Source organism: Xenopus laevis, chromosome 8L, assembly GCF_017654675.1.
Source record: "Xenopus laevis strain J_2021 chromosome 8L, Xenopus_laevis_v10.1, whole genome shotgun sequence".
Lineage (NCBI taxonomy): Eukaryota > Metazoa > Chordata > Amphibia > Anura > Pipidae > Xenopus > Xenopus laevis.
Genome location: NC_054385.1, coordinates 8640634 through 8712722, shown reverse-complemented (window position 1 = coordinate 8712722; position 72089 = coordinate 8640634). Strand labels below are relative to the sequence as shown.

The 72089-nt window shown below is 45.0% G+C and overlaps 3 protein-coding genes across 6 annotated transcripts in view; 1 reads left to right on the top strand and 2 right to left on the bottom strand.

Annotated features, from left to right (window-relative positions):
* LOC121396874 (orexigenic neuropeptide QRFP-like) overlaps positions 1 to 8714 on the bottom strand; it is a 14288-nt gene extending 5574 nt beyond the window's left edge. Inside the window, exon 1 of the mRNA XM_041572451.1 lies at positions 8550 to 8714. The gene's annotated coding sequence lies outside the window, so the exon portion shown is untranslated. The remainder of the gene's footprint in view (positions 1 to 8549) is intronic.
* Positions 8715 to 15490: 6776 nt separating this feature from the next.
* On the top strand, positions 15491 to 23368 carry LOC121396873. 2 transcript variants are annotated; one of them, XM_041572450.1, is made up of 3 exons: positions 15491 to 16388; positions 21342 to 21437; positions 22357 to 23368. In XM_041572450.1, the coding sequence occupies exons 1-3, from the start codon at positions 16117 to 16119 to the stop codon at positions 22406 to 22408; spliced, it is 420 nt and encodes a 139-aa protein (XP_041428384.1). In that variant the 5' UTR covers positions 15491 to 16116; the 3' UTR covers positions 22409 to 23368. The 2 variants fall into 2 exon arrangements, with proteins under 2 accessions (XP_041428384.1, XP_041428383.1); XM_041572449.1 differs by lacking the exon at positions 22357 to 23368 and having other exon boundaries at positions 21342 to 22049.
* On the bottom strand, positions 18309 to 66769 carry fibcd1.L (fibrinogen C domain containing 1 L homeolog). 3 transcript variants are annotated; one of them, XM_041572067.1, is made up of 8 exons: positions 66445 to 66769; positions 64661 to 64735; positions 41331 to 41798; positions 39275 to 39434; positions 38045 to 38181; positions 34083 to 34179; positions 20179 to 20358; positions 18309 to 19691 (listed from the first exon to the last, which is right to left on the bottom strand). In XM_041572067.1, exons 2-8 carry the CDS (start codon positions 64730 to 64732, stop codon positions 19432 to 19434), a joined length of 1374 nt encoding a protein of 457 aa, XP_041428001.1. In that variant the 5' UTR covers positions 64733 to 64735; positions 66445 to 66769; the 3' UTR covers positions 18309 to 19431.
* Between the last annotated feature and the right edge of the window lie 5320 nt (positions 66770 to 72089).

Genomic DNA, 72089 nt, shown 5'->3' with positions numbered 1-72089 from the left:
CAAAGTATTTTAACGCACGACAATGTTTATGCGCGCAGCTATTTTGATGAGGGCCAGAATTTTTTATATTTGCATTTTTCGCCGGCATATTTTCGCTGCAGTTTTCGTGAATTTATTCAGTGGTGGCGAAACGCAGAAATTAGCAGTGAATTGGCTCCTGCCGAATTTATTTGCCCATCCCTAGTCCTGGCCTATGTTAGTACTAGGGGTACCTGGTGTTATTGGAGTGTACCACTCTTTAGGGAGGCAGTGGTACCGCGTGGCACCCATTCCCATCTAAAATATCTCAGATCATGAAAGGTTGCAAAATAAAATCAGTTTGTTAAGCTAAATATCCCTACTATGCTTTCCTGTTAATTTCACTGAATTTCCAACTGAGCATTGCCTGTTTTGTGGTTTCTAAGGGCGCTGACCCTAGCAGCTGGCAACGTAACAACATAACAAATCCCATTGGATAAATAAATATCATTTCAACACAGACAATGATCGGGCAGTGAACGTGCTCCAGCTTTGCTTCGCCTCTACCCATTATAAACACAGCCACCACCCTTTTGCAGGACGCAATTCAGGACTGTTGGTTCTTTCCCAGCCCCCAATTTTGATGGGACCCCCCAACTAGTCACCCACTTGCTGGAGTCCCTGTTGAGTCTACTGAGCATCAAGCCCCCCATAACCAAAGGATGACCCTGCGGTGGATCAGAGCCTGAAGCTGCAGTTGTTACAGGGCTCTAGTTGGCAGTTGGATCCCATTGCTTTTCCCTCACACAGGCTGACATTTAGAAGATTGTGGTTTCTGGCATGTATTTAATATAGTGAGCGCTCAGCAATCCCTTCCCAAGGTGCCGGGAGGCTTTTCTAAACCGCTTGAGACTCGTCTACTTCATTTTGTGATGCTGCCGAGGAAGGAGGTTTAACCACTTATGTGCCAGCCTTACTGAGCTTGGGATATAGTTTCCAGAGCTTCAGTGGTTAAGGAAAAAAATCTCACCAATAGTTTCCAGTTAAAGAATGACGTGTGTGTATGTATATATATATATATATATATATATATATATATATATATATATATATATAATGCAGAAACTATTTGTATTCATATATCGATAAGAGCTGTCATGTTGACTGCCCCCCTACTGTCTAAGGCAGGGGTCCCCAACCTTTTTTACCCGTGAGCCATATTCAAATGTAAAAAGAGTTGGGGAGCAACACAAGCATGAAAAAAGTTCCTGGGGTGCTAAATAAGGGCTGTGATTTTGGTAGCCCTTATGTGGACTGGCAGCCTAGAGGAGGCTCTAATTGGCACTATACTTAATTTGTATGCAATTAAAACTTGCTTCCAAGCCTGGAATTCAAAAATAATGACCTGCTTTGAGGCCACTGAGAGCAACATCCAAGGGGTTGGAGAGCAACATGTTACTCACGAGCTACTGGTTGGGGATCACTGGTCTAAGGGAATCAATAAGCTATACCCTCATACTGTACTGTCTAAGGGAATCAATATGGCACCTCCTCCCATATGTATAAATACAAATATACAGAGAAGGAATGTTCTGGGCACACAATAAGCTATACCCTCATACTGTACTGTCTAAGGGAATCAATATGGCACCTCCTCCCATATGTATAAATACAAATATACAGAGAAGGAATGTTCTGGGCACACAATAAGTTATACCCTCATACTGTACTGTCTAAGGGAATCAATATGGCACCTCCTCCCATATGTATAAATACAAATATACAGAGAAGGAATGTTCTGGGCACACAATAAGTTATACCCTCATACTGTACTGTCTAAGGGAATCAATATGGCACCTCCTCCCATATGTATAAATACAAATATACAGAGAAGGAATGTTCTGGGCACACAATAAGCTATACCCTCATACTGTACTGTCTAAGGGAATCAATATGGCACCTCCCTCCTACCATATGTATAAATACAAATATACAGAGAAGGAATGTTCTGGGCACACAATAAGCTATACCCTCATACTGTACTGTCTAAGGGAATCAATATGGCACCTCCTCCCATATGTATAAATATACAGAGAAGGAATGTTCTGGGCACACAATAAGCTATACCCTCATACTGTACTGTCTAAGGGAATCAATATGGCACCTCCTCCCATATGTATAAATACAAATATACAGAGAAGGAATGTTCTGGGCACACAATAAGCTATACCCTCATACTGTACTGTCTAAGGGAATCAATATGGCACCTCCTCCTCCCATATGTATAAATACAAATATACAGAGAAGGAATGTTCTGGGCACACAATAAGCTATACCCAGTATTGGCGGCAGCTCCCACCCATATCTATAAACACAGTTCTTGCTCTGTACAAGCACCAAGCTCTGGCCTCATGTGTTACTGTCTATTTAAGGGAAATGAATTGGCTGATAATGAATTACTTATCAATAGTGTATAATTTCCCTTTAAGTTCCTAATTATCTGTGCCAGTGCTGCTTATGCACAATTCACACGCAGCGGCTGATTGTCGGCTGATAAATTGCCGTCCCCCCATACAAGTGCTGGGGTTTACATAAAGCACCGATAAAGCTCTGATAGATCACCATGCGGCAGTGGTTCATATAATATGTTGCTGTTAACCCTTCGCCTCCCTTTTGGTGCTTTCACTATCGAGAACTGAGCAGCAAAACTGCCTCCTGCTGTGCATGTATTTCTATGAGCGGGGGGTTGTTGGGAGCTGGGAGCTTTCACTTCATTAGAGCATTGATTTTAGATTTAAGGACGGAGAGAGACTCACTGGATTCTTGTTACTGTGCCAAAGCTTTGCATGATCCCTACAATAAGCTCCTTCCCCCATAGATGGAGAATAATGATTTAGGGAGGCTTAGTGTCCCCCAAAAAGAAACCAGTGGCACCCCTTCTTGAAATTTCCAATGTTGCTCAATAACTTTTATCTTTATCTTGCAGGCTTCACCCTACTGCATTGCTGCAAACAAAAACTCACTGCTGCTGGAAGGCTCATGCCTGGATTCAAGAGGCCCTCAGTCAAACCGATGGCTTCTTAGGGGGGGTTTAACCTAATTTACTACATTTATTTGCATATGACGAGCAGCTCTGGCCTGAGCAGATTCTGTAGAACCAGAACCAGCCCTTAAATTATCAGATTTTGTCCCCAAAAAGGGACCAGAGAGGCCATATTCAAGTATGGTGCATGGAGCTATCGCATGGAAAGCCTTCTATTGGTGGCCTCCCCAAACCCGAAGAATTCACCCCCCTCCCCTGGTTTTTAGTTTTTTTTTTTACCAAATAAAAACACAAGCTGGGTAGACTTACTGACGTATTTCGTGCCAAAAGTGGGCACTTTGTCATAGCCTCTAAGTAAGTGCCCATCTTTGGCACAAAACGCGTCAGGCTTGAATATGTCCTAATAAAGTTCTTCTACTTTTTACATCATTCGGGCCCCTTTACTCAGCTTGTGTTTTTGCTTGATCCCACCTAATGACATGGCCCTTGGACTGGGGGTCTATTTGGGATCAGACTACTGGGAATGATTTTGACTTAATGCAATAGGAATTTTTTGGAATCTACATTGACTTTTGGACCATGCTCTATTAGAAGAGGTACACAACATAGCCATATAGTTTACTGGTTTTTACCGAATATACTACAGTTATTGGCCTATGATCAGCAGCTCTGGCCTGGGCAGGTTCTGTAGAACCAGAACCGGCCCTTAAATTATCAGATCTTGCTTTAAGGATGTTTAGCTTTCCCAATAAGGGACCAGAGGGAAGATGGAGCTCTCCCATGGAAAGCCTTCTATTGGTGGCCTCCCCAACCCTGAAGAATTCACCCCCTCCCCTGGCTTTTTAGACTGACGACTGCTCTGCAGGGGGGATAATGCCGCTCTCTTTCCTGAAGTTTCCAACAAACCCGGTAAATCGTCAGAAAGAGAGCGGCACAGATGTTCATTTGCCGGGAAGCGCCCATTAAAGCTCAATATAATGATGTTTTTCCTTCCAGCAGCCATAAAGGTGCAGTAATGCTATTAAGGAGCGAGAGAAAACTAATGATAAGTGAGCTGGAAAAACTTCCCTCGCCGCAACTGAATTCCGTTGCTTAAATTGCATTTTAGGCTGTTGGTTTCAGCTCCTGCTTATAATGTAGGGACCTTGTGGGAGTCATTGGGGAGTCGTACGCAGCAGTGCAGCTGACAGGCCTACTGTACAGCAGAATGGAAACTGGAAGATAAAAGCCATCATCTGTACGGATCATGAAGTAAGAATATGTTCTCACTGCCAGAGTGAGCCAGCTTGACTCCCTCTAATGTTTTGCCCCATTGTTGTTGGGTTCTTCAGACACTTTGCTAAAACCCTAAAATAATCCACAAAACCATATTGCTACTTTAAGCCAACTGCACCTTGGGGCTCTTAGATGAGCTCCTAAGATGATTTACTCCATCTTGGAGATGTGGTTAGAGACATTCAGATGGACCTCTACATTGTTGGGTAGAGAACTGTTGGATAAACCCCTTTGTTTTGGGTCTCTGGGTGGAGACATGTAGATGAAACCAACTTAATATATTCACCACAGACCATGACTGAACTACTCTGCCTTGGGGCTATGGTTGGATACATGAAGGCAAAACTCTTAACCTTGGAGCTTTGGGTGAGAAGACCATGAGTCCTCTCTCTCTGTCTTGGGGCTATGGGCGGAGACCTGCAGATGCATTCCTTCATCTTGGGGCAGTTTGGTTGAGCTATGCTAATGAACTTCTTTCTGAGGAAATTTGGCTAGGGACTTGGTGATCCCTTGCATCTTGGCATCTATGGATAAGACATGCAGATGAACCCTTATATCTTGGGAGCTATGGATGGAGACATGCGGATGCACCCTTGCATCTTGGGAGCTATAGGTGGAGACGTTGATGAACCCTTGCATCTTGGGAGCTATGGATGGAGACATGCAGATGAACCCTTATACCTTGAGAGCTATGGATAGATACATGCAGTTGAACCCTTAAATCTTGGCAGCTATGGATGGAGACATAGAGTTGAACCCTTACATCTTGGGAACTATGGATGGAGACATGCAGAGGAACCCTTGCATCTTGGGAGTTATGGATGGAGACATGTCGATGAACCCTTAAATCTTTGGAGCTATGGGTGGAGACATGTTGATGAGCCCTTACATCTTGGGAGCTATGGATGGAGACATGCAGATGAACCCTTATATCTTGGGAGCTATGAGTGGAGACATGGAAATGAACCCTTACATCTTGGGAGCTATGGATGGAGACATGCAGATGAACCATTATATCTTGGGAGCTATGGGTGGAGACATGGAGATAACCTTTATATCTTGGGAGCTATGGGTGGAGTGATTGAAACGAACCCATATATCTTAGAAGCTATTGGTTGAGACTTGAAAATGAATCCTTACATCTTGGGAGCTATGGATGGAGACATGCAGATGAACCTTTACATCTTGGGATCTATGGGTGGAGACATGCAGATTAACCTTTCTATCTTGGGAGCTATGGATTGAGACATGGAGTTGAAACCTTACATCTTAGGAGCTATGAATGGACACATGCAAATGAACCCTTACATCTTGGGAGCTATGGATGGAGACATGGAGTTAAACCCTTACATCTTGGGAGCTATGGGTGGAGGCAGATTAACCCTTCTATCTTGGGAGCTATGAAAGGAGACATGGAGAAGAACCCTTACTATGGATGGAGACATGGAGATGAACACTTAACTATGGATGGAGAAGAACCCTTACTATGGATGGAGACATGGAGATGAACACTTACTATGGATGGAAATGAACACTTACTATGGTGGAGACATGGTGAAGAACCCTTACTAAGGATGGAGACATGGAGATGAGCCCTTACATATTGGGATTTATGAGTGAAGACATGCTGTCCAGATTTCCATATGATCCTATCCTTCGGCACTGCTGGTGTAAGCAGCTAGTAGGCCACACCCCTATACTGTGCTTCCTAAACCCTTGCCACTACCCGGCTGGTGTCTGACTTCAACTACCTGCCAACGAACATTCTCTCCTGAACTTTAAATCTGTTTATTTCCCCCAACAACAAAGTCTGTTTATTCGAATGCAGACACACAGACTGGCAGAACCCCCTGCTGGGGGAATTAACGAAGTGAGAGGCAACCGCCAGCTCGGGCTTCAGCAGCCAATTAAAACATCACAGGTGTCATAGGAAAGTAACGCCATGTTTTGCTCTCACTTATTCTCATATAAGGTCACTGTCTCCTGCTTGTGCTTTACATTCCCCTTTCCTACTCATTGCTCAGTAACCTTTATCTTTATCTTGCAGGCTGCACCTTACTGCATTGCTGCAAACAGAATCTCGCTGCTGCTGGAAGGCTCAAGCCTGGATTAAAAAGGGCCCTTAAAGGTACAGAACAACAGGATATTAATAGGGGGTTATACATAATGGACTCCATTTATTTGTATATGGCCACTACTCCGTCTCCTAATGAGCATCTCTGGCCTGGGCAGATTCTCTACAACCAGAACCCGACACTTCTGGGAATATGAGATTCCCTTAAATTGTCAACTCTGTGTTACTGTCTATGTGTCTGTTGTGCTTTATGGGCCAATTTCCAGGTAATGAGCATTTGCTTTGTGTTCCTGTAAAACTACAGGCTGAAAGGCCAGCGGCCCAGTTAAATATTAATGTGTGTGTTTCCCTTGCGCCTGTTACTCGCACGTATACATCACGGGATTGGCCGTGCGTCTGTTCTACCCTCATGCTGTTTATTCTGCTGTCTGTAGGCTCTGGGGTGAATCAGTCAAACAGAATGTGAAAGACAATCATTTATAAAGGGCAACAAAACCTAAAATCAAGTTACTTCTATATTAAAGTGAATTGTGTAAAGTTTACAAGCAGCAGTCTCTCCCTACTATACCTGCTATCCCACAGTCACACTCCCTTCCCAGAGACTATTATCCACTGTTACTATAGACACCATCTCTCCCTACTATACCTGCTATCCCACAGTCACACTCCCTTCCCAGAGACTATTATCCACTGTTACTATAGGCACCATCTCTCCCTACTATACCTACTATCCCACAGTCACACTCCCTTCCCAGAGACTATTATCCACTGTTACTATAGACACCATCTCTCCCTACAATACCTGCTATCCCACAGTCACACTCCCTTCCCAGAGACTATTATCCACTGTTACTATAGGCACCATCTCTCCCTACTATACCTGCTATCCCACAGTCACACTCCCTTCCCAGAGACTATTATCCCACTGTTACTATAGACACCATCTATCCCTACTATACCTGCTATCCCACAGTCACACTCCCTTCCCAGAGACTATTATCCACTGTTACTATAGGCACCATCTCTCCCTACTATACCTGCTATCCCACAGTCACACTCCCTTCCCAGAGACTATTATCCCACTGTTACTATAGACACCATCTCTCCTACTATACCTGCTATCCCACAGTCACACTCCCTTCCCAGAGACTATTATCCACTGTTACTATAGGCACAATCTCTCCCTACTATACCTGCTATCCCACAGTCACACTCCCTTCCCAGAGACTATTATCCACTGTTACTATAGGCACCATCTCTCCCTACTATACCTGCTATCCCACAGTCACACTCCCTTCCCAGAGACTATTATCCCACTGTTACTATAGGCACCATCTCTCCCTACTATACCTGCTATCCCACAATCACACTCCCTTCCCAGAGACTATTATCCACAGTTACTATAGACACATCTCTCCCTACTATACCTGCTATCCCACAGTCACACTCCCTTCCCAGAGACTATTATCCACTGTTATTATAGACACATCTCTCCCTACTATACCTGCTATCCCACAGTCACATTCCCTTCCCAGAGACTATTATCCACTGTTACTATAGACACCATCTCTCACTACTATACCTACTATCCCAAAGCTTGTATCACTAACAGAAAGAAGTGCAGATATCTCAGCCTAGCAGTCACACCACTGACACACACAGTTTGTACTATATAATTACAATAGTGTTCCCAGACACTACAAGACTTCTCATGCTTTACATTGGTTCACTCTATCGGGTGCCGTTCTAGCCTGCTTGATGCACAGCTGTATATACATTTATAATTAAACACCTATTTTACCAAACAATGTCTTGAAAATGAGTTTTTCAGTTTCAGGCAATTATCAATGACTCCTGTCACTACATTCAGATATCTCTATATATATCGGCAGTGTGAATTCCAGGGGTGGTGTCTCTTATATGAAGTTTGTGTGAAGAGACCCCTGGGTGCTGCTGTGAAACGCTCTCACTGTGAGACTGACGACAGCCTGGCTGGGAACATTGTGCCGTCACAGCATGTAAGCTCTTGGGGCAGGGACTGGTGGGAATGATGGATAATCCCTTTAGTAGAACCTCTTTAACTTGGGATTGGTCTCGGGAGTTGGAGCAGTTTTCCATCTTTATCTCTATTACCTGTTGTACATAGTTTAATATTCCTCATTCATAAGATAAAGATCAGGGTGTAGAACCTCTACTTACCTTGATCAGCGGAGGGTCGGAAGATTTTGGTTCTTATAAGGATGTGCCCGTTGGGTGATCTTTATGGTTCCTTCCCTTCTGTGTGTGAAGCCTCTTGTGTCCGTGGCTTTAGCTTTTAAACAAGAGCCCTGATTAATTGTAACGTCAGTCCCTGGGGCTGTAATGGCCGGAATTAGTGGCCTGCATTCCACACACTGGGATCCCATTGGCATGGCGGATAGTTACTGTACTCAAGGCTCAAGCCCGGGCTTTGGCTCCTGTGATTGGCTGTAGTATATGAGTCAGGAACCAGTTCAGAAATGGATGGATAACAAGCTCTGTTTATTTGCTCACTTTACACAGTAAACAATAGGAGAATGTAATCAGCAGATACGTCTTCTACCTGGATTTGTATCTTAACCCTTAGAGTAGAGTCCATCGTTTAGTTCATTTTTGGCTTTGCAAATACGGGTCATCTGGGTGAAGGTTCTTCATGTTTGACACCATACCTGCTGTCTCAGAGACTATTATCCACTGTTACTATAGGCACCATCTCTCCCTACTATACCTGCTATCCTACAGTCACACTCCCTTCCCAGAGACTATTATCCACTGTTACTATAGACACCATCTCTCCCTACTATACCTGCTATCCCACAATCACACTCCCTTCCCAGAGACTATTATCCACTGTTACTATAGACACTATCTCTCCCTACTATACCTGCTATGCCACAGGCACACTCCCTATCCACTGTTACTGTAGGCACCATCTCTCCCTACTATACCTGCTATCCCACAGTCACACTCCCTTCCCAGAGACTATTATCCACTGTTACTATGGGCACCATCTCTCCCTACTATACCTGCTATCCCTCAGTCATCACTCTCTTCCCAGAGACTATTATTCCACTGTTACTATAGGCACCATCTCTCCCTACTATACCTGCTACCCCACGTCACACTCCCTTCCCAGAGACTATTATCCCACTGTTACTATAGGCACCATCTCTCCCTACTATACCTGCTATCCCTCAGTCACACTCCCTTCCCAGAGACTATTATCCACTGTTACTATATGCACCATCTCTCCCTACTATACCTGCTACCCCACAGTCACACTCCCTTCCCAGAGACTATTATCCACTGTTATTATAGGCACCATCCCTCCCTACTATACCTGCTATCCCACAGTCACACTCCCTTCCCAGAGACTATTATCCCACTGTTACTATATACACCATCTCTCCCTACTATACCTGCTATCCCACAGTCACACTCCCTTCCCAGAGACTATTATCCACTGTTACTATATACACCATCTCTCCCTACTATACCTGCTATCCCAATCACACTCCCTTCCCAGAGACTATTATCCCACTGTTACTATAGACACTATCTCTCCCTACTATACCTGCTATCCCACAGTCACACTCCCGATCCACTGTTACTATAGGCACCATCTCTCCCTACTATACCTGCTATCCCTCAGTCACACTCCCTTCCCAGAGACTATTATCCACTGTTACTATAGGCACCATCTCTCCCTACTATACCTGCTATCCCACAGTCACACTCCCTTCCCAGAGACTATTATCCACTGTTACTATAGGCACCATCTCTCCCTACTATACCTGCTATCCCACAGTCACACTCCCTTCCCAGAGACTATTATCCACTGTTACTATAGACACCATCTCTCCCTACTATACCTGCTATCCCTCAGTCACACTCCCTTCCCAGAGACTATTATCCACTGTTACTATAGACACTATCTCTCCCTACTATACCTGCTATCCCACAGTCACACTCCCGATCCACTGTTACTATAGGCACCATCTCTCCCTACTATACCTGCTATCCCACAGTCACACTCCCTTCCCAGAGACTATTATCCACTGTTACTATATACACCATCTCTCCCTACTATACCTGCTATCCCACAATCACACTCCCTTCCCAGAGACTATTATCCACTGTTACTATAGACACTATCTCTCCCTACTATACCTGCTATCCCACAGTCACACTCCCGATCCACTGTTACTATAGGCACCATCTCTCCCTACTATACCTGCTATCCCTCAGTCACACTCCCTTCCCAGAGACTATTATCCACTGTTACTATAGGCACCATCTCTCCCTACTATACCTGCTATCCCACAGTCACACTCCCTTCCCAGAGACTATTATCCACTGTTACTATAGGCACCATCTCTCCCTACTATACCTGCTATCCCACAGTCACACTCCCTTCCCAGAGACTATTATCCACTGTTACTATAGACACCATCTCTCCCTACTATACCTGCTATCCCACAGTCACACTCCCTTCCCAGAGACTATTATCCCACTGTTACTATAGACATCATCTCTCCCAACTATACCTGCTATCCCACAGTCACACTCCCTTCCCAGAGACTATTATCCCACTGTTACTATAGGCACCATCTCTCCCTACTATACCTGCTATCCCACAGTCACACTCCCTTCCCAGAGACTATTATCCACTGTTACTATAGACACCATCTCTCCCTACTATACCTGCTATCCCACAGTCACACTCCCTTCCCAGAGACTATTATCCACTGTTACTATAGACACCATCTCTCCCTACTATACCTGCTATCCCACAGTCACACTCCCTTCCCAGAGACTATTATCCCACTGTTACTATAGGCACCATCTCTCCCTACTATACCTGCTATCCCACAGTCACACTCCCTTCCCAGAGACTATTATCCACTGTTACTATAGACACCATCTCTCCCTACTATACCTGCTATCCCACAGTCACACTCCCTTCCCAGAGACTATTATCCCACTGTTACTATAGGCACCATCTCTCCCTACTATACCTGCTATCCCACAGTCACACTCCCTTCCCAGAGACTATTATCCACTGTTACTATAGACACCATCTCTCCCTACTATACCTGCTATCCCACAGTCACACTCCCTTCCCAGAGACTATTATCCACTGTTACTATAGACACCATCTCTCCCTACTATACCTGCTATCCCACAGTCACACTCCCTTCCCAGAGACTACTATCCCATTGCTACTACAGAGACCATTTAATCTTACTTTGGTTGATACTTGGACAATTAGAACAATATTACTCTGACATCAGTAATTAATTGGTAGGAGACTCTGCTGTCCAAGGTGCTGAATTGTCTCTTCTCTCTAGTCACTTTGTCATTGCTGAATTGGGTTGTTACATTTGCTACAAACTGTACCTCGTTACTATATGAAAGTGTAGTACATGAACTATAGGGGAGGGGGGCACTATAATGCAGCCGGGGCAGTTAGCTGTAGTTACACACAGCTGTATATGTGCATGTGGGAGAGATATACAGTAATAACATCAGGCTGATGGGACTGTCAGGACTTCCCAGTTAAACAAGGGTATTATATAGAGATGTGGATCTAGAGATTAAGGCGCCCACTCAAGTATTTGACATTGATGATAGTTTCCCAGATGTCACCGTATTTGGTTAATTTAACACCCCTGACTGATCTCTCAATATTTATTACAGGTCGGCGCCTGAAAAGCAAATCTTGGAGATCCCCAGTATTTAAATCCCTGCCATCCCCAGCCGGAGCAGAGAGGAGCCAATAGGGGGTGTGTGTGTGATGCTCCTGGGGTACATTGTTTGGCTAAGTATAGAGTAGAGAGGGATCACAAAGCAATGCTATTGGTGCTCACAGACACTTGTTCTGCCGTCAGACAGGTAAATCCATATGGAGCTGAGCTACTAATTGTTCTGTCTGTTCCACAGTGTGGGGAGGTGTCACAATGTATCTGATTTGTTGTTTGTTTGTTACAATCGTCTATTTAAACTCACTGTATAAATATATATTATCTCTTCCCAAACGGCTGTGCACCCATGTCACCCAGTGTAATCCTTCATCTGGGAGTCAGGGGGACGTTATAGAAATCATGTGACTGCTTGGGGGGAAGGTGAAGAGGGGGACCCAGTGGAGCACTGACTGAGGTGTCAGATCTGTTATGCAGAAACCTGTTATCCAGAAGGCTGCAAATTTTGGAAAGGTCATCTGCCATAGACTCCATTTTATCCAAATAATCCAAATATTTAAAACTGATTTCCTTTTTCTCTGTAATAATAAAACAGTCGCTTGTACTTGATCCCAACTAAGATATAATTAATCCTTATTGGAAGCAAAACCAGCCTATTGGATTTATTTAATGTTTATATGATTTTCTAGTAGACTTAAGGTATGAAGATCCAAATTACAAAGAGATCCATTATCAGGAAATCCCCAGGTCCTGAGCATTCTGGATAACAGGTCCCTTATCTGTATGTGAGAGTAGAGTGGTGTATGGAGGGGTATAACAGAGGGCAGGAATGGGGCAATTCTGTGCCATAGAGCCAATTACACGACCCTGTGTGTATATTAAAGTATAATTATACAGTTCTAATTAAATTGTAGAATGGGACCAGTCTTTATATAACAGATAAAGTAAATGTGTCCTGCACTGACACATGGGCTCCCCCTGCTCCATGTATTAATGATATTAACCCTCAATGCCCCATATCCCCTTGCACCAGCCCCAGTGCCAATAACTGGACTGAAAAGAGTCTTATGTCTAAGGTCCAGCTCTTCTAGACTACAACTCCCAGCATCCTCAGCTGGCTCGTGAGAAGGAATAAGGAAACCGTGGTCCTTCAGATAAAGCTGTACTGTAACTCTCTGCATTCTACTGGAGCCTGAGAGTTTATTCTTGATTTGGGGGTGACTTTCTACTGTTTATTTTATTTATTTTAAACTACAATTCCCAGAACCCTCTGACAAGCTTTATCAGGGAACACTAAAGGGATTTGCCAGAGCCGGGCCAGTAGTCCTTCCATTCATACTAAAGGTATGCCACACCCTAACTGCTACTGAACTGCAACTCCCAACATCTCGCTGACGCTCCCTCTGTGTGTATTACAGACCAGCCTGGGGTAGTGAGGGCTGAGCAGGACCCTGTTACTTTAGTGGTGGAGGAACAAGAAGTTCTGGCAGCGTCGGTCCCTTCCAGATGGGAACTGGGTGCTGCCCCACCTCATTCAATGTAACGCAATCTTCACCCGCGCCAGATGACGCCCTCAATAAGTGAATATTCACCAGCGGGGGCAGAAGATTCTCTGTCAAATGTTACATTAAAAAGAGAAGAAAAAAATCCCTAAATCACCCAAACAATTCCCACCCACTACTCCTCCTCCTCCTCAGCAACATGTGCTAATAAAGTCAGCCTGGAGCCTATAAATACATCACTATTACATAATGTGCTTTTGTTAGTGCAAAGCCAAAGTTATGGCCAGAAAAACAAGTTCTAAAGAGATTCTGCTCCTGTCTGGGGGGGTTTGGCCTCCATTGATTCGGTTATTCCACGTGACACCCACATATAGAATAAAGGGGAAATAATGTGCCTATAGCAAGTGCCTTTATCTGGGAGCTCCAGTTATACGTGTGACCGAGGTAGAGGATTAGAGGGGGGTCCTGGGCAGAGAAAGGCAAAAAGGGGGGACACAGTAAGTAAAGTTAATGGGCTCTAAACTCTAGAACCTGAATATGTCATACTATTTAGTTGGCAGAGACAATTTCACTCTACTTCATGTTTATATGTTTTTTTTTAAGTGTGATACAGGTTAACCCTTTGAATTAAACAGGGAGAAGGTGTCAGAGGGGTTAAATAGGGTAAAGTTGGCAGAGGGGTTAAATAGGGAGAAGGTGGCAGAGGGGTTTAATATGGAGAAGGTGGCAGAGGGGTTAATAGGAAGAAGGTAGCAGAGGGGTTAAATAGGGATAAGGTGCAGAGGGGTTAAATAGGGAAAAGGTGGCAGAGGGGTTTAATATGGAGAAGGTGGCAGAGGGGTTAAATAGGAAGAAGGTAGCAGAGGGGTTAAATAGGGATAAGGTGGCAGAGGGGTTAACCAGGGAGAAGGTGGCAGAGGGGTTAAATAGGGAGAAGGTGGCAGAGGGGTTAAATAGGGAGAAGGTGGCAGAGGGGTTAAATAGGGAGAAGGTGGCAGAGGGGTTAACCAGGGAGAAGGTGGCAGAGGGGTTAAATAGGGAGAAGGTGGCAGAGGGGTTAAACAGGGAGAAGGTGGCAGAGGGGTTAAACAGGGAGAAGGTGGCAGAGGGGTTAAATAGGAAGAAGGTAGCAGAGGGGTTAAATAGGGAGAAGGTGGCAGAGGGGTTAAATAGGGAGAAGGTGGCAGAGGGGTTAAATAGGGAGAAGGTGGCAGAGGGGTTAAACAGGGAGAAGGTGGCAGAGGGGTTAAACAGGGAGAAGGTGGCAGAGGGGTTAAATAGGGAGAAGTGTGTATATATATATATATATATATATATATATATATATATATATATATATAGATCTTTTATGTGCCCTCTAGGAATTCTTTACACATTTGTCTATAGCTTGAGTAAAGGTGGCCATACACGGGCTGATAAAAGCTGCCGACAGACTGTGTCGGCAGCTTCTTGGCCCGTGTATGGGGGCCCCTGACGGGCTTCCCCGATCGAGATCTGGCCGAAAGTCGGCCAGATCTCGATCGGATGGGTTTAAAAATCCCGTCGGATCGCGGCCGCATCTGTTCGTTGATGCGGTCCTGCGATCCGACCGCCCGTTTGCCGAATGCTAGGATCCGATCGTTGGGCCCTAGGGCCCACGATCGGATCTGCCCGATATTGCCCACCTCAAGGTGACATCGCCAAACGAGCGGATCTATCCATGTATGGCCACCTATAGATATCTATCTATATAGTGTATATCGTGTGTATCGTGTGTATCGTGTGTATCGTGTGTATCGTGTATATCGTGTATATCGTGTGTATCGTGTATATCGTGTATATCGTGTATATCGTGTGTATCGTGTGTATCGTGTATATCGTGTATATCGTGTGTATCGTGTATATCGTGTATATCGTGGTGCTGGGCCGGGGGCAGGATCCGTGGGCCTCATCCTCATTTACTGTTGGGCCCTGGATGTGAGATTCTCTGATGGGCCCTGGGGGGGGGCCACTCCGACGCTTGAGCTCCCCATACATCACTCACATTTACACATTTATGTCCCAGGTATCAGTCCCTCCATTGAGTTATCAAGAGAAACCTGGGGGTGAATCAGTGAAACCTGTGCAATATCCTTATACTATGGGGAGGGGGGTCAGCGCTCGTCCTCTTTAATTCCAGGTTTTTAGAGACCCAGCAACTGTGACTTTATCATTGACTCAAGTGCTCGGTCTCCGTAGCCATTAATCTCTCGTTAACGTCTTCCTTTCCCTTCGTTTCCTCCGCACTCCCCTCCATCTGTCTCCCCTCCCTGCGAAACACTCTGTGCAACTCCAGCAGCCTCTTTGTCACTCACTCTCCATCTGTCTCTTCCCTCCCATCTGTAGTTCATTTATCTCCCACGTTACACTCCATCCTCCGTGTCGTCTTGTTGCCCCCCACTCCCCGAGTCCCCCCGCTTCCGTCTCTCCCCTCCCCCCCATGGAGAATCTCAGGTGCTCATGCTGAGCCGCTTCTCAGTACAGGAGAAATTAGGAGATTTCACGCTCATTTAGCCAAGACATTAAATGCAAATCATTTTACTTGTCAGAAGAATGGGGGGGGGGTCGTTCCAATGGCTGAACAGGAGTTTTAATGAGAAGCCCATTTATTCACTTGTTTGTATTGGATGTTCCTCTCCAAGTGAATCCGACCAAACCATCACGCTCTATTTACTGCGCACGTTCTATAACCTTGGGCCCATTTACAAAACACTTGGTATAGCCCAGGTTGGCTCGGCCCATTCATTTCTAGCAGCCGTGGAAGAGACGTGCTCATTACAGAACGAGGGGGCCAAGAGGTGAGAAGCCCCCCTGTGGGTTTATTTGTGTCTCATAAAAGCCGCCGCTTCCCCACTTGGTTTCCTAAGAGCTGGCGAATGCGTGAGATACAAATCTCCGCCGGCTCAAGGCTGACAATTATTTCTGCTCTTAGCCACGATTTCCCGGCCGATAAAATATCTCGTCCCCACAAACAGGGTCAGGGATAGAGACGAGGAGAACGGAGGGCTGGTGGGATTCTGGGCACATTTGGCTCGGTGGCAAGTGGAATATTTCTGTATTTATTACGTGGGGTTAATTGACTGTTGTAGGCGCAGTGCGTTGGTTTCATGGGGTGAGTGTCAGCGTCATCTGCATCATTGAAATATTTCAGCTGTAGAGCTGACACTTAGCTACAGTGATGTTTATGATGGTAAATAATCACCCCGTTTTCAACCCTAAACTGCCCCTTGTCCTGCCAAGTAGTCATCCCCTATATACGTGCCCATTCTGTCCAACTCTGACCAGGCCAGCATTTGAGGCAAGGCCAAAAGGGCCCAAGTGTAGGGCGGCAAATATTTAGAGACTCAGGACTCTTTTATATCTCCTGTCACCAACGTGGCCTCTATTTTTTTATTTAGGTGGTGCAATGAGCTGGTGGTGGTGGACTAGGTACAATTTGATCTAGAGTCGTAAAACATTGACATCACTGGAGGGGACTGAGGAGAAATTCTAGTGAACAAGCGGAGGAGAAATTCTAGTGAACAGGCGGAGGAGAAATTCTAGTGAACAGGCGGAGGAGAAATTCTAGTGAACAGGCGGAGGAGAAATTCTAGTGAACAGGCAGAGGAGAAATTCTAGTGAACAGGCGGAGGAGAAATTCTAGTGAACAGGCGGAGGAGAAATTCTAGTGAACAGGCGGAGGAGAAATTCTAGTGAACAGGCGGAGGAGAAATTCTAGTGAACAGGCGGAGGAGAAAGTCTCGTGAACAGGCGGAGGAGAAATTCTAGTGAACAGTCGGATGAGAAATTCTAGTGAACAGTCGGAGGAGAAATTCTAGTGAACAGTCGGAAGGAGAAATTCTAGTGAACAGGCGGAGGAGAAATTCTAGTGAACAGGCGGAGGAGAAATTCTCGTGAACAGGCGGAGGAGAAATTCTCGTGAACAGGCGGAGGAGAAATTCTCGTGAACAGGCGGAGGAGAAATTCTCGTGAACAGGCGGAGGAGAAATTCTCGTGAACAGGCGGAGGAGAAATTCTAGTGAACAGGCCTCCATGTTGTCATCGTGGGTGGGGAGCACAGTCAGTCAGGCCCATCACCCTCTAGAAAAGTGTTGTCTTGTTCCAAACTCACCCAACCCATAGGCTTTGGACTGGACTGCACAAAACTATCTGATACATCTGCCAACCCAGTATGGCACCCAACCAATGAGCCAGTTGTCCCAATGGATGAATACCATGGGGGGGGGCATACACTAATTTTTTTTTTGGTTGCTGACCACCCAAACTACGAGCAGGAACTGATAATCTGCTCCACCTGCATCTTTCTAAGGGCTTTTCCTTGAGAACGTTTTCTCCTGCGTCACCATGACCCATGTAAGCGCATGTTGTGTTCCACGCGTGTTCGGTAGTGACATGCGTCATTGTGAGTGTAGCCCATTAATTGGCTGCGACTGTGCTGCCCTGTGGTTGAATGCATTTAACTAGAACACATGGGAAACGTCCATGAGAAAGAAGACTAAATAGCCTTCCAACTTGTGAATGGATCATTGAGGGCTAAGGAGACCTGCTGGGATTTTCAAACCTGCCCAATAGATATCTGAGAGACTTTTGGTTAGACATCAGTCAGTCAGGCCATTGGGTGGGCCCCATAAGCCGCTGACTTGGTCTGGAGGGACTGAATCCGGGAAGCAAAAAGGAACCAAAAAAAAAAACCCCACCCACCTGCCTTAACGCCAAACTTTGTGTTCATCACTTTAATTACAAAAATCAGAAGTTTGCAGCTCCACACATCAAAAAAAATATATCATAACAAATGGCAATGCAAGATCATTTCCAAAGTTTCTTAAAGCCTGAACTTTTTTTTTTGGTTTTTAAAGAAACATAAGTATGATGTCATAGGCTCGTTTCCACTCGGTTCTCTTCCATGTACACAAGCTGCTGCAGACCAGACAAAAGCCTCCACCCTTAAGCAGAGGAAATAGTTCACGGATATTTCCATTGGACAATAACTCTCAGAATACTGGACTGTAAAAACGGAGACTATAGAAGAAATAAAAGCAGCGTTGCATGTGTGCTCCATGGAGCTGTCTCAAGCCGTCTACTGGGAAGTTGGTTGACCCAATGTCTGGTGTCGCTTATCCAAGAACTCTCTCTTTTTGCTGACCGGGTCCATAATGCATTGCCGTTCTGCAAGCTCCAGGAAAAACGTCAGAGAAACAATGTGCTTTATTGAAAGTTCTGAAAACCAGAAGAAGCTACCAGAAGGTCCTTCATGAAAGCTTCCATCAGAAAAAGAGGAAATTATATTGTCTGGACAACGAAACCCAAAACATAGATCACACGTAAGGAGCACCTATGCAAAACCCAAAGGCCCAATCAAAGCAGAAGAGGAGGATAACGTCACAGGTCCTGCTAAGGTCCATCTTCTCTTGTTTGAAGCTGAACATCTACAGCAGGGCATCACAAGAGACACAGGGGAATACGCCATGGTAAAATCTTGTGCACAAGGATATCCAACATCTCACTGACACTGTTGGGGGTCCATATCCAGTTAATGTGGTTTTACCAAAAAAATGCCAACATGGCTCATCTGCAGTCATTTGTCCATCTAATCCTTGGTGAAGCATTCAACCTTTAATTTCCCCCGTCCCACCCAGTGTTTTCTCGTATATATTGGCCTCCTATAATCTGGGTGAAGGCGCTTTCTGCAACAAAGCCCTGGCAGTAAAAGAGAAGAGAAAAACAGGCAGTAACTTTACATTTCCAAGGAGATAGGTGTCCACAGATGTCACACCCTGGTTGCCTCCAGTTCCTCAGTCATGTTATTGTGCAATTTCTCCGGTGCCAAAGAGAAGGAAGCAATCAGTTTTCTTCCCTCTGAGGTCGGATTTTCATCTCGGTGAACTTGAGGGAGTACTGCCAACCAGTCCAGCTGGACCACTCGATGCCATCGGCGTAGGAGGCGTGATGGCCGGTCAGGTATTGCCCATTTAGGTTGGACGTATGGCAGTTGCGGTACCACCAAGCCCCATGATAGAAGCTGGCACAGTTGTTCTCCGAGTGGTCGTTGTCCATATCCTTAGTGGTGAACTTCATACCGCTGTGCTTCCCCAGGGAATCTCCTGGTGGGACGGAAAAGAGGAAAATATTAGAAAGTGGGACTTCTGATGGAAGGAACTTAAAGAACTTGTATGCCTAGTTAGTATCCACAAGCATATCTCTTCCACGTTTGATGTCTATCTGGTGAGGACCAAATTGATGCATCAGCCGATGGGTTTCCATAGGCTAGTAGTATGATCCTATCATTGGCCTGGTGGGATCAGCCTGATTTGGCCCAGGGTTGTGGTGAGCATGATTGTTTTGTGACCATGTCTAATAAGCAGATCACAATGTGTATGGCCAGCTTAAAGATTTTAAATAACTGTCCTCCTACAAACACTGCTATTTAAGTGGGGTAGAGTACCCCTCAAATATGTGGGCACTGGTCAGTTATGTGTATGTAAATGTGGGTGATGATCAGTGGTGCATGTTGGGTTGCAGGTTGAAAATAGGTTAATGGGATGTTCCTGTTGGGCAGGTTTGACTTAGAATAAATCTCATTGGCTGTACCTGCTGTGCCTGTGTAGTCCGATACAGTGATGGGGTAACCGTCTTCCTCGGGGTTGACGGAAAACAAGCCCACGCCAAAGGTGTTGTACAGAGCATAGGCTGTGGCGTTTTCAAAGTCCTCCAAGTCGATACGGAGCTGATAGTGCGTCTGCATGGTGAGTAGATGGATCCTCTGTAGGCCTGGGGTGGGGAGAACACAATGCAATGTCATTTCCCGGTGTAAACTACACTTTAATGGGCATAGTAAATATACTTTAGGTATGTAGATGCACCATAGTCAAATCACAAGCTCATATGCACTAGAACTTTGCTCTACAAGGGCTGATAAAAGCTGAAAACTTGGCCCCTGTAGACCAAGTCAATGGCTTATTGGCCTCTGTTTGGGACCCTCCTGATCCGGCAAAAGTCAACTCCTTGATGTGCTCCTCTCCTGATGTATCTCCACAGGCCTGGGGTATATTTACTAACCTAGGTGCTAAACTGCATCAGTGTGGTTACCGCTAGCAACCAGTCGCCTCTTTAATCAGCAGTCTGATCAGAAGTAATTGTTGGTTGGGTGCTGCAAGAAAGGTCACCGGCTTGTGGATAACAATTAAAGGGCCTGAACACTAGAAAAAACATAGATACATCATATATATATATACTTATAGGTTATTTCTGCCAGCAAATATGGATTGTTCTTGGCATTAAGAACTTGATTTTGGACTAGAATGTTTCTTTCTGTAAGTCTTATTCTTCTTGGTCAAGTCCCCCCCCCACCACCACATTTATCACATGATTCCCACCGGCAGCAATTGGGTCAATTTTAGGCTTTTTGATGCTTCGTTTTGTGCAGGGAAAATCACTGTGGGCAAAATGGCAGAAATGACTAGTGAGTGGCGCCGGGCTCAGGGTAGCGAGACGTGAACGACGTGTGACGTGAGCGGTGCACTAAAAGCTCTGCTGTTGTTTGTTATGGGGAGTGGGCTCCGCTACAAAGAAGAATATTTCTCTATTTATGTGCTCTGCGTTACTGCCTGCGCATGCAGATAATAAATAGACGTGGTTTCCAGGAATTCCGAGTTATGTATGTTTCCTGTATATGGATTAATATTGATCCCCTTCTCAGATAATCTCTGTTACTTGTCTATGAAACTGACAGCAGGACTCCCTTTCTTTTCCAGCCAACGTCGGCCGAGATGGGCTCAGGGGGACCGGGTCGGCCTCGGCTCTCGTCATTTAATTGAGCGCATGATGCGAATACGGAATGCAAATCAAAGGTTTGTGTGTGATCTGACTCTGCCCTTCTGTTGGCTGATTTCAATTAAGATTCTCTCTCTGGCCGAGCAGAATAAAGCTGGTACACGAAGCTCCGAATGTGCAGATCTGGGGCCAAGAGAAAGATGCTGGATTCTGCCCAAACCTGCCCGGACTGGTGAGGGTGTAGTTCACCCATCGGGGGGTCTCTGGATTAAACCACTGTCTTTACAGAGGAATATGAAGGGTGTGGGGTCCCAGGGCTAGGAAACAGTCATGGGATAGTGTGCCAACCTTACACATAAAGGGGTATTGGACAATAGGGGGTCAAAATCACAATGGGCTTGGCCAATAATCCATCCACCTCCCACTACAGTCAATGTCGGGCACCTGCTTTGGGAGGCAGCCACCCCTGGGCAGTCAACAGATGCTTCATTTAATAACAATACAGAGAGATTCACTTGGGGGAAGCCCTTCCCTTTATCAGATAGGTGGGACCCCCGTCTCCATGTAGTTTAACAGCCGTAATCCGAAACATAAAGCCGGATAAAGTTTTTACGTGAGTACGGGCGTGAGATTCGGGGAGATTAGTCGACAGATCTTTTTTTCAGGACGACTTATCTCCCCAAACTGCCTTCCAGCCGGCTAGAATGTAAATCGCCAGCGGGATGGCACTCGGATCGATTCGTTTTCCGAAATCGCAACTTTTAGTGAGGCAACTTGAAAAACGAAGCAGTCCGAGTGCCATCCCGCCGGTGATTTACATTCTAGCTGGTGGGAAGGCAGTTCGGGGAGATTAGTCGCCATGAAACAGAGGAGATATGTCGCCAGGCGACTAATCTACCGAATCTTCGCAGAGGCCCTTACTGGCACGGACGCACAACTTACAAAGTAGACGAAAGCAGAACAACTGCAGTAACATTTATATTTGTGTTGTTTCAGGCATCAAGGGCCCCTTCTCATGTTTGTGCCCATGAAAAACAACCACCGCTGATTTAACTTGACATTGAGTTGACACGCGGTGGAGGATTGAGCCAATGGGCGAATCTCAAGAGGGGTCACTACGGAGTGGAAAAAGAGTTCCTGGGGGAAAACCTGGAACAGACTAACCACCCCCATCCCAACTTTCAATGGCGTCTACCAGCAGCGATAAAGTGGGTTCCTCGTCCCCTCCAAGCATTTTCGGGAACAGGAGAGAATGAAAGCAACGAGACACCACTACTGAAATCCAAGAGCCCCAATCCCACGTGAAGAATATTCCCGAAGGAACCGAACCTGCCGGAGTTGCATGATTTATGTATTGACTTTTCATCCCACATCCTCTACCCCAGCCGAAATTTCAGGTCTTAAACAAGGGACTCGAGTCTTTGAGAATGAACTCGCTGATTGGGAGACAGAATTTCTCAGTTGTTCACCTTAAAATGAACTTTTAGTATGATGTCGAGAGTGATATTTGTAATTGGTTTTCATTGTTTATTATTTGTGTTTTGAGTTATTTTGCTTTTTCTTCACTAGCTCTCCAGTTTCCTTTGTCTGGACTACAATTTACTAATGAGATCATGATGACAAGCAGCTGATAAGGGGCGGCGCGGTTGTTATTGTGGATAGGCAGAAATATATGGAGGAAGCAAATAGGAACGTTACGAGAGAATAACACACGACCCTGTGTTTCACATTAAAAAAAGAAAACGAGGCAGGGGAGCACTGGGGACCGATTTCCCATACCGCAGTGTTTCTGAGCCAATGTGGATATGGTCAGGTAGCACGTTGCCCCCTTAAAATCCTGCCAGCCCCCTAAAATCCTGCATCTCTCTTCCCTAAAATCCTGCATCTCTCCTCCCTAAAATCCAGCCACCCCCCTAAAATCCTGCATCTCCCTTCCCTAAAATCCAGCCTCTCCCCTCCCTAAAATCCAGCCACCCCCCTAAAATCCTGCATCTCCCTTCCCTAAAATCCAGCCTCTCCCCTCCCTAAAATCCAACCACCCCCGAAAATCCAGCAGCCCCCTAAAACCTGCATCTCCCTTCCCTAAAATCCAGCCTCTCCCTTCCCTAAAATCCAGCCTCTCCTTTCTAAAAATCCAGCCACCCCCCTAAAATCCAGCAGCCCCCTAAAATCCTGCCACCCCCCTAAAATCCAGTCACTCCCCTCCCTAAAATCCAGCTGCCCCTAAAATCCTGCCACCCCCCTAAATTCCAGCAGCCCCCTAAAATCCTACCTTTCCCCTCCCTAAAATCCAGCCGCCCCCCTAAAATCCTACCGCAATACCTACCTTTCCACAAATCCAGGCCTGCTAACTTGATTTTGGGGTCTCTAAACGCCAGATACTTTACAACTCCTACCACAATGGGCATCAAACTGTTGAGTGAACCCCTGGAGACCATATTTAGGAAGTTTTCTCTTGGTACCTAATGCGACGAGGGAGATACAAACTTGCAAAGTGAGTTTTGAAATGACTTTTAAGATGTCTCGTAAATGTTTATCCAAGTTAGAAGTTGGGATACATCCCATATCGTGAAACATAGCAATATTTTATTTGGTATTTAGATCTCTATATATCTTGCTCCCGGAAACAAAGATGGTAGGTTCCCAGCGATTAAGTGGAACGCAAAAGTCTCTTCAAGAAAACTGGCGGATGGAATTCTCTCATTTGTCTCTTCTCACCACAAAACATTCTCCTCAAAAGATTTGGACATGAAATGTGTTTTGGGCAACTCCAATTGGGATTCCTTGTGTTTCTCTCCGACATTTTCCTAGGTCTCCTACAACAGAGCCGTTGAGTTGCCAGTGGATGGAGCATGTGTCTAACTGCCAGCTTGACTCTGTGTGTCAGTTGAATAAGATTCTTCCATTCAAAATGGGACCGTCCTTCTGCAATCAGTGATCAATATTTGTCTCATGTTCACATCCAGGGAGAAGGGTCTCACACTTAATCTTGTATAAACTGGACACGGTAACGTTCAGGTCTCTGCAGAAGGATTTTGAGATGCTCCAAGGTTCTTTGCAAACAGTTTCTCCAACACAAAATCTACAGGGATGATTCAGGCCATGAATGGTGCACGATGTTAAGATATTAAATCTAGAAAGTTCATTAGTTCCATGATATGAAGCTGATGTTACATTTTCATTCTCACACGGGTTCACTTTATGATAAATCCAGGGCCGATCCTTTCTTACTCTTGTCCCTCTCCCCCAATAACTGGACACCAGGCAGCGGCTAGAGAAGGACAAAGTATTTATGAACCATAAAACTTAACACAAATGAAGATTTTATAAAAGAAGCACAAGTTTTATACTACAAACCGTAAAAGAAGATAAAACAATGGCGCTTATCCTCCAGGAAGGAGAACCCTAACCCCTGCCTCCTATCCAAGTCTGCTAACGTTGTTAGGCATTAATCATCATATTTACCTATATCTATATATATAATATGGCGAGAGCAACATTCAGTAACATAATCGTTAATCAGTGTTGCACAGGAACAATATTTCTTTGAGAATTGGTCTGAAGAGCTTACAATCCAGTGCTCCTGTTCCACATGATTTGGGTTGTCCTGCTGTAAATACAGGTGTTGCTGTAGGAGTGGATCCAGATTGACACATTTAGACCAGTCTCTACGATCCTCTCTGCTATTGGCTGTCGATTTCCACAGATCCATTTTTTTTTTTTTTTTTTTTTAAATGGGCGACTAACATGTGAGTTCTTCTACACGGGAGCAATCGTTTCCAGGCCATAAAGATTCCTGACAGTGGCATTGCCTGGAGCAACCCAAGCTGAAGTCTGGAGAAGCCTCTTGTTGTCTTCTTCTAACAAATTGGCAACGTAAGGGAGCTGCTTGGAGGCTCCGTGGTTGGCAGTGTTTGCCTCTTCTTCTACATGTTTGTTATGGAGTATCGGATCAATGACATATAAATAAGGAACATGTTGTGTGGACTATAATAAAGTTGCACTTTAGCAGTTATTCTGCAAGTTTGTTCCTCTGTTCTCCGCTTTTGATTGTAAATAAGGAATATGGTTTTGGGACTTGGACCTTGTGGCCTAATGGTTAGTGTGTTTGGCTTGGATCACTGGGGACTTGAGTTTGAATCTAGCCGCATCTAGAAAAGTCTTTTGTCTTTGAATAATTAGCATTGTTTACCTGTTCCTCTAACTGTTTGCTATGGAGTGTCAGGTCTATACCATATTAATAAGGGAGCAGATATCAGGAACTTGACCTTGTAGCCTAGTGGTTAGTGCTTTAGACTTGGCTCCCTGGGGTCATGAGTTTGAATCCAGCCTTAGTCTGAAAAGTGTTTTGTCTTTGAATAGTTAGCAATGTATGCTATGGAGTGTCAGGTCTATACCATATTAATAAGGAAGCAGATATCAGAGACCTGACCTTGTAGCCTAGGGGTAAGTGTGTTAGACTTGGCTCACTGGGGATGTGAGTTCAAATCCAGCCATAGTCTGAAAAGTGTTTTGTCTTCTCTCTAAGTGCTGAATACAAATGTCCATGATATAATTACCAAAGACAAGGCTATTTCTTGTGCAGTGAGGTGGCTAAATGGGTAGTACTCCTGCACAGCAGAACTCAGGGGCCTGAGTTCAAATCCCGTCTGTGACTGTGTGTAGCGATGGGGGTGTGGTCCGTCCCACACCCAAGAGAAGCACAGGCAGATGGGGGAAGGTGGCGAATTGGGCCGTGTGGCTGCACAGCAGCACTCATAAGCAAGTTCAAATCTCATATGTAGATTGTAAAGTGGGCAATAATAACATGGTTGGAACACATGGCCTTGCAGCTCTGGGGCCCCAGCTCTGGCTGGTCAAAAAGGGCGGCTCCTGATGATGGTTGGGTTCCAAGACCCAAGGGCGATTCGAAATGAAGGTCGGAGACTAAGCTCTGACTGGGGCCCCATCTGCAAGGCGTTTGTGTGTTCCTCTCCATGTAATTAACCACTTCAGATGAGCCCCACTGGGGCAACCCCCGCCCCAGTGGTGCTCTCCCTCACCTGGTTAAGGCCAAGGAGGGAGAGTACCGGGCCAAGGTGAGAGAGAGGCAGGCCAAAGGGGGAGTTGACCCAGGGGGTTATCCAGAAAGAATGGCTGAAAAAAGTGGGACTTGGTAATGTTTACATTACTTATCCTATATAGGTAAAGGGGCTCCCACCAACAAGATGCATAACCCACTCTTTTTCTGAAATGGAACTTGAACAGCCTTTGGGAGGAGTTGGGTCTTGGAACCCAGCCTACAGGAGGAGTCATCATTCTGAGTTGACACCCAGCTATCATGGGGAATCAGACTCAGCCTTCAGGAGAAGTCATCCTTTTGAGTTGACACCCAGCAATCATGGGGAATCAGACTCAGGACCCAGCCTTCCTTTTGAGTTGACACCCAGCAATCATGGGGAATCAGACTCAGGACCCAGCCTTCCTTTTGAGTTGACACCCAGCAATCATGGGGAATCAGACTCAGGACCCAGCCTTTAGGAGGAGTCATCCTTTTGAGTTGACACCCAGCAATCATGGGGAATCAGACTCAGGACCCAGCCTTCAGGAGGAGTCATCCTTTTGAGTTGACACCCAGCAATCATGGGGAATCAGACTCAGGACCCAGCCTTTAGGAGGAGTCATCCTTTTGAGTTGACACCCAGCAATCATGGGGAATCAGACTCAGGACCCAGCCTTTAGGAGGAGTCATCCTTTTGAGTTGACACCCAGCAATCATGGGGAATCGAACTCAGGACCCAGCCTTCAGGAGGAGTCACCCTTTTGAGTTGACACCCAGCAATCATGGGGAATCGAACTCAGGATCCAGCCTTCAGGAGGAGTCACCCTTTTGAGTTGACACCCAGCAATCATGGGGAATCGAACTCAGGACCCAGCCTTTAGGAGGAGCCACCCTTCTGAGTTGAAACCCAGCAATCATGGGGAATCAAACTCAGGACCTTTGCATTACAAGGGCAACCAACAACCACCAAGCTATTGCATCCCTTGATACAAACCAATGTTTTTTTCGTAACTATATAGTTAATACAAGTAAAGACAACACTTTAAATGGATCATTTACCCAACGGCTACAAGAGGAATCGAACTCAGGACCTTTGCATTACAAGGGCAACCAACAACCTCCAAGCTATTGCATCTCTTGATACAAATCAATGTTTTTTCGTAACTATATAGTTCATACAAGTAAAGACAACACTTAAAATGGATCACTTACCCAACTGCTACAAGAGGAATTGAACTCAGGACCTTTGCATTACAAGGGCAACCAACAACCTCTGAGCTATCAGATCCCTTGAGACAAACCAATGTTTTTTCGTAACTATATAACTCATACAAGTAAAGACAACACTTTAAAGGGATCACTTACCCCAGTGCTACAAGAGGAATCAAACTCAGGACCTTTGCAATACAAGGTGCACGCTTAGGCACTGAGCCACCGCATCATTTGATACAAGCTTACCATTCTTTGTAACTATATAGTTCAAATGCGTTGAGATAGCACTTTATCTGAATGCATCAAGTTCTTTGAAAGGAATTAAACTCAGAACCCTTACTCCACAACGCAGCGCTATTGGGTCACTCGATACACATAAGCGATTCTTTATAAATACATAGAGCTCATACATTGCTGCCACCATAGAGTGACCTCTGATCTGTAACTTCCTCTAAGTCAAGACCAACATCGGCCAAGTGGAGCCCATCTCCTCTACAAAGGCCATGGTGATTGGCATTCTCTGGTGTTTGGCTTTTCCTGTGCCGGGGGATGAGGAGCCAATGCTATTTATGGGCACTGTGGATCAATGCATTGTTATATTAGGGGTTAGGCTCCTCGTCCAATCTCATAGCCGGCCTTGCCTGAACTTAATACCTAGAGAAGCCTATAAGTGTCTGGGGCCAGGGAGTGGTAGAGAGGAATGAGCTTGGGAAGAGGACAAGGAAGAGAATAGGGGAAGTTATGAAAGAAACAAACACAGATATCCAGAGAATGATCCATACAAACCTGATCCATTTCTGTTTGGTTCTGGGAGTCACACTCCATGCGCAGGCTACTTCCTGATCAGCGTCGGACTGGGCCCACCTACTGCTTTACTACAGGATGACCTCTTACTACATTTGAATTCTTTGTAATTTCCCAATAAACTGGCAAACCCTTGGACTGGGGGTTATACTGGTAAGAGATCATCTTTCAATAACATTTTGCTTTTTTTTTGATTTTGGATATTTCATTATTTATTTGCTTACTTTCCGATTCTGGACTTTACCCCCCAAAAATTGGAGCTACACCCCAGCACTTATATGGCTTTATGATTGTGACCGATACTTTAACACCTGGCTCCGCAGATGATCCGTCTTCTGCATTGTCCATAACATCTTCTGTTATCCGCCCGCTATTACTCTGATTTGTCTCCCTCCTATTCACTTGCTGAGAAATAGGAATCCATACGGATCAGGCTGGACTTGGTTCATTGATGTTGTCCTCACACTGTTCACCTGCATTCCAGGCATAATGATCCAATCGTTGGGCTCTAGGGCCCATGATTTTAGCGGCCCAATATTGCCCACTCATGGTGTTTATATCAGGGCAAGATACGCTCATTTGGTGATCTCTCCTGCACAGGTATGGACTAGTGACCCAGTCTCACCAGAAGTTCCAGCTCAGGTTCCAGCTCAAAGTCTACTAGTGATAAAGGGACCCCATTCTCTTCCTCTCTGTCCCCCATAAATATTGGCATCTGACAACATGTGTAGTCATTAGGGTACACTCATGACTCCCACATCAGTGGATTTCAGCCGGCGGAGAAACACTTGATACCCCTCGGTGCCACCTGAGCTATTGCCACATGTCAACAAAATAGGTTTGAGTCTTCTGATACCAACTGTCAGCTGTGCTGGAATTGTTGGAATAGTCACCTGTATTTATACTGTAAGAAATTGGCATTTGGTTTTCATGTATTGGATAGTGGTCTGGGAAGAATGGGGTATTGTTGAGGCAGAACAGGGGTATGGGCAAAAAAAATCACTGGGGTTGATACTGTTGAATATGTAAGAAGGAAAGTGGCTGTATGACAGTTTCTACAGGCACTGATAACAACCATTCATTTCTCTGGGTTACTGTTCCTTAAGGAAAGAACTTCTTTCATTATGGACTCCATTTCTCTATAAGTTTTAAATCCACTTCAGATATGTCAAGTGAATGGGAAAGTATTTAAGGAGAGAAGGCAGCTATGCAGAGTGGGACCCAGTCTTTAGAATCCCATTGTACATTACAGAGCTTACCTGCTGTGTATCCTGTGCCTTTTCTCCTTTTTCAGATTGAATGGCTGTCCCCATGGCTACACAGCAGCTTGTTTATATCCACTACTGTAGTCTGTCTGAAGCAAATGCACCAATTTTACCCGTTTGCCCTACTCCCAGTCCTACTCTGCCTGTGTGTGCCCTACTCCCAGTCCTACTCTGCCTGTGTGTGTCCTACTCCCAGTCCTACTCTGCCTGTATGTGCCCTATTCCCAGTCCTACTCTGCCTGAGTGTGCCCTACTCCCAGTCCTACTCTGCCTGTGTGTGCCCTACTCTCCCAGTCCTACTATGCCTGTATGTGCCCTACTCCCAGTCCTACTCTGCCTGTGTGTGCCCTACTCCCAGTCCTACTCTGACTGTGTGTGCCCTACTCTCCCAGTCCTACTCTGCCTGTGTGTGCCCTACTCTCCCAGTCCTACTCTGCCTGTGTGTGCCTTACTCCCAGTCCTACTCTGCCTGTGTGTGCCCTACTCCCAGTCCTACTCTGCCTGTGTGTGCCCTATTCCCAGTCCTACTCTGCCTGTGTGTGCCCTATTCCCAGTCCTACTCTGCCTGTATGTGCCCTACTCTCCCAGTCCTACTCTGCCTGTTTGTGCCCTACTCCCACTCCTACTCTGCCTATGTGTGCCCTACTCCCAGTCCTACTCTGCCTGTGTGTGCCTAACTCCCAGTCCTACTCTGGGTCCACCTGGTATGTGCCCTATTCCCAGTCCTACTCTGCCTGAGTGTGCCCTACTCCCAGTCCTACTCTGCCTGTGTGTGCCCTACTCTCCCAGTCCTACTATGCCTGTATGTGCCCTACTCCCAGTCCTACTCTGCCTGTGTGTGCCCTACTCCCAGTCCTACTCTGACTGTGTGTGCCCTACTCTCCCAGTCCTACTCTGCCTGTGTGTGCCCTACTCTCCCAGTCCTACTCTGCCTGTGTGTGCCTTACTCCCAGTCCTACTCTGCCTGTGTGTGCCCTACTCCCAGTCCTACTCTGCCTGTGTGTGCCCTATTCCCAGTCCTACTCTGCCTGTGTGTGCCCTATTCCCAGTCCTACTCTGCCTGTATGTGCCCTACTCTCCCAGTCCTACTCTGCCTGTTTGTGCCCTACTCCCACTCCTACTCTGCCTATGTGTGCCCTACTCCCAGTCCTACTCTGCCTGTGTGTGCCCTACTCCCAGTCCTACTCTGCCTGTATGTGCCATACTCCCAGTCCTACTCTGCCTGTGTGTGCCCTACTCTCCCAGTCCTACTCTGCCTGTGTGTGCCTTACTCCCAGTCCTACTCTGCCTGTGTGTGCCCTACTCCCAGTCCTACTCTGCCTGTGTGTGCCCTACTTTTCCTGTGTGTGCCCTACTCTCCCAGTCTAACTCTGCCTGTGTGTGCCCTATTCCCAGTCCTACTCTGCCTGTGTGTGCCCTATTCCCAGTCCTACTCTGCCTGTGTGTGCCCTATTCCCAGTCCTACTCTGCCTGTGTGTGCCCTATTCCCAGTCCTACTCTGCCTGTGTGTGCTCTATTCCCAGTCCTACTCTGCCTGTGTGTGCCCTATTCCCAGTCCTACTCTGCCTGTGTGTGCCCTACTCCCAGTCCTACTCTGCCTGTGTGTGCCCTACTCCCACTCCTACTCTGCCTGTGTGTGCCCTACTCTCCCAGTCCTACTCTGCCTGTGTGTGCCCTACTCCCAGTCCTACTCTGCCTGTATGTGCCTTACAACGAGTCCTACTCTGCCTGTATGTCCCCTACTCCCAGTCCTACTCTGCCTGTATGTGCCCTACTCCCAGAGAGACTCTGCCTGTATGTGCCCTACTCCCAGAGAGACTCTGCCTGTATGTGCCCTACTTAGATTTAAGGGTCTTAAATGACTTTCTTCACATATAAGTGATGAATGATATACTTGCAGGGAGCACCAACCATTTCGTTTTTGTACTACCACCATTACCATTTCTTGTTATAAAATGAGTGTCGTTTAAAACAGGGATCAGTCAACACTGACTTCCATTATCTGCCCTCCAGCACTTGGGACAGAAAAATTCCAGCCCTCGGAAACCACAGAAGTTGGGACAGCACTGAGCTAAATAACTCAAAGACCAGAAATAATAAAAAAGAAAACCAATATCCCTCAATAACACATCATACTAAACGTTTATTTAAAGGTGAACTACCCCTTCAATACGAGCAGTTCCTTCTTCTACATTCATCTGTATCCAATATGTATATTTTAATTAAAAATGATTTTGTAATATTGTGTTGAGGGTACGGTCTTTCCCAATCGCTCATACAATAAACATGGACTTCATGCGACTTACACTTGTACAGCAGTAGTGATGCACCCAATTCACTGTTTTATCATTTGGACGAATCCAAATACTTTCTGAAACATTCGGCTGAATACCAAACAAAATCAGAACTTTGCATATGTAAATTAGGGAAACAAGGGAGAAAACAAATCACACGATTAAACATTTTTTGACTTGTTTGTGTGATGAAAAGCCATGTGATTTTTTTGGATTTGAATTCGGATGAATCTGAATCCTGCTGAACCGAAGAGCTTGCACTTTAGGGGCCATGCGGTGGCTGTGCATATTAAAGAAGCACAGCATGTCTAGCAGTTGTGGGTGCAGTGTATGGTGAATGTTTATCAGTTGTGGGTGCAGTGTATAGTGAATGTTTATCAGTTGTGGGTGCAGTGTATAGTGAATGTTTATCAGTTGTGGGTGCAGTGTATAGTGAATGTTTATCAGTTGCGGGTGCAGTGTATAGTGAATGTTTATCAGTTGTGGGTGAATGTTTATCAGTTGTGGGTGCAGTGTATAGTGAATGTTTATCAGTTGTGGGTGAATGTTTATCAGTTGTGGGTGCAGTGTATAGTATATGTTTATCAGTTGTGGGTGCAGTGTATAGTGAATGTTTATCAGTTGTGGGTGCAGTGTATAGTGAATGTTTATCAGTTGTGGGTGCAGTGTATAGTGAATGTTTATTAGTTGTGGGTGCAGTGTATAGTGAATGTTTATTAGTTGTGGGTGCAGTGTATACTGAACGTTTATTAGTTGTGGGTGCAGTGTATAGTGAATGTTTATCAGTTGTGGGTGCAGTGTATAATGAATGTTTATCAGTTGCAGTGTATAGTGAATGTTTATCAGTTGTGGGTGAATGTTTATCAGTTGTGGGTGCAGTGTATAGTGAATGTTTATCAGTTGTGGGTGAATGTTTATCAGTTGTGGGTGCAGTGTATAGTATATGTTTATCGGTTGTGGGTGCAGTGTATAATGAATGTTTATCAGTTGCAGTGTATAGTGAATGTTTATCAGTTGTGGGTGAATGTTTATCAGTTGTGGGTGCAGTGTATAGTATATGTTTATCAGTTGTGGGTGCAGTGTATAGTATATGTTTATCAGTTGTGGGTGCAGTGTATAATGAATGTTTATCAGTTGCAGTGTATAGTGAATGTTTATCAGTTGTGGGTGAATGTTTATCAGTTGTGGGTGCAGTGTATAGTATATGTTTATCAGTTGTGGGTGCAGTGTATAGTGAATGTTTATCAGTTGTGGGTGCAGTGTATAGTGAATGTTTATCAGTTGTGGGTGCAGTGTATAGTGAATGTTTATCAGTTGTGGGTGCAGTGTATAGTATATGTTTATCAGTTGTGGGTGCAGTGTATAGTGAATGTTTATCAGTTGTGGGTGCAGTGTATAGTGAATGTTTATCAGTTGTGGGTGCAGTGTATAGTGAATCTTTATCAGTTGTGGGTGCAGTGTATAGTGAATGTTTATCAGTTGTGGGTGCAGTGTATAATGAATGTTTATCAGTTGCAGTGTATAGTGAATGTTTATCAGTTGTGGGTGCAGTGTATAGTATATGTTTATCAGTTGTGGGTGCAGTGTATAGTGAATGTTTATCAGTTGTGGGTGCAGTGTATAGTGAATGTTTATCAGTTGTGGGTGCAGTGTATAGTGAATCTTTATCAGTTGTGGGTGCAGTGTATAGTGAATGTTTATCAGTTGTGGGTGCAGTGTATAATGAATGTTTATCAGTTGCAGTGTATAGTGAATGTTTATCAGTTGTGGGTGCAGTGTATAGTATATGTTTATCAGTTGTGGGTGCAGTGTATAGTGAATGTTTATCAGTTGTGGGTGCAGTGTATAGTGAATGTTTATCAGTTGTGGGTGCAGTGTATAGTGAATGTTTATCAGTTGTGGGTGCAGTGTATAGTGAACTGTGTTTGTAGTGAACTGAAGAGCTTGCATTTTGGGGGCCAGGGGGTGGCTGTACATATTAAAGAAGCGGGGCATGTCTAGCAGTTGTGGGTGCAGTGTATAGTGAATAGACATGCCCTGTTTAGCACAATTAAAGGCACACAACCTCCAACCTGTCCACAGGCCAACATTGTGTCCGTCACTTACCCAGCCAGTGTTCCCCAGTCAACTTGCCGAATCCGTCCCGATACTGTTCCCACCCCTGGAAAAAATTCACCGAGCCGTCCTCTCTCCTCTGAAACACCTGAAAGGGAAGGGGAAAGAGGCATGAATACTTCCCTCCCAAAACTGGAACATACTGGGGTCACCATTGGTATCACAACTGGGGGCAAACTCAATGTAGGCCTCAATAAAGGGGTTGTCCACTTTTAATCTCAAAGAGTTGCAACAAGTGGGGTAAGGTGCAAAGGATGTGGCAGTTTCAACTGGTTTTTGCACATCTCACCTACACCCACCATAAGGGCAGCGCCATCTTTTCTTTCTAATTCCTTAAAGGGGTTGTTCACCTTTGAGTCAACTGCCAGTATGATGAAGGGAGTGATATTCTGAGACAATTTGCAACTGGTTTTTATTTTTTATTATTTGTGACTTTTGAGTTATTTGTCTTTTTATTTAGCAGCTCTCCAGTTTGTAATTCAGCAATCCGGTTGCTAGGCTCCAAATTCCCTTAGCAACCATGCACTGATTTGAATAAGAGACTGGAATTTGAATAAAAGTGGATCGGAATAGAAAGATGAGTAATAAAAAGTAACAACAACAATACATTTGGAGCCTTACAGAGCATTTGTTTTTTTTTAGATGGGGTCAGTGACCCCCCTTTGAAAGCTAGAAAGAGTCAGAAGAAGGCAAATAATTCAAAAACCATACAAATTAAATAATGAAGGCCAATTGAAACTTTGCTTAGAATTTTAGAATTAGCCATTCCGTAACAGTTGGCCTCTTTAAAGTTGGCCTCTCAAGCGCCAACCGTCAACCAATCATATTGGTCAGGAATTGACTCATCAGAGTAATCAGTCATTGGTGGAGACAGGGGGTCGTGTAAGGAAAATGAAGCTGGAATTTATTGGCTACAACTGGAGGCTTAGGGGCAACCTTATATAGTTCCATTGGGAGTAGGTCAGGGCCTTGTGTAACCAAATCAGACAATATCAGGAGTGTGTGTGTGGCTGGTTGGAAGAGATTGTAAAGGACAAATCCCTCTAATAAAACATCGATGCCACTTTGGTTTCGGACGTGCCAACCACCCTGCGCCATAGCAAGACTCCATCAAGAGAAGCGACGGGGAATCATGTATCAAACATTATGTATCAAACAGCACCGGGAGCCAAAGCCGCCTCCCATTTATCAAAGGAAATAATCTCCCAGCGTGGCGGCTCCAGCACTTCCTTTGATTTATCAAATCCATTCGTGGCTTCGCTTTACTGACGCCCGCGTTTGATAGAGCTTCGTCCTACAGCCCCCGGGTGAAAGGGTTAAAGGGTTTATGAAGTTTCGCCGTGTTTTACATCGCGGTTTATGTCCCCAAAGACGACGCCGAGTGCGGGGAAAGAGGAGAGAGACGGGCGGGGGGGGATAGTTAATCACACGGGGAGAAAACCCTCACTAATCTGCTCCGACCTTGTACTGAGAACAACAGGAGACTGCGATCAAGAGACAAGGAATGTTCTGTAAACTAAACCCTCCTATTGTATTGTCCCTCCTCCCAAATGTATAAATACAAATATACAGAGAAGGAATGTTCTGGGCACACAATAAGCTATACCCTCATACTGTACTGTCTAAGGGAATCAATATGGCACCTCCCTCCTCCCATATGTATAAATACAAATATACAGAGAAGGAATGTTCTGGGCACACAATAAGCTATACCCTCATACTGTACTGTCTAAGGGAAACAATATGGCACCTCCTCCCATATGTATAAATACAAATATACAGAGAAGGAATGTTCTGGGCACACAATAAGCTATACCCTCGTACTGTCTAAGGGAATCAATATGGCTCCTCCCTCCTCCCATATGTATAAATACAAATATACAGAGAAGGAATGTTCTGGGCACACAATAAGCTATACCCTCATACTGTACTGTCTAAGGGAATCAATATGGCACCTCCCTCCTCCCATATGTATAAATACAAATATACAGAGAAGGAATGTTCTGGGCACACAATAAGCTATACCCTCATACTGTACTGTCTAAGGGAATCAATATGGCACCTCCCTCCTCCCATACGTATAAATACAAATATACAGAGAAGGAATGTTCTGGGCACACAATAAGCTATACCCTCATACTGTACTGTCTAAGGGAATCAATATGGCACCTCCCTCCTCCCATATGTATAAATACAAATATACAGAGAAGGAATGTTCTGGGCACACAATAAGCTATACCCTCATACTGTACTGTCTAAGGGAATCAATATGGCACCTCCCTCCTCCCATATGTATAAATACAAATATACAGAGAAGGAATGTTCTGGGCACACAATAAGCTATACCCTCATACTGTACTGTCTAAGGGAATCAATATGGCACCTCCCTCCTCCCATATGTATAAATACAAAATATACAGAGAAGGAATGTTCTGGGCACACAATAAGCTATACCCTCATACTGTACTGTCTAAGGGAATCAATATGGCACCTCCTCCCATATGTATAAATACAAATATACAGAGAAGGAATGTTCTGGGCACACAATAAGCTATACCCTCGTACTGTCTAAGGGAATCAATATGGCTCCTCCCTCCTCCCATATGTATAAATACAAATATACAGAGAAGGAATGTTCTGGGCACACAATAAGCTATACCCTCATACTGTACTGTCTAAGGGAATCAATATGGCACCTCCCTCCTCCCATATGTATAAATACAAATATACAGAGAAGGAATGTTCTGGGCACACAATAAGCTATTAGTCACACCTAACCAATAATATATTCAGCCAGGGGCCGTAAAGCTCCAGTGACTCCTTTGTGTGGCACATGAGATAATTATCCCACTGTATGGAAACAGTTGGGTGCCACAAGTCTAATATAAAATACACCCCTTTCATACAACACGTGGGACGTGAAGCGGAACCATCAATCAGGTTCTCCTTATCAAGAGAATTCAAATACATTCTGGTCGGCCATCAAAGTCCTAACAAACTGCTTTGTAATGAGCTCACAATATGGAACATAGCGTTTGTTTAGACCAAGGGGAATTTATAAGAATGAGGTGCCTGTATGAGTCAGGCTGGTATCGTTCCTCTCCTACACTCCATAGGCCGGTTTGTAGCCATTAGGAAGGGAATGTCGGCTCTTGATGGAAGCAGTGAAGCCTAATGATGGTGCAACTAAGAGGAGGGAAGGTATAATCAGGGAGGGATGAAAGGAGACAAGGTAGAAGGAGAGTATCGAGGGGGGATGAAATAGAAGTGGGGGGGGTTGGCGCAGGGTCAGGCTTGTTTTTGTTCCCAACATTAAATATAAATTCCCCCTTTGGCTACATCAGCAATGTCTTTGGGCCAAAACACTGAAATATTTATACACTTTGCTTCCACCCTGTGATTCACAGACACCCACAAATGGACAGGAGCATGTTAGTGGCACCCGGGGGGAACGGGTCCCAAATGAACCCCTGCCACCCTCCCGATATTAGACCGTCCCGGCTTAATGGCATTAATATCTGCAAGTGCTAAATATTCATAGTGTTTTCTAAAGCTCCTTTTATGGAGAAGAAGCTGCGGCTGACACTGCACGGATATTACGGAAGGTTCTAGGGGGCACAGGCAGAAGCTTCAGGAAATGGGATATGGTGTCCTTTAATTATTCATCACAGAGCCGGGAGTTTCCATTTAATTAGACAAAACGCGGTGCATATGGAATACACACACAGATATACCAGCCCATTGCTTGTTACACTACAGGCAGCAGCATGGATCAGTAATGTAGAGAAATGAATTGAACGCACCGTAGTCGGCTGGTGGAGCGGGTCAGACCCCATGGGTAAAAAAGCTAATCACTGATTGGGTGACTGCCCAGGAGCAAATTTGCCCAGTGTTTATAAATGTGCCCCACTGACTTGTTGATATCCAAAAACTGCAATGCCCCTTTCACTCACCGTCCAGCCCCCTCCGTCGGTAGTCATGTCGCAGAAGACTTGGAAGCCAGATGGGTAGTGGATAGGAAAGACGGAATAGACCCCGTCCTCTTGTTGCCCACTCATGTAGATGTCGTAGCAATCCCGCGGTTTGGAACCTGCAAGAGACAGAAACAATATTTCTTAAAAATCGGGGATTGTTGGTTAAAAACTGTTGGGTAAAATTGGTTAAAATTTAAGGTGTAAGTAGGAGGCCTTGGCCCAGGATAAAGTAGGGGTCCTTCTATCTCTCAAACCAGCAGATTGAGGTAGGAAAGTGTTGGGGAGTAAGAAGCTACAAGGGAAGGTGATGACAGCAGAGAAGGAAAGGTGACAGTTGGAGAAGGTGGTGACAGTTGTGCAAAAGAGGATCCGTAGGACAAGGTGGTGACAGCAAGACAAGGTAAGAATGGCAGAGCAAGGTGGTGATGGAGACAATAAGAGGGATGGCAACAGTAGAGCAAAAGGACATCAGTAGAGCAAGGTTATGCTCTTTGGGCAAGAAGATACCAGTAGAGTAAGAGGGAGAGAGTAGGACAAGATGCAGACATTTCATATTAACCAGAAGGCTCAGAGGACAAGACAGTCCAATTAATATTAGTCCAATTAATATAATTACATGGAAGACCCCCCTCCTTTTCAGCAGCTGGAAACCACTTAAAACGTGTTGGTTAATAAAAGAAAATCCTTTACTAAATAGCCCACAGCCCCTTTAATGCAAATGCCGATTATAAAGACTCATCCAGTGTGCCGGCCTACTGTCAGCTCTAAGTGTCAGCTTAGAATGAAGATGTTGTTATTCCGATCAACTTTTAACATCAGTTGGTCCCAGGTAACTCGTGCTGGCACTGAGAAGAGACGGGGGACATCTAATAAACTGCCAGCAGGAACAGCCTTGTGTTCTCATGGCGCTAAAAAGATCTATCTTTGACCCGCCCTCCCTGCCAGGGAAACCACTTAATTGGCATTTTCATTAATTTTTCAGTTTTTCAGATATAAAATAAAATCCATCCCATAAAGAAAATCGATGAGGGTCTCCAGCGGGGTAAGACGTGAGTCTCCTCTTGGTTAGACAGGTCGGTGTGATTGAGCCCTCAAGGCTTTTACTATAAACAAATGACTGGCGCAGTCTCAGGACAAGTTAAATGTTCTTGGAAGTGACGGCTGAGGCAGATGGCAGGTTTATGTTGGCAAGAGGAGGAGATCGCTTACCGTTGGCGCAACCTCGAGGCCGAGAGTTTCTGGATGGAGCCCTCTGGAGATCGGCCTTCAAACGAGGTCGCCCAGAGCCCAGCTCTCTCTGTACCGTCTCCAGGACTTCACTCACCGAGCTGCCCAGCTGGACTACGTGGCTCTGACCTTCTGACAGGAGCTACAAAGAGACAATACAGTGGCCATGGGTGTTGGGTCTTCTCACTGGTCTCCTGTTGGGCCTCTTGCCTTTGACCCCACAAGAGGAGTCACACACTGAGGCTCATTTATTTACATGTTTTTGTTGACATTGGACTTTACTAGGGAAGAGTGATCGTAAATGATCCTTCATGTGGTTCTACAATCACCACAGGGTACAAGGTGAAAGAAAATGGGCTCAATCCATGCATGACAAAGGTCTCTACAGTGTTGGAGTTTCTAAGGTAATAAAATATACGGCCAATTAAACAGTGGTTGAGTAGGTCCTCTTTTTGGGTGCCGTAGTTTGGTCTCATTCCTTACTCCTGACCAACTCAACAAACTATTGAGTTTGTTGAGTTGGTCAGGCGTAAGGAATGAGACTAAACTACAGCACTGCTAATTCTCATTGACCCACCTCCGCCATGATGGAAGGTTCCTAGAAGTCAAGCAGTGGTAGGAGATGGGGGTGAGGACATGTTTGGGAATGGTTAGGGTAGAGGAGGAGAGAAGTTGTTCTCCAGGCCTTTATCAAGCAGAGAATACCTGGTCGTGCTGAGTCCCCAACAGAGGAATAATAAAGAAAAGATTTGACACAGGTCTCTAAAGTGTTGAAGTTTCTAAGGTAGAAAAATATATGGCCAACTAAACAGTGGTTGAGTAGGTCCTCTTTTTGGGTGCTGTGGTTTGGTCTCATTCCTTACTCCTGACCAGCTCAACAAACTATTGAGTTTGTTGAGTTGCTCAGGAGTAAGGAATGAGACCAAACTATAGCTCCGCTAATTCTCAGTGACCCACCTCCGCCATGATGGGAGGTTCCTAGAAGGAAAGCAGTGGTAGGAGATGGGGTGAGGATATGTTTGGGAATGGCTGGGGTAGAGGAGGAGAGAAATTGTTCTCCAGGCATTTATCAAGGAGAGAACACCTGGCCGCGCCGAGTCCCTGACAGAGGAATAATAAAGAAAAGATTTAATTGTCTCTCTCTCTCGCTCTAACGCCGGAATTTTAATGAAGGAAATTCCTTTTGTAATAAATTCCACAACTATTTATCTCTCTATACAGAACACAAGCAAAGCCTCTGTAATTAATGACTAGTGGGAATTTCAGTGCCCCCTCGGCTGGCAAAGGAAACAACAGACCCGCAGTCGGAAGGGGCAGCAGAACAGGACCAGATTTTAGGTTTGGGGCGGGGAGCAGAATGAAGTAGTTCTACTACAGAGTCGCTACCCTAGCCCAATGTGCCACCTGTTATGGTATGCCCTGTTAGCCCCTAGCAACTAACCAATGGGTATAATGTCATTAGAATCATCTGATTGGTTGGATTTGGGTGCTTCTCTGCTAGCTAAAAAACACCAGATTAAAGGAGAAGGAAAGGCTAAAATTAAGTCAGCTTTATGAGAAAGGTCTATATAAATACACCAGTAAACTCTCAAAGTAATGCTGCTCTGAGTCCTCTGTCAAAAGAAACGCCACATTTATTTCCTTCTATTGTGTACTCATGGGCTTCTGTATCAGACTTCCTGTTTTCAGCTTAAACCTCCAGGGCTAGGGCTTGAGCATGCTCAGTTTGCTCCTCTCCCTGCTGTAATCTGAGCCCAGAGCTATGAGTGAGCAGGGAGAGACTCAGGCAGGAAGTGATGTCACACAAGCTAACACGGCAGCTGCTATCCTAAACAAGCAGAAAGTTTATTCCGGTATAGAAAAACATTCTGCAGAATAAACATAGTCTTATAGCTTGCACTGTTTTGGCTAATCTATTGGCAATGAACTGCCTCGGTAGCTTTACTTCTCCTTTAAGTCCCAAGTACCAGAACATTGAGCCACCTCATGGGCTGGGCATGTACTATGGGTGAGTGGGCATAATAATAGATAGGCTTACCTTTATAAGTCTCCCTTGCTCGTTTTTCAGGGCTCCAATCTCTGCCCCCAGCCCATTTTGCACTTTCTTGACAATTTCCCAGTCTGCTCGCTGCCGGGCCACCTGGGACACCATCTGGGCCACTTGGTCCGACAGACTGGTCAGTAACACCCGCTCCTTCCCCCCGGCCACCTTCTGCTCCGAGTCGTGATCAGCCAGTGCCGAAAGCAGAGCGGACTGCAACCCATCCAGCCGAGGGAACGGATCCGGGCAGTTGGGGTCGATGAAGATGTTGATGTGGGAACTGTCTGCCCTCTCGATGGTCACTAGAGCGTTGGGATCTTCCATGTTGGTGGTGATGACTGGCGGTGGTTCCGTGGAGGGGGCATGGTAGTGGTTCATGAACAGGACTGCGCCGGTGACAGTAACAGCCAATAGCACCGCCACAGACAGTAGCACAGTACAAAGTATGTAGCCACAGCCTTTCCTCTGCAACAGAACAAATGTCACATGTCATTAAATGGCCATTAAATACTAGGGATGCACCAAATTCAGGATCGGGATTTGACCTTTTTCAGCATACGCTGATAGGGTCGGGGAGGGAACTCTCGTGACTTTTTTGTAACAAAACACGGAAGTAAAAAATGTTTCCCACCCCTAATTTGCATATGCAAATTAAGATTCAGTTCGGTATTCGGCCGAATCTTTCGCAAGGGATTCGGGGGTTCAGCCGAATCCAAAATAGTCGATTCGGTGCATCTCTATTAAATACACAGTACTAACCAATGCAACATTGTTTCAGTAGTGCATGTAGTCAGAACCAGCAGTGCAGAGAAGAGCAAAGCAGACAAATGTAAGGCTATGGAGTCTCAGCCAGAAGGGAACGGACTATTTATTATGACATTGTAATAGAGGATCTAATGTGAACAATTACCCCATCTATAATCCTTTAAATTTAAAGGAGGGAAACCAAATATCCAACTAGCGGCACTCGGTTCAATAAAATGACATTTATTGGTACATTTTAATATGAAAAATCCCTGTATGATCAATGCTAGACGTGCAGCGTTGCCTCCCTATGCTTCCCATAGAAACAGTTTGTCCATGGGCTCATTAGAGGGAGTTATAGTTCACCTAATAATGAATATAGTGGCATATGTTACTGATCAAAGTTGTGCCAGTGTTAGATGGAGCAGCCACCCAGCATGATCTCCATAAAAGTTACTAACGCCCCAATAAACCAAAAGAAAGGCACTAACTCTCCATAGCAACTACAAACCGGATACAAAGTGGCACCACCTTTTAAATTAGCCCCATTTATTACATTTCTCCCTGAATTGTGGATCCGGTCCCTACTGGTTCTCCTCCGGCTTCTGCTACATTGTTGTAGGAGTCAGAAGCAGCAGTGCAGAGAACATAAACAGCTGCAATTACAGTCACTGCTACTGGAAGAGGGAGGCTGGGGAGCGGATCAATAAGGGAGATTCACTAATAGGCTGCCAGTTGTGATGGTTCCGCGTCCTTGTTTGCTATTGACGCCAGGCCTTTGCGCCCTCCTTGGATCCGCCCCCTCTCCCCCTAATCTGTTCTCCGATATGGGCCAAAAATAAGTGGATTCTTCTCGGCACAAAGACAATCTCTGAGTGTAATGTAATATTCGCTCCCGTCTGGGGACTCCATGCAAAGGAATGCTCTGCCCCGAAGTCATCTGAAGCTTACAGTCAGTTATTAAGCATTTATCATAGAGCATCCATGGAAAGCACATTTACTAACCCACAGTAAGACATAAGCACCGTGACTGTATGTACTGGAAATATCTACTTACAATTCATTATGTCTAATAGAAGGAAACCCCAGTCCCACCCATACTTTTATTTTTTATCTTCTTATTTACTGCCTACACCGCACAACTTTATATGCAAAAGGTAATAAAAAATATAAAAGATTCCCCCAACAATCAAACCTAAGGATATTAAAGACACTATACGGTCTACAACCTATATATAAAGTAACTTAGACACTCCTACTATCCTTATAATTTAATATATATATAATATTTAATACACGAGTGATACTCAGAGTTCCCTGTATAACTCAGCCTTGCAGCCTTGTGTCTTATATGGTCACAGAACACCCCTCAGTGACTTCTAATATCCTTATCATTTACAGTAGGGGGTACATTATCCCTTATAATACATGAGTGATACTCAGAGTTCCCTGTATAACTCAGCCTGCAGCCTTGTGCCTTTATATGGTCACAGAACAACCCTCAGTGACTTCTAATATCCTTATCATTTACAGTAGGGGGTACATTATCCTTATAATACATGAGTGATACTCAGAGTTCCCTGTATAACTCAGCCTGCAGCCTTGTGCCTTTATATGGTCACAGAACAACCCCTCAGTGACTTCTAATATCCTTATCATTTACAGTAGGGGGTACATTATCCCTTATAATACATGAGTGATACTCAGTTCCCTGTATAACTCTGCCTGCAGCCTTCTGCCTTTATATGGTCACAGAACAACCCCTCAGTGACTTCTTAATATCCTTATAATTTACAGTAGGGGTACATTATCCCTTATAATACATGAGTGATACTCAGAGTTCCCTGTATAACTCAGCCTGCAGCCTTGTGCCTTTATATGGTCACATAACCCCTCAGTGACTTCTAATATCCTTATCATTTACAGTAGGGGGTACATTACCCCTTATAAGTCCAACCAATATCTTTTGCTTTTCTCTGCTTCAAAATCCTTATATGTTTTTGTCTCCCTTGACCAATATGCAGACACTGTACATAGGAAAGTGGCTGAATTGAGATATTCCTGCGAGATGACGGGGAAGCGTGACAGCGCTTATGGAGGAGACAGAGGAGAGCTCTTTATATGGCTGTCACATGTGCAGGGAATGGAGTGTCTCTTTGTCAGGAGAGAAGTAGTAAGCGAGGGTGGGACTGTCAGAGAGAGAAGGGACATTTCAGATAGAGGGAGTGTCGCTTGTCAGGGGCGAGTAGGGGCTTCAATACTATAGGGGGTCTGACTCTCTCTCGCTATCACGCAGTTCACATGTCACCGTATGATCTCTCTTATGATTAGATCTCTCTCCCCGCTGCTGATGCCAACCACTGTGCTTGCGCTCTAGAGCTGTCACACTATGACAGTTGCGCCTCGCTCACGCGGGGGGTCTGCCCTTGAACACCATGTGACACCGCCTTCTCAAATTCATATTCAACTCCACCTCTGTGATCCAGTGTGTGACTTTAAAGGGACAGTACACCCCCAACGTGAGTGCAATCTACAGGGCGTGCGCTCAAGGGGCTCAATGGTGAAACTGAAAGGCATTTAATTTCCATTTCCCTAGTTCTGTAGTTCATCAAATTACAGTGCCCAAGATAAAGCCCTCCGTATAATGAACTCCTCCTTATCTGTAAACCTGAGACAGGCTTTACGTGTCTTTCAAGCAAACCCTCTTAAATACAGTAAGGCAACACAGATCCAGGCTCTATAACAGAAGAGAAAATACGGCTTCATATAGTGATACTCTGCACCTTTCCTCCTTGTTCTACTCAATGTGATCAGAAAGGGAACAGCAGAGATACAAGAGCTTTGTCTGCAGCCGCTGCTTCTCTATGCGCTTTCAACTTGCACATCCTACGGCAAAATGTGTATCAAACTCTCCATCTTCAGTCTCCCCCTTTCTCTTAACTGCATCTCTAGGGCCCCCCCTTTGCTTCAACCAAACCCCCCCCCAAAACAGCCGCCTCGTCTAAACTTCTGCATCTCAAAGAGCCTCTGCCTGTACCAAACAGAAAATATCAGGAAAAGTCTTTTATATCCACATATTTCATTGGTTTGAAGATTTCAGAGACCTTGTATTTCCCAGCACAACCTGGAAACCCGACCCCCCCACTACATTAGTTCAATATACTGTACCAACTGTCATACAGACATAATGGCAATTGCCCTACAGTTGGTATCAATTCATCAAACTGCCGGGGGGCCCTGGAAGTGCGGAACTCAGTGGGGCCACTTGCTCCAGTCCTACCCTGGGGACAGCGAATCCACCCCCCAATCTTCCTGACCTTCAGACTGGGCCCCCTTAGCTCATAACAATGTTACAGATATATAGAAACATTGGGGTAACAGTCACCCTGCTATAGTTCCAGGGGTACCCAGGGCACAAATAAGCACTCACCCCAAATCTCCCCCTAACTGACCTTCAGACTGGGCCCCCTTAGCTCATAACAAGGTTACAGATATATAGAAACATTGGGGTGTCACCCTGCTATAGTTCCAGGGGTACCCAGGGCACAAATAATCACTCACCCCAAATCTCCCCCTAACTGGCCTTCAGACTGGGCCCCCTTAGCTCATAACAAGGTTACAGATATATAGAAACATTGGGGTAACAGTCACCCTGCTATAGTTCCAGGGGTACCCAGGGCACAAATAAGCACTCACCCCAAATCTCCCCCTAACTGACCTTCAGACTGGGCCCCCTTAGCTCATAACAAGGTTACAGATATATAGAAACATTGGGGTGTCACCCTGCTATAGTTCCAGGGGGTACCCAGGGCACAAATAATCACTCACCCCAAATCTCCCCTAACTGGCCTTCAGACTGGGCCCCCTTAGCTCATAACAAGGTTACAGATATATAGAAACATTGGGGTAACAGTCACCCTGATACAGTTCCAGGGGTACCCAGGGTACAAATAAGCACTCACCCCAAATCTCCCCCTAACTGACCTTCAGGCTGGGCCCCCTTAGCTCATAATAATGAGAGTTGGAGACACAATCAATACACAACAAGTGATGTTTCCAGGAACATGAATTATTCAGCAGAAGTCCCAGTAATTGGCTGCAGTCAGTGTCAGACTAGTGGGGGGCAGGCAGAACTGCAGCTGCTTTTCCCGGGGACATGAAAGAAGAGTCATTTACTTTATACAGTTAATTGCTGCAGAATTGCCAAATGCTGCCAAGATGAATACTGAGGATGGGGGTTCTGAGCCCGAATGTAAAACTGCTCCCCAGTTCCGACACTTCAGGGGATGCTCAGATTTCTGTAGTTTTAAAACTATAGCCCTAATTCCCTGAATTTCATTGCTCCCAATCCAATTCAACAAACTCATTATTGCAATTTACACATCAACGATCTCAGATCTGCCGGACGCCCAAAACAGCGCGTTGGTCCACGGGTCAGAGGCGGCTGCTTCCAGTAAATAGCGGGGAAATCAGTGGGTTATTTACAGCGCAGAGCTCACAATCAATTACCAACCTTGCGCACCAAACGGCACATTAATCATCAATTCCTTTCAAATTACAGTTTTTTTGGTATTTTTTTTTATCAAGTGGAGTTAAAAGTTACTTGTATCGTTTTTACAGAGTCTCTGGCCTAAATCCTGACTATATTAATTATACACATATATAAGGGGGTATAAAAAGGTACAGTGTGCCCCCTACTGTAAATGATAAGGATATACGAAGTCGCTGAGGGGTTCTGTGACCATATAAAGGCACAAGGCTGCAGGCTGAGTTATACAGGGAGCTCTGAGTATCACTCATGTATTATAAGGGATAATGTACCCCCTACTGTAAATGATAAGGATATTAGAAGTCACTGAGGGGTTGTTCTGTGACCATATAAAGGCACAAGGCTGCAGGCTGAGTTATACAGGGAGCTCTGAGTATCACTCATGTATTATAAGGGATAATGTACCCCCTACTGTAAATGATAAGGATATTAGAAGTCACTGAGAGGTTGTTCTGTGACCATATAAAGGCACAAGGCTGCAGGCTGAGTTATACAGGGAACTGTGAGTATCACTCATGTATTATAAGGGATAATGTACCCCCTACTGTAAATGATAAGGATATTAGAAGTCACTGAGGGGTTCTGTGACCATATAAAGGCACAAGGCTGCAGGCTGAGTTATACAGGGAACTCTGAGTATCACTCATGTATTATAAGGGATAATGTACCCCCTACTGTAAATGATAAGGATATTAGAAGTCACTGAGGGGTCCTATGATTATGTTGATGTGTCCCTAGGTCCATATATGTTTTGGGTTGCAGGCAATCGAGTCACTTTACTGTTCTGGAATTGTATCCCTACACTGCAGAGAATAAGTGGCTGAGCAATAACTTCAGAAGTAAAGGACTAACAGTGATTCCCAGGCTTGCGGAGCTCTTCTAGTTATGTGAATACACAATGGGTCGGTTTAATGCTCCTTCCAATCCGACCAATGTGCAATAAAAACAGTGGGGAAATGCGGCCAACGTGTAAATACATGGAAATAACTGGAGGGATGTGGATCATTCGCAGTAATGTGGATTTGTTACCAGGAAAAGAGGCGCCAATCCGTAATCCGTCGCAGGAAAAAGTGTGCGTTGTTTATTTTGTTGCTTTTATTGTTCTAAATCACCCCCCCCCTCGCTCCTGCTGCATTTTCTGCATTTCCATTTAAGAGCAGGAATTTAATTACTATAATGAAAAGAGAGGGATTTAGTGTACTTGACTCATTTATTTTTTCACTAGTAAATAATCCTGTTCGGCACGGCGAGACGCAACCAATTCTCTCTCTTTCTGCAGTCTCAGCCTTGGCAAATTGGCCTGGTCTCTGTGGGAGGGAAAGGGTTACGGATGTTTGGAGCTGGGAAGGCTGAATGTTAATATAGAGATGAGATGGAAGAGCTCATATAAAGAGGAGGCAAGTTTGTCGTGTGACCACAATGCATAACGAGGAGGCACAAATATATCACTGGGATTGCGACTGACATCATATCGGATCAGTATCACAGGCTACATTCATGTGACTTCAGATGTACAAGTAGGGGAGGTCTTCTCCAATGCTGAAGTTCAGATTTACAGCATCGCAACAGATGCAACAAGTCCAAGTAGACTCAACAGAGGACCGTCAGGAACCTCATAGCTCTATTTTTGAGGCTCATTCCTCTACTCCTAAAAACATCCTGGTTCTTAAGGACTCAATGTCCATGGAAATGACTGAAAGAACCTCATCAACCAACCACCACCATTGCTGATAACTTATTTAACACCAATGACCAAATCGGTTAGATACAATGAATAATACAAGAAGGAGCCTTTACACACCCCAGGGTTGAACTAAGATAGGGTCATGAACGCTCAAATGTGGTGGCCGATAAAAGCTGCCAACTTGGTCCCACCAGACCAAGTGGTTTGTGTACTGGGCCTGTCTGACCGATATCTGGCTGAACACCGGGTAGGTATCTATGGGCACGATAGAAAGTCTCATCAAACTAGACAGCATTGGATTGTCCTCTTCCGATGGTGGCCAAATTTGGTGAAGATGAGTAGATCTTGCCAACCCAACTTGTCTCCCATATATGCCCACTTTGTTCATTCTTCAGCCACTGGAGACTCCTGCTTGCCCTGTGCTCCAGAAGCAGATGTGGTTGGGCAGCGAGCCTCCCCTAATTTTGTGCCACCCTAGGCCCAGGCCTTTGAGGTATTCCCACAAATCTGCGTCTGCCCATATGCCCAGAAAGGTGGCAAGGTTTGGTGAATATTAAGGCACATTTCACTTCTATTTTGATTTGATTGTTTGATTGACTACAGGAAGGTCTTGCCTTCAAGGTTCCTCACAGTCACCATTTGAAAGATGCCTATATACGTGATATTTTATTATTTTTGAAGGGTATTGTTCATGGGGTCTAATAAATATATGCAGCCCTACATTAGGCAGATTTCTTTTATTTGTCCAACAGCAGCCTGAAACCAGAAGAAAGAAGGTCCTTCATGCCTAAGCCTATAGACAGCTTTCAAGAGCAACATATTGGAAGAAGACAGGGAACTCTGTGGAACTGACAACTGCCTCTTAGTGTCTGTTTTGAAGAGGCAAAATAACACCAACATATTCCTTCTGTCTGATGGTTGCCCTAAACTTTCCATTACATAGGGATTAGGCCACCAGAGATAAGACCTAAAGGCACTAAATTAGGATTCAGCCGATGAATAGCCCAAAAGATTAGCATTCTGCCGGTGTCCCAAATGAAGGCAGCATTCTCTTAGGAGTAAATCTTGCAAATTGATCCCATTGATCATTAGCGCAGAGGGGACTGCGACACATTGTTCTGCTCCGAGAGGGGGCAAAAAGATCGAAAGTCTACCTTCTTTTTAATTAAAAAGAAAAAGAGTAGGACGAAAAGGTGCATAAAATGCAGGTGAAGCAAAAGGCACTTAATACCTCATCACCATCATGTCACGGAGGTAAGTAGAGGCTTAACATTCGAGTTCAGGTTTGTGCTCCGAGCTATTTCTGGAACAGCAAGAAGGAGGGTTAAGCTTGCACCCGCTGCTCCCTGCCACCAGACCACTGCTCAGGGCTATTAAACGCAACATGCCGGCCAAAGCTGTTATTAAAGATGTCTGTCCGATCAGGCAAGCAACAGGAAAGGCATCAAGTGCCCAAGTGAGGGAATAATGAATGGCGAGGCTTGACAAGGGGGCTGTCAATGTGAGCAGGAGGGATGGAAGTCAGACAGCACAATGTGTGCTTTGCACAGCTAATGTGTCCAGTGCACTTCAAGATGACTTCTCTCTCCTTCATCTGGATGGGGCCACTGACCTCCCCAAGAATTCCTCTGGTCTTGTGTAAATGGACACCTCCCCTGCCAGAGCTGCTCACAGAACCTTCTTCTTCTTCAAGTTTCTTTGGAGCTGGGTTGACTTCTTCTTTCAAGGAAGTTCATAGGACAATGCCTTCAAAATAGCATGGTCCTCTCTCTGGCCAAGGGGTAACGGTGCCGATTCTAACCCCAAGCCTGGGGCCATTCAGTGGTTAAATGAAACGGGCGCAAGTTCTAAGCTGAGAATCCCCCAGATGGATCATTATGCCACTCAGCCTCCAGAATGCTTTAATTTTTACCATTTATGTTTTCATCCCAGAAAAAAAAAAAAAAAGAAGAGGTTTGCAATCAAGCAGCTATGTGCGCCGAGCGTTGATATTCTAATGCAGCCCCTACAGCATTTATTATTTCATAAGTGCCCTGCATTAAAGGTCAAGTAAAACACAGAGGCAGAACTGTAATTAACCAGCTTCTTCCCCCGGTGTTTGCTAGAAAGGAGATTGTGGCTTTTAAACCCTCCTCGCATGGTAAAATCTCAGGGCAATGTAAGAGACTTTCATTAGTTCACAATTACAGCAAGCAAATACTCTAGGGGGCAGTTAGTGAATACAAGAGAATGTTCTTTGCACTTTGAATTTCTGCAGGTTTCCCGTGTTGCCCCTCACATGCCAATGGGCACAAGGGGGACTATTTTGTGCCCTCAGATTTGTGGAAGGAGCAGTTGTAATCTATCCCTCTTCTGTTGACATTCACTCTCAATACACAGCATTGACATGGCTTCCTGCCTCTGAAACCCACTCTTGCTGGTTAGTGATGAGTCGAAAATGATTTGACCGTATCCAAACCTAAACCCAACTTGACCCGACATGTTAAAATACATGCCCCCTGTTCCATTCCTAAAGTCATCAGATGAGGCAGGTTGAGCTCAAGTATTTAGGTAAGCACCTTCCCATCACTAGTGGTCGGTGAGGAGATGAGGTGGGGCTCATGGGTGCTATGGGTTTCAGGCCAACCAGCACATTACTACTGCTCGTCTTTTGTCTGTCCATCAGGGAGGTCTTCATCATTCCTCAACTGATGTTGGATACTGACGACCTAAATGTCCTATAGGAGGTGGGACACACTGGAATAAATAAGGTCACCACAAGCTCTGCACCTCAGAGGGGCCTCCACCATCTGGTCAGTCGGAGTCAGACACATAGCCAGGGCCACCCTCTTGATGAGGAATAAACCTGATGGGTCTGGATCATGGGAGCATAGCACAGCTGAACGTTATGGTTGGCTTTGTGTTAGTGGTCTTTGAGCTGCTAAGCTTGGGCCAAAATGGCACCTTCTGCACCCCTCAGTGGTAAAGTAAATTGAACTGATGATGTTTATGTACAAATGCCATTATACAAACTTGGTATACAATCAAGAAGGTTCTTGAGTTCAGTAGGCAAACTCATTGCTCAAGAGCACCATGTTGGGCAGCAGTATGATGAGTATGGAAACAATACGAGGAACGGGCACCCCAATGTGTTAGAAAGGTGCCGTCTGTATCAATGGAAATATCAACCCCGGAGCAGAGAGAATAAAGACAAAAGGATTATGAAGAATAGATCTCTGCGTGATACAAAGGAAGATCCTTAAAACCAAAATAATAGGCTTACTGACTCTACTAACTCTACATCCAAGGGCAGATTAACACAACCCAGTCCCAGTACAACAACAATATGACACAATACAGTGTAATACTGGAGAGTGGATGTGTACATGACCCTGAATGGATCAGCACAGACGTGAACATCTACATCATCAGTGGTTCCAAGTTCTCCAAAAAATGAAGATGATGAGATAACTTGGCACAGAGGCAATTATGCCACCTGATGTTGCATCTATTAAATACCCCCTTTTATTGTATCACTTTTGGCTAGTGTTATAGCAGGGTGACTGTTACCCCAATGTTTCTATATATCTGTAACCTTGTTATGAGCTAAGGGGACCCAGTCTGAAGGTCAGTTAGGGGGAGATTTGGGGTGAGTGATTATTTGTACCCTGGGTACCCCTGGAACTATAGCAGGGTGACTGTTACCCCAATGTTTCTATATATCTGTAACCTTATTATGAGCTAAGGGGGCTCAGCCTGAAGGCCAGTTAGGGGGAGATTTGGGGTGAGTGCTTATTTGTACCCTGGGTACCCCTGGAACTATAGCAGTGTGACTGTTACCCCAATGTTTCTATATATCTGTAACCTTGTTATGAGCTAAGGGGGCCCAGTCTGAAGGTCAGTTAGGGGGAGATTTGGGGTGAGTGCTTATTTGTACCCTGGGTACCCCTGGAACTATGGCAGGGTGACTGTTACCCCAATGTTTCTATATATCTGTAACCTTGTTATGAGCTAAGGGGGCCCAGTCTGAAGGTAAGTTAGGGGGAGATTTGGGGTGAGTGTTTATTTGTGCACTGGGTACCCCTGGAACTATATCAGGGTGACTGTTACCCCCATGTTTCTATATATCTGTAACCTTGTTATGAGCTAAGGGGGCCCAGTCTGAAGGTAAGTTAGGGGGAGATTTGGGGTGAGTGTTTATTTGTGCCCTGGGTACCCCTGGAACTATATCAGGGTGACTGTTACCCCCATGTTCTATATATCTGTAACCTTGTTATGAGCTAAGGGGGCCCAGTCTGAAGGTCAGTTAGGGGGAGATTTGGGGTGAGTGCTTATTTGTACCCTGGGTACCCCTGGAACTATGGCAGGGTGACTGTTACCCCAATGTTTCTATATATCTGTAACCTTGTTATGAGCTAAGGGGTCCAGTCTGAAGGTCAGTTAGGGGGAGATTTGGGGTGAGTGCTTATTTGTACCCTGGGTACCCCTGGAACTATAGCAGGGTGACTGTTACCCCAATGTTTCTATATATCTGTAACCTTGTTATGAGCTAAGGGGGCCCAGTCTGAAGGTCAGTTAGGAGGAGATTTGGGGTGAGTGCTTATGTGTGTCCTGGGTACCCCTGGAACTATAGCAGGGTGACTGTTACCCCAATGTTTCTATATATCTGTAGCCTTGTTATGAGCTAAGGGGGCCCAGTCTGAAGGTCAGTTAGGGGGAGATTTGGGGTGAGTGCTTATTTGTACCCTGGGTACCCCTGGAACTATAGCAGGGTGACTGTTACCCCAATGTTTCTATATATCTGTAACCTTGTTATGAGCTAAGGGGGTCCAGTCTGAAGGTCAGTTAGGGGGAGATTTGGGGTGAGTGCTTATTTGTACCCTGGGTACCCCTGGAACTATAGCAGGGTGACTGTTACCCCAATGTTTCTATATATCTGTAACCTTGTTATGAGTGTAATGTGTGCCCAGAACATTCCTTCTCAGGCAGGCAGGTGCCATATTGATCTATTGTTTCCCTTAGACAGTACAATATGAGGATATATCTCATGAATTTATTATTATACATTTACACAAACAGATATTCTCTCATAAGTTACTGCTTTTGAGAGTAAGTGGAAACTGGAAATATCAACTGATGATGACAAATAATTGACAATTCATTCCTCTTTATGACAGGAAGGCTTTTGTTGGCTGGAAAGACAATGCCGAAACTCTGAATAAACTCCTGTACTTGCCTTGATGTTCGGCTGATCTTTACATTTTGTATTCCGAGCTCCACAGATAAGGGTGACTTAGAGCCAGAATCTTTGGAAGATCAAAATGGCAGCTGGCATTTATTATCAGTGAACAACCATTGCTATGACAACAGCTCACACAAGTAATATTCACACATGTAAAATTATCAAAAGGAAAAGAATTTGCAATGAAATCTGAGTTATTCTACTGACATTGCCAAAGGTTGGAGTCACCTGCAAGATTAGCACATTGACTACAAATATATTCATCTCTCCCTACTATACCTGCTATCCCACAGTCACACTCCCTTCCCAGAGACTATTATCCACTGTTACTATAGACACCATCTCTCCCTACTATACCTGCTATCCTACAGTCACACTCCCTTCCCAGAGACTATTATCCACTGTTACTATAGGCACCATCTCTCCCTACTATACCTGCTATCCCACAGTCACACTCCCTTCCCAGAGACTATTATCCCACTGTTACTATAGGCACCATCTCTCCCTACTATACCTGCTATCCCACAGTCACACTCCCTTCCCAGAGACTATTATCCACTGTTACTATAGGCACCATCTCTCCCTACTATACCTGCTATCCCACAGTCACACTCCCTTCCCAGAGACTATTATCCACTGTTACTATAGACACCATCTCTCCCTACTATACCTGCTATCCTACAGTCACACTCCCTTCCAGAGACTATTATCCCACTGTTACTATAGGCACCATCTCTCCCTACTATACCTGCTATCCCTCAGTCACACTCCCTTCCCAGAGACTATTATCCACTGTTACTATAGGCACCATCTCTCCCTACTATACCTGCTATCCCACAGTCACGCTCCCTTCCCAGAGACTATTATCCCACTGTTACTATAGGCACCATCTCTCCCTACTATACCTGCTATCCCACAGTCACACTCCCTTCCCAGAGACTATTATCCCACTGTTACTTATAGACCACCATCTCTCCCTACTATACCTGCTATCCCACAGTCACACTCTCCTTCCCAGAGACTATTATCCCACTGTTACTATAGGCACCATCTCTCTCTACTATACCTGCTATCCCACAGTCACACTCCCTTCCCAGAGACTATTATCCACTGTTACTATAGGCACCATCTCTCCCTACTATACCTGCTATCCCACAGTCACACTCCCTTCCCAGAGACTATTATCCACTGTTACTATAGGCACCATCTCTCCCTACTATACCTGCTATCCCACAGTCACACTCCCTTCCCAGAGACTATTATCCACTGTTACTATAGGCCACCATCTCTCCCCTACTATACCTGCTATCCCACAGTCACACTCCCTTCCCAGAGACTATTATCCCACTGTTACTATAGGCACCATTCTCTCCCTACTATACCTGCTATCCCACAGTCACACTCCCTTCCCAGAGACTATTATCCACTGTTACTATAGGCACCATCTCTCCCTACTATACCTGCTATCCCACAGTCACACTCCCTTCCCAGAGACTATTATCCACTGTTACTATAGACACCATCTCTCCCTACTATACCTGCTATCCCACAGTCACACTCCCTTCCCAGAGACTATTATCCCACTGTTACTATAGGCACCATCTCTCCCTACTATACCTGCTATCCCACAGTCACACTCCCTTCCCAGAGACTATTATCCACTGTTACTATAGGCACCATCTCTCCCTACTATACCTGCTATCCCACAGTCACACTCCCTTCCCAGAGACTATTATCCACTGTTACTATAGGCACCATCTCTCCCTACTATACCTGCTATCCCACAGTCACACTCCCTTCCCAGAGACTATTATCCACTGTTACTATAGGCACCATCTCTCCCTACTATACCTGCTATCCCACAGTCACACTCCCTTCCCAGAGACTATTATCCACTGTTACTATAGGCACCATCTCTCCCTACTATACCTGCTATCCTACAGTCACACTCCCTTCCCAGAGACTATTATCCCACTGTTACTATAGGCACCATCTCTCCCTACTATACCTGTTATCCTACAGTCACACTCCCTTCCCAGAGACTATTTATCCACTGTTACTATAGACACCATCTCTCCCTACTATACCTGCTATCCCACAGTCACACTCCCTTCCCAGAGACTATTATCCCACTGTTACTATAGCACCATCTCTCCCTACTATACCTGCTATCCCACAGTCACACTCCCTTCCCAGAGACTATTATCCACTGTTACTATAGGCACCATCTCTCCCTACTATACCTGCTATCCCACAGCCACAGTCTCTTCCCGGAGACTATTATCTCCACTGTTACTATAGACACCATCTCTCCCTACTATACCTGCTATCCCACAGTCACACTCCCTTCCCAGAGACTATTATCCACTGTTACTATAGGAACCATCTCTCCCTACTATACCTGCTATCCCACAGTCACACTCCCTTCCCAGAGACTATTATCCACTGTTACTATAGGCACCATCTCTCCTACTATACCTGCTATCCCACAGTCACACTCCCTTCCCAGAGACTATTATCCACTGTTACTATAGGCACCATCTCTCCCTACTATACCTGCTATGTATCTGGACAGTATGGTATCACTCACACACAAATATGCAGATAAATCAGCTTTCTTGTGCAGACTATGATACACATGTAGGCACTGGTTATGAGCAGAAATGACACTCTCAGAAATGAGACCATGTTGAAGTCTATCCAATACCAGTAGGTTCCATTACATCTGATCAAGTATTCATGCCCCACCATCCGCAGCAAACAGACTGTATCCGCCATACACTGATGGGATGTCACACAAACATACAGATATTAAAGGTTCTCTGTGCTGAGAATAGAAACACGAGTCCTCGTCCCATTGGTGGAACACCTTCTTCACGTTTATTAACAACCAGATGTGATTAAGTATAAATGTTGGGGAGGCAACACAATAGAATAAGTCATGTGTCTGCACAAGAAGAAACACATGCAGACTAAGTTGCAGAGATGCAAAGGATTGTGGGCAGTGACATACGCACAGGGCACAGGCTGTGATAATAGGGGTTAGTGCCCTTGTTGATAGCTCTAGAGGTTGTATCATATCCGAGGAAAGCTCTTACACTCCCCGATGGGGCCTCTTTACCTGCACTGCACTGAGTACACAACGCGGCACGGCGGGATATAAACCAGTTATCTCAGATAAGGAGCGTCGGGAATTTCAATAGCAATCCAAATGCGGCTCCTGCATGTGCCGGCCTTCCCCTATTACAGGCTTGTTTATGCCATTGAATAAAAGTGGCTCATTGGCACAATCCCATGCCAGGGACATGTTTCCCTTTAAAGGGGACCTACACTCAAAGTATTTTTTTTTTTTTACTAAATGTTATAGCTACTGAAAGTACTATCTGTTCTGACTCCTGAAACAATGAAGCATAAGCCACTCAATAACAGATCTGAAGCCAGGGCCACCATCAGGGGGGCACAACTGTACCGGGGCCGGAGCTTTAAGGGGTCCTGGCTGCGCTGGACTTCCTGGATTAGCCGGGCTCCCTTTGCGTCACCGAAACCTGCCGAAGCTTTCGAAAGCCGCCAACCCCCGAAAGCCACGAAAACAGCCACCGAAGAAAAGGAGAACGAAGAAAAGGAGAAAGAAGAAGACCTTTAAAGGACAGTTCCACTGAACACCAATGGTCTTAATTTATTTTTTTAAACCCTGGCCATCTAGAAAATGTTGTTGTACAGGGCCCTGTGATTTCTGATGGTGACCCTGTCTGGAGCTATGAAGGTTGCCCTGTTTAAATTACTCTATGTCTTGGGTCTGATATATTGTGGTTACCAGTTTATAGCATACAGGTGTACTAATCCTCTGCCAGCAACAATAGTTACTTTGAGCGCTGGCAACGTTGCTCCGAGCGCTTGCTTGGCAGCTTATTCCAGATCATACATGGTTATTGCGCCCTTTTATTCCAAACACTGGGAATCTGTTTCCGGCAAATGAGAGCTAGGCTGCGGTTCCCCACAAGTTAACGTAGCCATCAAAAAGCTGCACCCGGTAACTAAGGGTGATTAATTCCTGCAAATGCTTTGCCACCGGCAATAATGTAAATCGCCAGTGGGAAAACATATGCGACGCTTTGTTTGTCCAAACTCACCCGAGGTTGCCTTTTAATGCCGGTGGGAAAGTAGGAGCATTTACAAGAGATTAGTCGCCAGCGGTGGAGGAAAATTAACACAGGGGAATAATCTCCATTTGTGACATTGGCCTAAAAGCTGAAATCTAAATTTTCACACTGGAATTTTGGCTATTGTAGTGCAGAGAACCTCAACCCGTGCCAACGCTCCTGAAGGTAAGTATAGGGGAGGCGGCAAAGGAAAGACCAAATCAGGGCAGCCAGTGGCCAAGAAATTCCACCCAACCTGCACCTAACTCCTTACTACTCACTTCTTTCTGCTGTGAAGTACCTGCTGTGACTATACCAATCTGCACTCGTACATACCTACAGTGACTACACTAACTAGTCATCACCTGACCCCTCCCTATTCAACTTCGTGCTGTGACTTGACAAGCCATCCTGCATCTAACCTCTTCCTACAGAGCTGCACCTTATCTCTTCCAACCACATTCTCTACCATAACTTCACCATCCAACCTGTACCCAATCTCTCCCTACTAAACCTATTGCTGTCACTACACCAACCAATCGGCACCTCTTCCTACTGACGATTGTCATGTAATTACACAATATCTTCTGCAACAAACAATTCCTGCTGTAACTACACAAAGACCCTGCACCAAACCTCATTTAGGCAACACCCTGCTGTAAATACTCCAACCAACACCTTAGCTCTTTCTACTTAATTTCTTCTGGTAAATCCACCAACCTACATGTGCCTTATCTCTTCCTATTAAACCAGTAGGAACTAAACCTGGAAACCTGTAACTAAACCAACCAACATGGCAGCTAACCTCGCTTCTGGAAATTCTGCTGCTACACCGAACTGTCTGCACTCAATTTCCTACTGGGCTTCTGGTTTTAACTACACCAAAGAATTGGCACCCAACCTCTTCTTACTCAATGTCCTGCAGTAACTGCACCAGCCAACCTACACCTACCCTCAACTTCTGTACCTGCACCAACTACCCAGGTCCTAATGTCTTCATACTCTACTGCCTACTGCCCTCCAGGAATATACCCTGCTGTAATTTGAATACCCCATTCTCTAGAACAGTGATCCCCAACCTCGGATTGAGAGTAACATGTTGCTCCCCAACCCCTTGGATGTTGCTCTCAAAGCAGTGGCTTCAAAGCAGGGGCTTATTTTTAATTTCCAGGTTTGGAGGCAAATTTTGGTTGTATAAAAACCATGCATACTGCCAAACAGAGTCTCCTGTAGGCTGCCAGTCCACATAGGGGCTACCAATAGCCAATCACAGCCCATAATTAGCACCCCCAGGTATTTTTTTATGCTTACGTTGCTCTCCAACTCTTTTTACATTTAAATTTGGCTCATGGGTAAAAAAGGTTGGAGATCCCTGCTCTAGTAACTATACTGATTTGGATACCCCATCCTTCCTCCTTCCACCCTTCTACTTCCAACTCCATGCTGGAACCATCTAGACCCCTGGAACAACATGAAGCAATCATAAACCCAACCAATGCACCTTTGGCCTGTGCATGACACCCAACTGAACATATGAGTGCACTCTGTAACCCTGTGCATGACACCCAACTGAACATATGAGTGCACTCTGTAACCCTGTGCATGACACCCAACTGAACATATGAGTGCACTCTGTAACCCTGTGCATGACACCCAACTGAACATATGAGTGCACTCTGTAACCCTGTGCATGACACCCAACTGAACATATGAGTGCACTCTGTAACCCTGTGCAGGACACACCAGTGCACCACCAACTCTTCTCTAGTCATCAACTACCCATGGACCTTCTAGACCTGCAATATGTGACATACACCTGCACCATAAATCACTGTTTGAGATAAGCTCATCACTGGCCTGAAGTGTAGAAGACTGTAACCATTCCATGCAGCCTCCCTGATTTACCGCCTAGGCTTTCTGTGATTGACAGTTTTTCTTGCACTCCCTTGAGAGCAACAGCCCATGTGCCAGTGCTACAAGGTGCTACACTACAATAGACTGGCTAAACGACTGGTTACGGCCCGCAGGTATTTATTCCCCATTAAACATTAATATAGCGGAACACAAAAAAATTCTATTATAGGAAATATCCCCTAAAATATCCCCAGCCGAAGCGCTTAGAGATAAGCAAAGTGCCCGATCTAATTTTAAGTTATGAAAACAATAAAGCTGGTGCGGAAAGCAATAAAAACGTCAGGTGAGGCGCTGATCACTTAGCGAGCCATGGGGACCTTTGTCTTTAGGAAAGGAGCCACAAACGGCGCTAAATGTACAAACACTCACCCAGCTTAGTGGTCCGGGTGCACCTGCCCAGACTAAAACAGTAAAGAGTGTGGGTATTCGGGCACTCAAGGTCTTCCATAAGAGCCAAGTTAAAAACAGTTAACACCCTACGCGTTTTGTGCCCAAGTAATCATGTGCTGGGTGTGTACAACAGGAACATAGGTACTATAGGCGGCACAACCAATGAGAGAACATGTGGGGCAGAGCCTTAAAGAGACAGTGTCCACACCATTCATAAATCTACACATATATGCAAAAAATGCGTGACCACAGTAAGAACAATGAGGGCATACAATATACGTGTCTTTAGTATTTTTACAAAATGTCTAAAAAATCAGGCAACAACAGAAAAGTATCCAGCTCCACGTCCTATGGAATTTGTGAACACTTATCATACAGGGCAACTGTAACGTGCGTCAGGGCACGAAACGCGTAGGGTTTATGGAGATGTTAACTGTTTTAATGTCGATTTTTTTTACTTTTTAATTTTGTGGCCCTCGAGTGCCCGAATATCCACACTCTTTTTGTGTCGGAGGTATGTGTTTAACCTGTTCTGCGCTGGGGCCTCTTTGGGATCCAGAGTGCCGGGCCCATAGTCTGCTGTGGCAGGGAGTTATTTCATGTGACTCGTGTGCCTGTGAGATAGATGGCGGATGCAGCGGACAGATTTATGAGTGCTGCCAAGCTATCCCACCCCCGCTGCCGATTACGCTGGACCGTGCAAACTTAGCGGGTTATTTATGCATCCAATATTGGTCTGAGCATATTCCCAGCGCTCACTCTTATTACCTGTGACATCTGCCGGCTTGTTTATGTCAAGACTTCTCAAAATGTAGCCCGCCTGCCGAAACGACAGCCCTGCCCTGTTCTTCATGGGGTCTGACTCTGCTGTAATGCCGCACTGTAAATCTGAGCCCTCGGCGCTAACTGTCATCTTTTCCAGCACAACTGCACCATCCAGTTGAGATTTAACCTTTGCCGGGGTGTAACTACAGAGGGAGCAGACCCTGCGGTTGCAGGAGTGTTGGGGCCCAGTGAGGCCCTAATTAATAAGCAATTTGAATATATTCTAGTAGAATAGGCCAATTTATCAAGCCCTAAATTGGACTTGCAGTGGGGCCCAGTAAAATCTAATTACGCCACGGCCTTTAAGCCTCCTGGGTGTGGCAGAATGTGTTGGTGCCGACTGATTGGACAATAGGGAATGTACCGCGGGTGACTTTGCCACCTGAAAGATGGCGCCGGCTCTTTACATAAAGGACTGGCTATTGGTATATGTTTTTGCTTTAAACATGCTGTCCAATGTAAATTGCTGACTCCTGCTGCAGTGAGCCAATCAGAAGAGGTGAAACTTGTCAGTGACTGATAACATCAGCAAACGGGGGGAAAACAAGTTTGGTTGAGGAATACATCATATAAACACACTGTATAAACAAAGGTAAGGGAAAAAAATAAAGTATCCACCCCATAGTCTAGATGTTTGTCTTGGATCCCCTCTGGACTACCCTTGAGCACTGATTGTCCTGCAAATCCCTAAGGATTGTCCTCTGCCCACTTCATAATAGGCTTCACTGCTACTCCCCCTGCAGCTGGGTTCCTGCACACACAACTAGGGGGCGCTGTACAGGTGGGCTTCTATTCCTATAGCTTGTGTGCATTATTAGCCTAGTCTGACTCTCTGCCATGTGAAACTGCAAATTTCTCTCTCGTTAGCCGTAAAACTGATTAATTGTGAAGCTGAATATTAATGATTCTTCCCTTTATTGTTTTTCTCTGCACTCAGCCCCTGTCCTGTTTAATATTTCAGCCTGCCATTCAATCTTCTGCCTGCGTGCTCTGTGCCTTACTATATACTCATATCTGTATATTAGACATTGTCTTTAAAGGGGAACTCACCAAGGTAACACTGCTGTCAGTATACACTGCACTCACTCACTCACTCACTCACGTATCAAGGTAATGTAACTATGAGTATGCACTGCAGCCCTCACTCATTAGGGAAATGTAGGTATGAGTATATACTTACTCACTGGGGTAAATGTAGGTATGAGTATACACTGCAGCCCTCATTCATTAGGGAAATGTAGGTATATGAGTGTATACTTACTTACTGGGGTAAATGTAGCTATGCGTATACGCTGAAGCCCTCACTCATTAGGGAAATGTAGGTATGAGTATATACTTACTCACTGGGGTAAATGTAGGTATGAGTATACACTGCAGCCCTGACTCATGAGAAAATACTTACTCACTGGGGTAAATGTAACTATGAGTATACGCTGAAGCCCTCACTCATTAGGGAAATGTAGGTATGAGTATATACTTACTCACTGGGGTAAATGTAACTATGAGTATACGCTGAAGCCCTCACTCATTAGGGAAATGTAGGTATGAGTATATACTTACTCACTGGGGTAAATGTAGGTATGAGTATACACTGCAGCCCTCACTCATTAGGGAAATGTAGGTATGAGTATATACTTACTCACTGGGGTAAATGTAGCTATGAGTATACATTTCAGCCCTCACTCATTAGGGAAATGTAGGTATGAGTATATACTTACCCACTGGGGTAAATGTAGCTATGAGTATACACTGCAGCCCTCACTCATTAGGGAAATGTAGGTATGAGTATATACTTACTCACTGGGGTAAATGTAGGTATGAGTATACACTGCAGCCCTCACTCATTAGGGAAATGTAGGTATGAGTATATACTTACTCACTGGGGTAAATGTAGGTATGAGTATACACTGCAGCCCTCACTCATTAGGGAAATGTAGGTATGAGTATATACTTACTCACTGGGGTAAATGTAGATATGAGTATATACTTACTCACTGGGGTAAATGTAGGTATGAGTTTACACTGCAGCCCTCACTCATTAGGGAAATGTATGGATTAGGGATGCATCCAGGATTCGGTTTTTTTCAGCAGGATTCCGATTCGGCTGAATCCTTCTGCCTGGCCGAACCAATTACGAACCCTAATTTGCATATGCACATTTTGCATATGCAAATTAGGGGCAGGAGGGAAATCACGTGACTTTTTGGTCACAAAACATGGAAGTAAAAAAAGTTTTCCGCTTACCACCCCTAATTTACATATGCAAATTAGGATTCGGTTCGGTATCCTGCACTCACTGGGGTAAATGTAGGTATGAGTATACACTGCAACCTTCACTCATTAGGGAAATGAGTATATACTTACTTACTGGAGTCAATGTAGCTATGAGTATAATAAACTCACTTAGTGGTGTAAATGTGCCTCTGAGTATAGACTACACAAAATAATGATGCTATGACTATACACTGCTCTCACTCACTCACCAGGGTCACAGGCAGGGAGGAGGGTGACAGTTGTATTTGGGGAGGCAACATACAGAAGTCTTTCCATTGGACAACTTATAATTATATATAAATATAAACAGGTCAGTCTCTTATTGAGGAGACTAAATCCCCCCCAGCCTGCGCTTGTCCCGAGTCTACTCAGTGTTCGATCACTAACACACACCCATTAGTAGAGGTACAGCAGTGCAGCCGAGCAATGACATTTATGCAGATTTACAATCTGTTATTACATGAATCCGTTTCGTGCAGAACCCACAGATGTTCTTATTATGAGCTGCTCACACACAGGCAAATAGGAGAGAGAGAGATGTTCATTTATAAAGTACAAGGGGGGCTATGTGCAAATGCTATTTTTGGGGGGGGGGTTCAGTCATTATTGGAGTAGTACAATGAAGCCCCCCTAGAGATCCCCCTTCATAAGGTGGAGACAGCTCACCTGCCAGCTTGGGCACCCTCCCAAAGGAGCAAAGAAAGGCAACCTGGTGCCCTTCAGTTTGCCAGTAAAAGCGGCAGTCAGCCAAGCTGGCAGATAGATGCTGGAAACTGCAGTTAAGCAACAGATGGAGCACCCAAGGTGGCCAATCCCTGTATTAGGGGATAACGGATCCAATTTAAGGCAATATAAAATACACATAATAAAAAGCTGTTGAAGAACAACAAAGAATGCTGGGATCTGTAGTTCAATAAAAGAAAATTAAACAACAACATTTCCCTGCCAGTCACCGACACCTGCGAGTCAATAGCAGCGAAGTCGTTAAGCGCCCCAGCGACGCATTAATGAGACTTTATAGCGACCGATCATGGATTCTGAAAGCAATCAATGTTTTCTATGGCTTTTTTCCTGCTGAGTACAAACAAACAGCCGAAAGATGTGCTTTGTACTGAGTCTGTAGTCAATCCAAGCTGCCATTATTATAGTCCCCCCCTTTGTTTTTATTTTAGTCCTTAATAATATCAGTTTGGCCAGTAGGGGGTGCTGCATCATTGGAGCCTTTGGATGATAATTCAGCTAGGCAGAGCTTTCAGTATGGCAGGTCCCACACACACACACACAAATAATCTGTTTATGATTTCCAAAACCAAGAAAGGACGGCAAGAAAGCAGGTTTATTGCAGAATCCTGCAGACAAGAATTGCCTTACGCGTTTCGGGAACAAACCCCTTAGTCATAGGCTTCTCTATTATCTCTATCTATTTATGTGTGTTTTATTCAGGGACATATTAGGGGATGCAGGGCCCCCCGCTAGAACCCCAACTTTAAACAGCCAACTATCAGCACCCCACCACCACCACCACCATACAAAGGCACAAAGACCAGCCACCTCCTGCCTATTCCCGTCAGGTCCTTATCCAGTTACCTGGGTTTTCTCCTGCGCAGAGTCCTCCATTTGGGGGGTCCCTCCGATATTCTTCCAGCGGTCACTGCCCATTTTCTGCAGGCACAAAAGCGTAAAATTACCAGGACTGATCACTCCGCCGGGCACAAGGGAGAGAGAGAGACTGAGCCAGTGGCACCGGCTAATGAACTTGTCAATCCGGTGAGGGGTAAAAACTGTCACGCTCATTGCCTGCAAACCCAGCCAGGTGTAGCTCTGGAAATATATATATTTATTTATCCCCTATGTACCATTGGAGGTTCATAAGGACTACACATATATATATATATATATATATATATATATATAAATATATATATATATATATATATATGCTTTATGATTAATAAATAGCGATTTCTGCAGTATTATATATATATATATATATATATATATATATATATATATATATATATATATATATATACACACATATATATACATAATACATCAATTTACTGCTGAACCCCAAAAATCGATTTCTCAATATAAAAGTCCAGTTCTTCATGCCCCTACCCCACTTCTCCTGCACCGAGGGACCCACCAGCCCCAATATTGTCCGTACTGGATACAAGCTGTGCCAAATATAATGAATAATTCTTGCCATTGAGTTGCACAGAGATGAGCCAGACTGCAGCACGGGCACCTCTGGGGGTTTATACACACACACATATATATATATATCGGTCGGACATATGAGTAAGATTCATCACTTAGTCAATGAGGAGGGTTAGGACGCAGGGTCGGGCATGGAGCCCCTATAGAGGTGCCGGTGTAATTACCAGGCATTGCTGCTGGTTGGTGGCACTGGGGAGATGGTAAGTCTTGCCCGTCAGGAGCTTGGCACCTCTATCTTGGTCGATATAAATATATATACATAAATACGTACGGGCAGACAGAGGGAGAGGGTGGGAGACGTGGGGCAGAGGAAGACGAGGCAGGTGGATAAGATGACACAAATGCAGCATATGGGATACTGTACATAAATCAATAGAGGGACAGACAGACAGCTCCGTAGCTGCCCGACACTCACCTAATTGCTTCATACTCCCCAGGAACGTTCCTCCAACTCTTCCCTAGACATTGAAATCCCCAGGTGATGTCCGGCCGCTTCCCAGTCCCGGCTCTTTTATCAGATGGGACACCCCGGGAAGTCACCCTACTGCCCAATCCTCCTCTCACCCTCCCCTCTCTTTATATATATATATGTGTGTGTGTTTATTTTGTGTCCCTATTCTCTCCTCTCTGCGTCTCTCTCTCCTGCTGCCCCTCAACTTCTTCTTTGGCTTGGACCCCCCCTCCCCAGCACCTTTTGTCTAATCTGCCTAAAGCAACCTCAGCTGCTAATTCCCAAATCCTTAATCTGCTTTTCTGTGGAAGTCTAACGAGAGGGAACCTGAGCTCTCGTCCAATGCTGGTGCGGCCCCCCCACATCTGATGTTCTGTTAACTCCAGCCCCCCCGCAACAACATAACTCTGCTGCTGCATATGCAAAGGGCAGGGGGGCTGCACAGAGACCATACATATATATATATCAATATATGCACATAGCAAGCACGGGCAGGGGAGAGAAGAGAGGCACATACACACTGAGTACATACACACTGAGTACATACACACTGAGTACATACACACTGAGTACATACACACTGAGCACATACACATTTAGTACATAGACAAAGAGTACATATAAAATGAGCACATAGACAATGAGTACATACATATTGAGTAGATAGACAGTGAGTAGCTACACACTGAGCACCTACCTCCTTACTGTTCTGCGTTGGGCACCCACACGGCTGTGTCCATGTCCGCGGCTCAGTCGCTGTCCCAGGCAGGATTGTGCGAGAGAGAGAGAGAGATGCAGTTGAGATGCAGTTGAGATGCAGTTGAGATGCAGTTGAGAGGCAGCACAGAATGGGCAGGGGGCGTTGCTGCTATGAATTGCGAGCTGGAGAGAAAGGGTTTATAGATTTGTCAATTACACTGAGATTAGTCAGAGAAGTCATTTAGCAACACCGGCGGCTCCTCTGCTCCCCCCTCACTTGTGTGACATCTCACTAGTGCCCTTGTTTGTATCACTACAATGAGTCTCAAGTGTAACAGACACACAATGGCTCATAGAGTAAAGGGACGGTGACAATGCTGCTCTGCCTTCTATTAACTCCTTCTGCGCTGCAATTCCTTAATTCTAACTACTGGGGCTAAAGGTCTCAATGTGTCTCCTCCATCCACAGCCAAACATATAGAATTCCTCATACCTGTACTGGGCAGAATACCTGCCATTAACCCCTTCATCTGCTCCAAGACCAATACAATTCCTTCTACTGGGGTTTATAGCCTGTCTTTAACCCCTTTGTCCACTGGGGTTAATAGCCTGTCTTTAACCCTTTTATCCACAGCGAAATGTATCCAATTCCTTATACTTGTACTGGGATTAAAACCGTGTCTTTAACCCCTTCATCCACAGCAAGCTTGATACAATTCCTTATACTTGCACTGGGGTAAATAGCCTGATTTTAAACGCTATACAATTGAGCATAGATGTGCTGGGGTTAACAGCCTGTCTTTAACCCTTTCATCCACAGCAAGAGCTATACGCTTGCTCAGACCTGTACTGGGGTTAATAGCTTGGCTTTAGCCTCTTTATCCAGTGAAAAAGCAATACAATTCCTCATACTTGGACTGGGCTTTAATAGTCCGTTGTTTAACCCCTTCAAACGCTATACAGTTTCCTTGTACTTGGGTTAATAGCTTGTCTTTAACCCCTTCATTCACAGCAAGCGCTATACAATTCCTTATACTGGGGGTTAATATCCTTTCTTTAACCCCTTCGTCCACAGCAAAAGTTATACAATTGCTCATCCTCCTATTGGGGTTAATTAATAGCTACTCTTTAACCCCTTCATCCACAGCAAGGGGTGCTACAATTCCTTATCCTTATAGTGGGGCTAATTCACACACACTAGGCAGTATATAGTGTATCTATATATATACTAGGGCTGTGTGCCAATTTGCTCATTACACCTACTTTAGTACCTACCTGTACTGGAAGCCCTGAGCCTAAAATGTGTCTTTATCAGGTTATAGGTACAGTAAGTGCATGGACATGTCCTGTCCGCTACCGGTGCAGTCCTTATTGGGTGCATACATGTCTGGCGGATTGCAATGGGTGCTATTATACTGGAATTCTGGGAAGGAATTTTGCGTTGTGGGAGAAACACATACTTGTCTTTAGCAAATGAGCCCCAATAACTCCCCATTAGAGCGAAACGACACCACCAAACCCTGTATTTGCCGAGTGTCTTCAGACTTGTTTAGGGACTAACAGACTCTGGTCCAGTGGCCTGTAACAGGTTAAATCATATTAAAAACCATAACAAAACCTGCCTCATCTTTTAAAGGGGAGATAATAAGACTCATGGCAGGTTTCTAACTGTCAGTTTCCCACCTCTTCTCTCTGCCAGTGCTGCCCACCTGATCCCACTGAGAGGAGGGTGTCCAAGAAGAGCTGCCCCCCACCCACCAAAATAAGCGCAGGGTCTGATCACTTGGAAAGGAGTTTTTAACCTCAGTGTTGCCAGTTTAAATCCCTCATGCCCCTTCAATTAGCAGTTAGCAGATTCCAGGAGTGGGTTAATAGCCCCGGCTCTGCTCTGCCTATAGTGTGCCCAAGCTCCCTGGTTTATCGGATGAAAGGATAAAGGAGTTAAATGCAGCCCTCCTGCGCCTCGGCTCTGTCCTGCATTTCATGTTATGTGCTGGGGAAATGCTGAATCATGAGGCATCCGGCCGTCACAGGATTCTTGTTTTTCTTTTTTTTTTTTAAGGCAAGTCATTCAGAGCCTCCTGTGATCTTGTTCATACAGAACCGGCCCAGTAGCGCTCAGGCACCAGAGCTCCATTAGCAAAGGCAAAGCAAAACCAACACCGACAGGAAGGCCTGGAAAAAGCGTTGGGTTGGTTGCACTCGAGATTCACACTGACCTTGAGGCTCACACTCATAAAAAGGACCTATAAGGGTAGAAATGATACGGGTATGTGGAATCACTGGAGGCGCAGGTGTGGGAATGGGTAAATGGTACATTTTTTTCAACCTACAGCCCAAGAAACATTTTAAAGGATCTCAAGCAGGACTGGCTAGTCTGGTCTCTATTTGATTGGCATCTCGTCACAAATCCACCCCCCCACCCCAGCAATCTGGCTTTAGGCTGAAATGGATACCCCACTAACCAAAATAATGTTCTTATCCATTTCCACTTGTTCTCTGGATATTCATGGCCTCTCCCCCTAACTGACCTTCAGACTGGACCCCCTTAGCTCATAACAAGGTTACAGATATATAGAAACATTGGGGTAACAGTCACCCTGCTATAGTTCCAGGGGTACCCAGGGTACAAATAAGCACTCACCCCAAATCTTCCCCTAACTGACCTTCAGACTGGGCCCCCTTAGCTCATTACAAGGTTATAGATATATAGAAACATTGGGGTGTCACCCTGCTATAGTTCCAGGGGTACCCAGGGCACAAATAAGCACTCACCCCAAATCTCCCCCTAACTGAGCTTCAGACTGGACCCCCTTAGCTCATAACAAGGTTACAGATACATAGAAACATTGGGGTAACAGTCACCCTGCTATAGTTCCAGAGGTACCCAGGGTACAAATAAACACTCACCCCAAATCTCCCCCTAACTGACCTTCAGACTGGGCCCCCTTAGCTCATAACAAGGTTACAGATATATAGAAACATTGGGGTAACAGTCACCCTGCTATAGTTCCAGGGGTACCCAGGGTACAAATAAGCACTCACCCCAAATCTCCCCCTAACTGACCTTCAGACTGGACCCCCTTAGCTCATAACAAGGTTACAGATATATAGAAACATTGGGGTAACAGTCACCCTGCTATAGTTCCAGGGGTACCCAGGGTACAAATAAGCACTCACCCCAAATCTCCCCCTAACTGACCTTCAGACTGGGCCCCCTTAGCTCATAACAAGGTTACAGATATATAGAAACATTGGGGTAACAGTCACCCTGCTATAGTTCCAGGGGTACCCAGGGTACAAATAAGCACTCACCCCAAATCTCCCCCTAACTGACCTTCAGACTGGGCCCCCTTAGCTCATAACAAGGTTACAGATATATAGAAACATTGGGGTAACAGTCACCCTGCTATAGTTCCAGGGGTACCCAGGACACAAATAAGCACTCACCCCAAATCTCCCCCTAACTGACCTTCAGACTGGACCCCCTTAGCTCATAACAAGGTTACAGATACATAGAAACATTGGGGTAACAGTCACCCTGCTATAGTTCCAGAGGTACCCAGGGTACAAATAAACACTCACCCCAAATCTCCCCCTAACTGGCCTTCAGGCTGGGCCCTCTCTCTACCAATAATCTAGGCCTTCCACATAAGAGCCCCAGAGTATAGGAACAGATCATATCAGATATAGTTACTAATAATAAAAACCCAGTCTGTGCATGTGGTTCGTAAGTGACCCGGGTGGTGTATATCTCGGGTGTGCAGAATACAATACAATACAATACAATACAGTGCCCTCTAGTGGTCAGTGAGTAGGACAGACTCACAAGGTCAAAAAAAAAAGGTGAAAGGGTTTCTGTGTCGTTGAGATGGAACAGGAGCAGCAAAGCCAGTGGACAAAAGAACTTCATGTTAGTCAGTGAATAAAGTCATTGTTATCTATTTAATAGAATGGGACTGTACCCTCCCGTTTAATCCGTAATTGTCTGAAAGTGACAAAGAAACACCTCTCCTTATCCACATATGTAGCCAGGCCCATGTTTCTGTAGGAGCTGATCCGTTGGCTCCGGCGCTTGCTGCCTCGGCTCTGCAATGCCATTATCAGTCACCGCGCAGGAGCCATAAAATTCCACTTATTTTATATTATCATGTAAAGCTACTAGGTGCAAAAGAGTTTGCAAGGCAACGGGGACCTCTCAAGGGCTTCCGTCTCCGCCATCACATTTTCTATCTAACGCTGAGCAAAGCGGCAGAATGAGCCACATAATAATCATTTCCCTGACTGTAACTACAGAAGATGCCAAAGTTGATTTCCTACTTTAAGGAACAGTAAACCAAAAAAATAGAAATAGAATGTATTGTTCTGCTGCACTGGGTTTGCTTTAGAAACACTACTATAGTTTATATAAACAAGCTTCTGTGTAGCCATGGGGGCAGCCATTCAAGCACAGGATACACAGTAGATAACAGATAAGTACTACTATAGTTTATATAAAAAAGCTGTTGTGTAGCCATGGGGGCAGCCATTCAAGCACAGGATACACAGTAGATAACAGATAAGTACTACTATAGTTTATATAAACAAGCTGCTGTGTAGCAATAGGGGCAGCCATTCAAGCACAGGATACACAGTAGATAACAGATATGTACTACTATAGTTTATATAAACAAGCTGCTGTGTAGCCATGGGGGCAGCCATTCAAGCACAGGATACACAGTAGATAACAGATAAGTACTACTATAGTTTAAATACACAAGCTGCTGTGTAGCCATGGGGGGAGCCATTCAAGCACAGGATACACAGTAGATAACAGATAAGTACTACTATAGTTTATATAAACAAGCTGTTGTGTAGCCATGGGGGCAGCCATTCAAGGCTTACTTTTCAGTAAAAAATTTCTTTATTTAAATTATCATTAAAAATATTTGGTTACATTCAGTCCCCCCAGGCCCACCTTACGCGTTTCGCACCTTCCGGCGCTTAGTCATAGGTGTATCTGTAGACCACACAACCTCTGCGGGATTTATACCCTATCAGTCCAATGCACGAATTGAGAAGGCAAACTCTGTGTTTAACACGGATGTAGATACCTCAAGTGATTTCTCGAGTGTATCTAGAATTTTTCGGGAATTTGAACACAAATTAACTAAAGAATTACACATTTGGTGGGAGATTGCTTCACTGGAAAAATATGTTACTTCACAAATGATACCACGTGGTTTACGTATTAGAAAATTTCCATCATATATGGATAGAGATGAAGTCTTTATGAGCAGTTGGAACAAGATTTTGTCAGACTGTTCATTCAGACTAATGGAATTAATGATTGAGCACAAAACAAAAGTACATAGAGATGTGAAAATTGAACTTAAAATGATTGAAAAAGATATAGAACAATACAGAACACAGACACGATTTGATAATATTTATGAATCTATTAAAAGTAACATTAAGAAACTGGAGAGTGACATAATGGAGAACAAGAGGAAAAAATATAATAGAGACAGCTTGGACTATATGAAAGACCAGGTGTATAGTTGGGCAAGTAATAGACGAGAAAATAGAAAGGGAATACAATAGCCAACGCTCTATTTTAAAAAATACCAGCACCCCAAAAAAGGTCAGTTTTTCTAGTGTTGA

What these genes read in the sequence shown, in the direction of transcription:
- LOC121396873 (XM_041572449.1), top strand. Translation starts at nt 16,117, where the DNA reads ATGCAAATCATTTTACTTGTCAGAAGAATGGGGGGGGGGTCGTTCCAA. An exon ending in CAGAACGAGGGGGCCAAGAG is followed by an intron (nt 16,389 to 21,341) that starts GTGAGAAGCCCC and finishes TTTCTTTTCCAG; the next exon opens with CCAACGTCGGCCGAGATGGG.
- fibcd1.L (XM_041572067.1), bottom strand. Translation starts at nt 64,732, where the DNA reads ATGGGCAGTGACCGCTGGAAGAATATCGGAGGGACCCCCCAAATGGAG. An exon ending in CTGCGCAGGAGAAAACCCAG is followed by an intron (nt 41,799 to 64,660) that starts GTAACTGGATAA and finishes GTTCTGTTGCAG; the next exon opens with AGGAAAGGCTGTGGCTACAT. An exon ending in GCCTCGAGGTTGCGCCAACG is followed by an intron (nt 38,182 to 39,274) that starts GTAAGCGATCTC and finishes TGTCTCTTGCAG; the next exon opens with GTTCCAAACCGCGGGATTGC.